Source organism: Nyctibius grandis, chromosome W, assembly GCF_013368605.1.
Source record: "Nyctibius grandis isolate bNycGra1 chromosome W, bNycGra1.pri, whole genome shotgun sequence".
Lineage (NCBI taxonomy): Eukaryota > Metazoa > Chordata > Aves > Nyctibiiformes > Nyctibiidae > Nyctibius > Nyctibius grandis.
The window spans coordinates 16,607,791-16,679,879 of NC_090694.1; the positions used below are offsets into that span (position 1 = coordinate 16,607,791).

Here is a 72,089-nt window from a genome sequence, read left to right on the forward strand (position 1 = left end):
AGAGCTCGCAGCAATTCAAAAACACACTGATTACATATATGCTCTATAACAGATCTGTCCAATTGCTTTACAATGCCAGCTACATATGCTGAATCAGTAACCAAATTAAAGGGAATGGGAAAATTCTGAAATACTTCTAATACAGCTCGTAATTCTACCACCTGAGGTGAACCCTTTTGTTGTACTACCATAGATTCCCACTTGCCGTCAAAATACCAGACAAGGCCCGCCTTGCCTGTGTTCCCAGATCCATCCGTAAAAATGGTAATTCCCTCCACAGGAGTGTCTGCGCACCACACTCCCATGGCAATTGGAAGTTCGGCACTCAATTTTATAACAGGATGGGAGGGCAAGTGGTAAACAACCTGTCCCGAGAAATTCTCCATGGCTGTTTGCAAAGCAAAGCTATTAGCCATACACCACTCAAAATACTGAGCTGCAATAGGAACGGTTAGTGATGCAGGGATCTCTGGCCACAAGCTCCCAACATCGCATCCGACCTTTGATGATAATCTGTGCCAATAGCTCTGTAATGGATCTGATCATTCTGAATTACATTGACCAATTATTGCATATGGAATTTGCCTATCAAACAAAGTGATAAGTTGTATTTCCTGATTCAAATCAATACGATGTACAAATTTGGAATGTAGCCTGCTTTCTATTTCTGTAATCAGTTGCTGTACCTCTGCAGTAGTCTGTCGTGATGCTGTTAAAGTTGTGTCCCCTGCTAACAATTGGAATAGAGGCTGCAATTGTGACGACGTAAGCCCCAAGTACGGCCGCAACCATAACCTGAGCCTTATGTTCCACATTTGCACTCGTTCCACAACGTCCGTTTGCCACAGGTCCAAGGCTTGGCAGCCGTGCAGGTTAACCCCGCGTGGAAACACCAGCCCTGCGCTCCCTGCGGTTCGGGCTGCGAGTTGACTGCTTAGGCCTGGAACTGGTTGGGAAGATTCATTTGTATCAGCACACAGTTCCTCCCCACATTCTTTCTCCAGTTTCCCTGCACTCTGCAGCTGGTTGTTATCAGCTGACCTTGAGCATTATACTGAGACCTGCACTGCTTCACAAAATGCCCCAGCTTCGCACAGCAATGACACATCAAAACAGAGTTATCTCTCCCACTCAGCTTCGATTTCTTAAGGCAGTTTTTCTTAAAGTGACCTTCTTGCTCGCATCTATAACAACAATGAACTACCTTAACTGCCGCCGCAAAAGTTTTTGCTAAATGCTCCATCTGAAATGTGGTGGTTCCTACTTTCCCGCAAGCATCTATTAGCTCGGTTAAGGTGGGGCCACGATTCGCCATCCCTGCAATAACTTTTCTGCAATCCTCATCTGTGTTGTCCCTCGCTAACTGTAGTAACAATGCTTCTTTTACAATTTTCCAATCTAATGGTTGCCAAATATTTCTTTCCTCAGGACCCGCACCCACAATCACCGGATATGCTTGTGGAATTATAACCCCTTCTAATAATGCATCACGAATGATCCCTTTCCATTTTACTCCTCCCCCCTCTTCCCCTGTATATGCGGGCAGACACTGACCCTCTCCCTCACCTCCCACATTACCAGATGGACGCAAGCCTCCCCCCCAGCCCTGATCTAAAGGTGGAGTAGGGAGTTGCAAAGGAGGTTGAGGTAGGCCTAATACTTTCCCGAACACAGAGGGGGGTTTGGGGGAGACATAGCCACGTGTCCCGAGGCGTTGGCTGGACGGTGCTGCTGCAATTCTGTCTTTAATTCTTCCAGTCGTCTACCAAGCTCTGTCATGTCAAGTTCGTGTCCATTTCGTGATGGTAACAGTCCTTTAAGTCTTTGTGACTCTGGTACTGCTGACTCCGTAAATGGCAACCTTAACGGTGGTCGTTTAGCGCCGGAATGTAAACTTTGTTCAACAGACTCAGGAAACGGCGAATCCGGTAAAGGTGGATACGAAGCAGGTTTACCCTCCTTCTTGTCCTCCTGCTCAGCCTCATCCGTAGAGAGATCAATGAGAGAAGGGGGTTTCGGAGGGGGTTTCGGCCAAGTCTCCTGTTCAGCGTCTGAATCAATTAGTTCAAATTGAGTTCATGTTTTAGGGCGCACTACCAGTTCTGATGGATCTGTAGCTATTTTACTCGCTCCCCGCTCCTCAGCTTTTTTCGGAGCCGTCTGTACCCATGGCGGTAAAGGAGCTGCCACTGGTACAGCCACCGGGGCCGTGGGAGCTTTTGGTCCCACAAACAGCGAGGGGGTAGTAGACGTCTGTGGTCCTAAAGCCATAAAAGCTGTATGTGTGACTTCTCTCTCCGCTTTTATTCCTTTTAACGCTTTGCTAAACAGCCTCCATGTAGTAGACAATTTATAGGCTTCCTTATCACCACTTGACACCGCATCCCAGAGAGAGTCACCAATCTTCTCCCATAAAGGTACTTCAAAGACATCATTAAAGGTTGTAAAATGTCCTTTATCTTTTGCCCAAGACAGTAACTGCTCTAACGCAGCTTCGTCGTATTTAATTCCTCTCTCAGAGAGTATATGTTGGAGGAGTTTCACCACTGCCACTTCTGTCTTGGTCAGGGTAGACCCCATCTCCTCCCCAGCTGCCTGGGAAGCCCTACCCAGGTTTTCCTTTGCTAGCAAAACTCAGGCTTACCGCATCCGTTTCCCGGTGTGAACCGCATCCGTTTCTTTTTCCCGGTGCGAAAATCCAGTGCCGGGGCAGCACTCTACAGCTGGCTTCCTCTCATCCCCCTTCGGTCCGTTGTCCGCTGCTTCTCTGCAGTCTCCGGGCCGAAGAGTCCCTGTTCGGGCGCCACTTGTCGGTGTTCGCGAGAGGGCACGGAGTAAATGCACGCAGACCAATATGATCGTTAAGCAGATCTCGTTTATTTACGTATCTGAGGGTACATTTATACTATTCTATTGAGGGTACATTTATACTATTCTATTTTTGTGCATGCTCCGTGTATGTGTCATTTCTATTATGATTGGTTAGTATGCTTTGTTCACATGCCTCTATATTAGTTCTGATTGGCTTATGCTAAAAAGCTATATCTTGCAGGTGCAGCATTCTTTCTTATTTTTCAACTTCCCCATATCTTATTTTTCTCATAGCTAAGGTCCTTGTTCTGTATTATGATTGGCTAGTTCATTACCACCCCATTACCACCCCCTGGACATGCCTGGACATAGCTCGTTCAGTAGCTCGTTCCCACCATTGTCCCGTGGGAACCCCACACTTGAGTATGGATAGGTTGGGCTTCAAGCATATTGTCATCTGTTTATTAATGCAAGTATCTGTTTATACTTTCTGTATTTCACATTATCATCTATGTTCTGCTCCTTCTGTGTCTTGTGGCTAAATAGGCTTTCTTAAAGTCAGTGGCAACAGATGTGCTCAATTTGTAGACAGCAGTAGTGACTTCTGTAACAATTATAACCACTTTGTTTACAAACTGCCCCATGTTTGTGATATACCAAATTATTATGTCCACAAATAGTATCATACCTTTTAATTAAAAAAACCCAACAACAAACAACTAAGACCAAAGTGATAACTCTGAATTCTTAATGTTTTTAAGCTTTGATATTGTCTATTTCCTTTTTTTAACAAACCGATTGCACAGTATACACCGTAAGTAAAACAGAAACCCTGCCTTGAGTATCTAACAATCTCAATTATTTCATATACCTGAATCCTTACATTAAAAGTTATTTCAGTTGCAGGGCCAAGCAGCCAAACACTTTCAAGACAGCTTTACAGTCACCTCTACAGCCTTAATTCTACTTTCCTAATGTCTATTCTGTGCACTGAAAGAGGTCCTCTAGGAAAACTGGTAATGAGATCAGTGAGTGTATAACTGAAAACTGCACCACAATGCACATACGCAATGAAACAGGATCAAGCTTACATAAATCACTGTAAGCCTTGGACATTTCTGGCTAGCAGCCAAGCCCCCACACAGCCACTTGCTCTTTTCCCCACCACCACCCCCAGCAGGACAGAGGAGGAAATAGGAAGAACAAGGTAAAGACAGGGAAATCACCCACCAATTACTGTCATGGGCAAAACAGACTTGACATGGGGAATTTAACTTAATTTCAAATATTTAATTACTAATTCAAGTATTGGGAAACAAAGACAACAAACATTTAAACACTTGGGGAAAACAATTTTCCTGCCCCTATTACAGGCTCAACTTCACTTCCAGACACCCCTCATCTTCCCTTTCTAGTCTTCACTCCCCTTGTTATCATCACAGGTTACACTCAGTCCCTTTGTTGAGGCAGTGAAGGAAGTTGTGGTCAGGGTGTGGTCCTCTCCACTGGCTGCAGGGAAACACTTGCTTCACCATGGTCTCCTCCACAGGCTGCACTGGAATCTCTGCTCTAGCACCTGGAGCATCTCCCACCCCTCCCTTTCTCTGACCTTGGTGTCTGCAGGATTGTCTGGCTCAGCTTTGACCTATGGTGTGTCTGTTGACAAGCCAGGTAGAACCCAGTGTCTGGCACAGGGTAGCCCCTGACCTCCTCCCACAGAGACCACCCCTGCAGCCCCCCCACTACCAAAACTGTGCCACATATACAGACCAATTTTCAGTGATATATGCATTTTACAGCCATGGAGATGAAAAAAGGTCAAAACTCAGCCCTAAAATAAACAAACTGATCCCCATCTTTACCCTTTTACCAAAATAGTACTAATGCTTAAGCAGCAAGCAAACTCAAGGCTGGGATGTCATACAATCCATATATTAACTCAGTGGTCAATAAATCTCCCCTTATTCTCCAAACTCTATACTACTTTCTTAAATAGCTCACTATAAAACCCCAACCTTATTAAAAATGGTTTTCTCAGCAACAGTAGTCTTGATTTCACTTATTTACACATTAACTGCAGCTTCCACTTGGCCAATCCAATCTATTCCCTGTACCACACAGGGCCTTTTATCTGCCTTGGACAGCATTTTCTCCAGCAGATAAAGTAGATGTTGATTGATTTGCTGACGAATATGGTAAATTAATAGGAGCAAATAGCTGAGGGCCCTATCTTGCTGCTCCACCATGCCTTGACAGTTTTGCTTCATTTGCTCCATGATGGGCAGCAGTCAGGCCTCTTCAAGTCAATTTTTTCTTAACGACCTGCAATACTTTTCAATGGTGAAAACAAAGTTGTTCCTTCTAAGTCAAAAATCAATATCCTATTGCCCTTAGGAAATGCTAAACAAGCAGTATTGGCAATCTACTTGGTACCAGGGGGTATCAGATATAATGCAAATCCTTACTACTTCCCTCCTCATAGTTATTACAGTTTGCTAAAAGGTTCTCAATGCCATATGTCATCATTTACCATTGACTACTGCAACTATGATTATGACATCCTATCAGCTAGTAGAGCCCTTTCATTTCTACGCAATTAATACTTTAGCAACACTCAAATGGCTGTTGCCCAAGTCCTGTAATAAAACTTACATGGATTGAACTGAAATGGGAGAGCATGGGGTTCTTATTGTGATTTTAAAAAGTAATTTAATTTATTTTATTATTTTTTAATATCCATCTTCTTAAAGATCTGAACTTTCTTTCAAGAATGCTGAAATCCAGCATTCCCAATGTGAATTAATTCAAAGATAGAGATTTAACCAGAAAAGAGAATCATAATTTATGTTTTTTCACCTCCAAAAACATAATAAAGAAAAGTGAATGCTGAATCCTATTTATGTTCTCCATCAATCCTCTTCACAAGTATCTGTTGTCTGTAGTCAACTACAGATGCTTATTTTAAGCAATAATTACAATTCTGAATTAAAACCTTCAGAAAGCATGTTTGCTTACAGCAATTTAAATAAACTGTTTACCATAACATTAAAGCTGCCTAATGTCAGAAATTAAACTGAATGATCACCAACAAGAAGTAGCAACACTATATTAGAAACTTAGTAATGAACATGCACCTTTAGACCACATTCAAATGTTCACATTTATTCCATTATTGAAATTTAAAACTGTAGGGAAGTATCTGTTCATACTGTAACCCACAATCCCCAACTTTTTGGCTTTTCTTCAGAATGTGTCTATTTTGAACCTCTATTGATCCTAATACAGAATGTAAAAAATTAGGTTAATATATTAGGCTATAACACCACTTCCACAAAACACCCCATACTTGTCTTTAAAAAAATCCAAATAACTAGTTTTACCAGTCTAATGCTATTTAATTTAAATTCTGGTAGCTGAGTAATTATGTACTCAAACATAATTGTTAAAAATTGGCAACATTATTCAGGCTTAATTAAAAGCAAATCCAATTTACTAAATATACTTCAATTGGTACTAATTACATTAGCTTTCCTTTCAGAACGACAAATTCCCCATAGGTTTCACTTTTATGAGTCATCTATCAAAATCAACACGGGATGATTGATGATGAGCATCATGAGGGGTGGGAAAAGAAATGCTTTTCCTCCCTCCTTTCCTCCTACCACCCCCTATACACATATGGGCACACACCATTGCTGCTCTGTGCGTTTATCCTTTTATCAAATTTGCTAAGTCAGAGTCATAACTCCATCACAGCCATCATTTTCTGTTCCAGTGAGAAATTTCTGTAAAAATAAATATGCCATGGCTGTGAGTAGCCAAGAAGAACAGAAGCTTTAACAGAAAAATACACAAAGGTTTAAAATATCAGGGCCATCAATTACTAGAGTACTTCAAGGACTCTGGGGAGTCCTGCTCTTGAACCTTTTGAGACATAAATCTAATAAGAGAATAAGCCCAACCTGATCTTGAGAACTAGGCCAAATTATGCCAAAGGGCAACTTCACTGCATTATTGTCTGCTTTTCCATTACAAGGGCATCCAGTGAGTACATCTGGAAAAGAACTTAAGAGGAACCAAGGCTGGCTGCCTAGAAAAAACACAGACAGACAGATATGCCTCTGTGCTAAAGTGAAAAACAAGGAAAAAAAATCACTAAATAGGTAGTTTGCAGGGCTGTCTGTATTTCACAATGCAATAAACTGCCCTCAGGATTTTTGATGTGATTGAGTTTAGAAAGCAAAAAGTGAATACTCAGTTTCAGCTGGATAAAATCAGCAAGGAAGAAAAGAGATTTTAAGGTGGAAGGCTAAAAAAGCTTCAAACACATCAAATGAAACAATCAACACTAAAGACAAAAATTGGGTCTTAACACTGCAATCAAAACAAGATTGGAAATATTTTGTAGTTGCTGAAACAAAAGGAGACAGAAAAATAATGCTGTGGCAACAGAATGGGAAACGTGAAAGACAAAACTAACATCAGATTTAAGAATGATATAGAACATGTTTTTAGTTGCAACTAATTTCAGTCAACATCTGACAAAATATTTTTGCATGAGAGTACAATACTTACATTACTAATTTGACAGAAGTGACAGTAATGGAAATGGTGTTTAATTAAAACTCAGTCCTTTGCAATCTCCACATTTATTTGTAAATAAGTATTTAATTTTCCAGAATATCATTTAGTCTCCATTGCCATAATTGCTTACAACTTCTGAAGTATTTAGAAATAAACAAAACCAAAACTCATTTAGTTTTCCTCAAAACAATATAATTACACATTTTTCATTGTCCATGTTCGCGAGAGGGCTCGGAGTAACTGCACGCAGACCAATATGATCGTTAAGCAGATCTCGTTTATTTACGTATCTGAGGGTACATTTATACTATTCTATTATCGTTCACGCTCCGTGTGCGTGTCATTTCTATTATGATCGGTTAGTATGCTTTGTCCACGCGCCTCTATATTAGTTCTGATTGGCTTATGCTAAAAAGCTATATCTTGCAGCTGCAGCATTCTTTCTTATTTTTCAGCTTCCCCATATCTTGTTGGTCTCATAGCTAAGGTCCTTGTTCTGTATTATGATTGGCTAGTTCATCACCACCCCATTACCACCCCCTGGACATGCCTGGACATAGCTCGTTCAGTACGTGACCATTGTCCCGTGGGAACCCCACAAATCCCCCTTTTTGTTTTTGAACGAGCTATGTCCTAGCTCATCCTTTTTGTTTTTGTTTCTTCTCAAACCCGGTTCCCTCTGTCTCGCAGAGCCCGGTCAGAGAATCCCAGCCTTGGTTACCCATAAATCCTGCTCTCTGTTGTTGTGCCAAAAAGGCTGTATTGACCATTCGTTGCACAGTTTTCTGCAAGCATGCAAACAAACAGGGTAACACAAGTAGGATAAGGCCTATTATAAACATTCCCATAAGCAGACTCTATCTACAAAACATGCAGTTTGCTTCAGAACATACTGTTATTCTCTGTTATTCTAGCTGAAAGGAAAATTACTGACAGGAAAGCTGATTCTGTGTAAAGGTAACACAGAGCAGGCATTTTAGAGCCTACTCTGAGGCCTACTCTTGCTAAACCGTTGCTAAACCATCCGGTATCAATTTCCCCCTTTGGAAGTAGTTAGATTTATTATCTCACTACTTCCATATACTTTTCTCAATGATTGTCTTAACACAACCCATGCACTCCTGTGCCTGTAGAGACAGAAGCATAACCTCGACCCATTAGTAATAGTTCCCCTGGTCCCAACAACTCGTTAGTACCTGGTTCCCTATACCACACTTTGCCTTTGTTTTGCACATAGCTTGCTCCCTGTCGAACTGCCTCCCAATGTATTACAATTGGGGGTCGCTCCTTATCTCCTGCTAAAGTTAAATGGTTAAGTACATAAAGAGCTTTTGCAAGTCTCTCAGAAGGTTCAGTCTCCTCTCCCCCTTTTTGTTTTTGCAGAAGCTGTTTCAATGTACCATGAGCACGTTCCACAATCGCCTGACCCGTAGGCGAATGAGGAATCCCAGTGACATGTGTAATACCCCACAGTTGATAAAATTGACGAAAAATCTGTGAACAGTATGCTGGTCCATTATCAGTCTTAAGTTGTTGTGGAACCCCAAGACTTGCAAAGCAAGCAAGTAAATGTCGTTTGACATGACGACCTGTTTCCCCAGTTTGTGCTGTTGCCCATATTACATGTGAAAACGTGTCAACAGATACATGAACATATTTGAACCTTCCAAATTCTGCAATGTGAGTAACGTCCATTTGCCACAGTTGCAATGCACTCAGTCCTCTGGGATTGACCCCTATTCCAATTCCCATGCCAATTTTCTGACAACTAGGACAAGCACTAACCAATTCGCGTGCTTGTGCCATGGTGAGGTGAAATTGTTTCGCTAGCATTTTCGCTGATTGATGAAAGAATTGATGGGATAGGCGCGCTTGTTCAAATGAATTTGGTGATATTTGCGTATAGGACACAAGTGTGTCTGCTTTATTATTTCTAATGCTCAAACCTTGATCAAATTGATGACTACGAATGTGAGTGACAAAATAAGGTACCTCTCTGAGGTTTATTGCCTGATGCAACTGTAGCAAAATGGTGTAAAGTCGCATATTCTTCACTGGTCGTATAAAAGCTCTTTCAATTCGATTTACAATGCCTGCTGCATAAAGAGAGTCTGTCACAATATTTACAGGTAAGTCCTTCCATTTTATAAAGACCTGATATATCACAAAAAGTTCAAGTGTCTGCAATGAGTCCTCAGTTTGTCCTGAGAATTTGCAATGTTCCCATTGTCCATCCTCTTGCCAGGTAATAACTGCTGAATGTGATCGCTTCCCTGCATCAGTAAAAACAGTTAGTCCAGTCACAGGTATCTCTGATCTGATAGGTTTTTCTTCCCAATCCTGTTCGCAAATAAACTGTAGCTTTTTATCTTTTGGCAAATGTGTTAACAATTGTCCAGTAAAGACCTGTAAGGCCATTTGAAAAATAGTTGACTGATTTGTTAACCACTGAAGATATTCCTTCTTGATAGGTAAATAGATATAATCTGGGTCTAGTCCGGTAATGTCTGTAATTCTTTTACGCACTTTGGACATACGTGCCTGCTGTTTAATGTCCGGCACCTGTATAGTCATTGTAGTAGAATTTGTGGGGTCAGAAACCAAAGAGTCCACTCGAGCATTGCCTTCTGCAATAAACCCAGGCAAATTAGTATGATTTCTTACATGTAAAACATAAACCAATGCAGTTCGGATTTGAATTTCTTGCCACAGAGCTCGCAGCAATTCAAAAACACACTGATTACATATATGCTCTATAACAGATCTATCCAATTGCTTTACAATGCCAGCTACATATGCTGAATCAGTAACCAAATTAAAGGGAATGGGAAAATTCTGAAATACTTCTAATACAGCTCGTAATTCTACCACCTGAGGTGAACCCTTTTGTTGTACTACCATAGATTCCCACTTGCCGTCAGAATACCGGACAAGACCCGCCTTGCCTGTGTTCCCAGATCCATCCGTAAAAATGGTAATTCCATCCACAGGAGTGTCTGCGCACAACACTCCCGTGGCAATTGGAAGTTCCGCACTCAATTTTATAACAGGATGGGAGGGCCAGTGGTAAACTACCTGTCCCGAGAAATTCTCCATGGCTGTTTGCAAAGCAAAGCTATTAGCCATAAACCACTCAAAATATTGAGCTGCAATAGGAACGGTTAGTGATGCAGGATCTCTAGCCACAAGCTCCCGACATCGCATCCGTCTTTTGATGATAATCTGTGCCAATAGCTCTGCAATCATGGGGACAGTTTTCTTTGTTCTTAAAGGTAGAAACAACCATTCCAATATATGTAACGAATTTGATTATTCTGAATTCCATTGACCAGTTATTGCATACGGAATTTGCCTATCAAACAAAGTGATAAGTTGTATTTCCTGATTCAAATCAATACGATGTACAAATTTGGAATGTAGCCTGCTTTCTACTTCTGTAATCAGTTGCTGTACCTCTGCAGTAGTCTGTCGTGATGCTGTTAAATTTGTGTCCCTTGCTAACAATTGGAATAGAGGCTGCAATTGTGACGACGTAAGCCCCAAGTACGGCCGCAGCCATAACCTGAGCCTTATGTTCCACACTTGCACTCGTTCCACAACGGCCTGGCCTGTAGTATGTGTGTTACGTCCGTCTGCCACAGGTCCAAGGCTTGGCAGCCGTGCAGGTTAACCCCGCGTGGAAACACCAGTCCTGCGCTCCCTGCGGTTCTGGCTGCGAGTTGACTGCTTAGGCCTGGAACTGGTTGGGAAGATTCATTTGTGTCAGCACACAGTTCCTCCCCGCATTCTTTCTCCAGTTTCCCTGTACTCTGCAGCTGGTTGTTATCAGCTGACCTTGAGCATTATACTGAGACCTGCACTGCTTCACAAAATGCCCCAGCTTCGCACAGCAATGACACATCAAAACAGAGTTATCTCTCCCACTCAGCTTCGACTTCTTAAGGCAGTTTTTCTTAAAGTGACCTTCTTGCCCGCATCTATAACAACAATGAACTACCTTAACTGCCGCCGCAAAAGTTTTTGCTAAATGCTCCATCTGAAATGTGGTGGTTCCTACTTTCCCGCAAGCATCCATTAGCTCGGTTAAGGTGGGGTTATGATTTGCCATCCCTGCAACAACTTTCCTGCAGTCCTCATCTGTGTTGTCCCTCGCTAACTGTAGTAACAATGCTTCTTTTACAATTTTCCAATCTAATGGTTGCCAAATATTTCTTCCCTCAGGACCCGCAATCACCGGATATGCTTGTGGAATTATAACTCCTTCTAATAGTGCATCACGAATGATCCCTTTCCATTTTACTCCTCCCCCCTCTTCCCCTGTATATGCGGGCAGACACTGACTCTCTCCCCCACCTCCCACATTACCAGATGGACGCAAACCTCCCCCCCAGCCCTGATCTAAAGGTGGAGTAGGGAGTTGCAAAGGAGGTTGAGGTGGCCCTAATACTTGTCCCGAATACGGAGGGGGGTTTGGGGAGACATAGTCACGTGTCCCGAGGCGTTGGCTGAACGATGCTGCTGCAATTCCGTCTTTAATTCTTCCAGTCGTCTACCAAGCTCTGTCATGTCAAGTTCGTGTCCATTTCGTGATGGTAACGGTCCTTTAAGTCCTTGTGACTCTGGTACTGCTGACTCCGTAACTGGAGACTTTAAGGGTGGTCGTTTAGCGCCGGAATGTAAACTTTGTTCAACAGACTCAGGAAACAGCGAATCCGGTAAAGGTGGATACGAAGCAGGTTTACCCTCCTTCTTGTCCTCCTGCTCAGCCTCATCCGTAGAGAGATCAATGAGAGAAGGGGGTTTCGGAGGGGGTTTCGGCCAAGTCTCCTGTTCAGCGTCTGAATCAATTAGTCCAAATCGAGTTCATGTTTTAGGGCGCACTACCAGTTCTGATGGATCTGTATCTATTTTACTCGCTCCCCGCTCCTCAGCTTTTTTCGGAGCCGTCTGTACCCATGGCGGTAAAGGAGCTGCCACTGGTACAGCCACCGGGGCCGTGGGAGCTTTTGGTCCCGCAAACAGCGAGGTGGTAGTAGGCGCCTGCGGTCCTAAAGCCATAAAAGCTGTATGTGTGACTTCTCTCTCCGCTTTTATTCCTTTTAACGCTTCGCTAACCAGCCTCCATGTAGTAGACAATTTATAGGCTTCCTTATCACCACTTGACACCGCATCCCAGAGAGAGTCACCAATCTTCTCCCATAAAGGCACTTCAAAGACATCATTAAAGGTTATAAAATGTCCTTTATCTTTTGCCCAGGACAGTAACTGCTTTAATGCAGCTTCATTGTATTTATGTTGGAGGAGTTTCACCACTGCCACTTCTGTCTTGGTCAGGGTAGACCCCATCTCCTCCCCAGCTGCCTGGGAAGCCCTACCCAGGTTTTCCTTTGCTAGCAAAACTCAGGCTTACCGCATCCGTTTCCCGGTGTGAACCGCATCCGTTTCTTTTTCCCGGTGCGAAAATCCAGTGCCGGGGCAGCACTCTACAGCTGGCTTCCTCTCATCCCCCTTCGGTCCGTTGTCCGCTGCTTCTCTGCAGTCTCCGGGCCGAAGAGTCCCTGTTCAGGCGCCACTTGTCGGTGTTCGCGAGAGGGCACGGAGTAACTGCACGCAGACCAATACGATCGTTAAGCAGATCTCGTTTATTTACGTATCTGAGGGTACATTTATACTATTCTATTATCGTTCACGCTCCGTGTGCGTGTCATCTCTATTATGATTGGTTAGTATGCTTTGTTCACATGCCTCTATATTAGTTCTGATTGGCTTATGCTAAAAAGCTATATCTTGCAGGTGCAGCATTCTTTCTTATTTTTCAGCTTCCCCATATCTTGTTTGTCTCATAGCCAAGGTCCTCAACTTCCCCATATCTTGTTGGTCTCATAGCTAAGGTCCTTGTTCTGTATTATGATTGGCTAGTTCATCACCACCCCATTACCACCCCCTGGACATGCCTGGACATAGCTCGTTCAGTACGTGACCATTGTCCCGTGGGAACCCCACATTTCATGAAACCTGATTTTGTCCTATGGAACTTTGTGGAGTCAGTTTAGGTCTACATACAACTAATTGCTGTGAAAACAGACTATCTAGATATATAAACAAGTTTGACTACAATGGTTGCTTTCAAATTCCTATGAGAATTTGCTATGTAGGTGACCTGTAAGGACTGTAAATTTTATAAATCATGTTCATACCTATTATTTTAGGTTTAATAGCCTTAAATAATCTGGTTATTCATTTGAGAACAGATCCAAACGCTCCAAGAGTCAATGAACAGTCTTTCCATCAGTACCAGTGATCTGAATCAGATCCACAGAGTAATCATATAGTTAGAATTTGATCAGCTACAATCACAGCCTTTTCTTCTCACCTGTTTCTTAAACACACTTCTTGAGTCTTTATGGGTAGGTATCGCATCTGTGAGAAGCACATTTAAATTCAGTGGACCTGTGTATATGTCTGTAAAAACTGTATACGTACAAGGTTCCCTAGGTTTAGAGCTTCAGATTCAAAATGCTTTGAGGCAGGAAATCCCACTGTCTTTGTATTTGTATACCATCTAGCCCAAATAGCCCTAATCACTACTGTGACACTGGGATGCTAATGGAATATAAAATATAATAAACAACATTTAAAAAAGACATTGAACTATATGCCTGCCCTCAACAAGATAAAGAAATCCTATTTCCACAACCCAGAGAAGTTCCAAATACCTTAGTTTGAACAGAAATGCATACAAACCAATTTTTGGATGATCTTTCTTCTCCCAGCCAACCATTTCTTTATTTTTGCAGTTTATACTCCTGAGCAATGCTGGTGAACTGCTCAACCATTAGCTAAAATGAGTTGTCAGTATTAAACTCCACCATATATAAAGTTCCCTCACTAGAAAAGAGGTCAGATGTTCAATTCATTCTCCTCTAGAGAAAGTTAAAATCCACACATTACTGAATAAGAAATTCTAATTACAGTACCATGCTCCATCTGACTAATTTCCTCCTAATCTTGGCCTAAGTGCTAGACTTCAAGGCACAAAACTGAGCATGCTAACATCTTCATAGAAAACTCATTTACTCTTTCGAGTTTGAAAAACTAAGACACTGTTTTTGGACAAAGGTCCAAGCAAGTAGCCTGAAGGAAACAGGAACATGGCTGTACATCAATTGCTTTTGTAGTTCCATCTTAAATCTACTCAGGTTAACTGAAGATGATTGTATTTTTTCTACACACAAATACACATCCCTTGAGACCTAAAATATGTTTACAATGTAGCTGTCATTCCAAAAAGTAAGCCTCAAAGGTTAGAGAGATCTGAACCTACAACCCATGTTCCCATCCCTACTCATGTCCACTTGCATGTGAAGAGGTGGAAAGTCAACAGAATAACACATAACATGGAGCCAACAGGCATATAACAGATGGAAGTTTCAGGGCATCATGGAGCTGAAAAAATATACGGTGCACTTAAACATGCAATTAAATCAACTCACACAAAATACACATCTGTTTTAAGACTGATGAGACAAATTATACAGGACATTCTTACAGAAAACAAAATATTTGCCTACCTGTTTATGCATCTCTATATTCAACCCACAGGACATCTCATAATGCTAAGAAGGAAGAAAATGGCTCTATTAGAACTTGCAATCATAAAAATAATTTGAAAATTCACTTTGAATCAAACATCATGTGTATAAAGACATACAGACCTAAAAACATTGACTAGCCTTGAAAAGCTCCCGGAATTTGAAAGAGCATCTTACAGCAACCTTTCCCTCCCCCCTCCTTTTTTGCTTTATCTACATTGCTTCTTATCATCTTCAAAGAACAGCCATAAAACAAACAAAAAAAAAACCCAAACAAAAAAAAAGTCCCAAACAAAAACAAACCCACAAAACAACAAAAATCAACCCCCCAAAAAACAGAGTTAAAGATTAGAAGCAGAGAAAACATACATAAAGTGCTCAAGATTTTATTCCATAGCACACATTAAAGATGCCAAAAAAGCCTAAAGTGCTTGAAACTAGACATAGAAATAGATCAGCAACCTTTAAAAGATTGGTTATTTGATATTTTAAATTAAAAACACAAAAAAAGCTACAATTAAATTGTAGGGATGCAAAAAATAAAAGAACATGGAAATTCAGAGCCAAAACAGATACTCCGTTCTACAGATCTCTTCTTGTGCCTCAATATCACAGGGAACTCAGTTCAATGTGTAATGTTAGTATCAAACAATTTCCAAGACTTCAGCACATCAGGCATGAAAAAGACAAATGTGAGCCTTAACATATGCTTATGCTCTTGGTAAACAGTTTTTCAAGGTTATTTACTGTTTTTGTAAATATAAGGGTGTTATTTGTCATGTACATATGGAAAGCAGTTAATCCTTCACAGATGTACAAGAGAGCTGATAGCAAGAACTCCTCTGGAGACATCATGATCCATCATGTAATTATGTATTTATAGATTTCTTTCTATTCAAGTTATTTAACCAGACAGACCACAACCATCGAGGAAACCCCATTCACAGCTCAGATCCCTGACATTCTGAATTTAGTAAAACAATAAGCCAGCAGCCCAGAAGCAACAATTCTAGGAAGTGGGCTTTGGGTTTATATATGGTTCACTCTCTTAACAGAAAACAGATTACCCTGAACTGTTTTACAAAGATATGATAGTTGGGAAAAGTCAGCAAAAGTGAAATCATCATCCCTAAAAAAGTTGTGCATGCCTTTAAAGGGCTGACAAATAATCTGCTAGCACTCTGAAGAAGTATCCCCAATTGCTTAAAACATTAAAAAGCAGATTTTGCATAGAAACTAATTGCTACAACCAAGTTATAAACCCCTGAAACTAAGGATTTATAATAGAAATATTGATGCAACCTTAACAGCAGCAGCACTACTATAATCGGTTTGCCTCCAGAAATCTAAATGTACGTTAGTTTCAGTATGCCAAGCTAACAGACATTTTGAATTTGTTATGCAGCTTGCTTACCATGACATAATGTTGCTGCATCTCTGTCTTCTCACTGGCCAATTTTTCACATTCTAGCTTTAAACTGTTAAAAAAACCCCACCAAACACATGAGCACTTAGTAATGCAAAATTGACTTTCTTCTGAGCACAGGTTTACTCCCCCTTTCAATCATTTCTTCAACATACAAATAAAGAAAATCTAAAGAAAATCTACATTCCAGCTCTTAGGAGTTCAGGGCAGGGTTCATCCTTTTCCTCTTTCAAGTGATTTTGTGCAACATCCTCATCTCTTAAGTGAACTGGTGACCCAGTACAATAGTACAAAGGAAAATATTTTTCACTGACAAAAAAAATCCACCGGTTCACAGAAAATGCACGCGCTGGTTCATAACTATAGCACTACAGCTTGAGAAGCCACTTACAAATCCATAATTTAGTTCTTGTAGTTTTTATTTAAATAAACTTTATAAACATCTCTTGTTTTCATTCAATCCACAGAGGAATCAAATATGTATCACCACTTAAAGAAGCAAGAAGTTGCTGTGTTTTGTTTGTTTTTTTTCCCTGTTACTGATGACAGAACTGCAAGAAAAATACTATGGTTAGTTTAAGGGATACTGCAGTAAACATCAAGACCTCCGTTGACTTTTTTTGTTTTCAGAAGCACACTGAACAATCCTGCAAAAAGTCATTTGACACTTTTGAGAATATAATGTTCTTCAACCGAAGGATAATGAAACAGCTCACTAGCGACACTTCCAGGTTATCAACACTTGACATATCAGTGAAAGGCATGAGGGACTTAAGTCAAGACAAGATGGGCACCCTTAGCAGCATCTTGAAGAAAAGCAGAGGATGAGTCCAGCTAGCCACATATTTTTCCTTTGTCCACCAAAAAAAAAAATTAGAAAGAGTGCATGTGTGTGCAGAGGGGAGGAAATCCACTTCCATTATTCAGTATCTGGCTCTAAGTGAGAGTCTTCTGCCCTGGAGGAACAGGTGCTGCTCGAAATAGGTAGCAGCAGGTTTCAGAGGAGCAGGTACAGCCTCGCTGGGGTGACTGGTCCCCTGTGCACCTTGGGGACTCAGCCAGAAGGGGCTCCGACACCGCCACCTCTTCGGGGAGCCGGGGGAGGGAGGGAGAGGGGATTGGCAAGAGCCCAGCAAACATGAGACTCGGGGAAAGTAAACATCATTACCTGTGGTACTGGGCCTGCAAAAATTGAAACTCCTCCTTAATCCGATCGCAGGATTCAGAAATGGTGAATTTAAAGGGCTGAGCGGGCTGATGAGGAGCCTGAAATAAATCAGCAGAGGATCTTTTAATCGCCCCCTGTTGGGGAATATTGTTGCAGCTAACGGAAAGAATCAAGAGCTGAAGTCAACAAGCTCTCCAAGCAAGGCCACAGGCCTATCTCCTGTGTGCTTCCCACAGAGCCTCTGCATACTTGACAGTAAACATCACTGTGAACAGTGCTGGACTTGGCACCTGCAGGATCATGTTACAGCATAGGGGGATGGTGAAAGGACTGACCAATGGGAGGTTGCAGGGGGGCGCATGGACAGCGTGTGGCAGAAGTGGGGCGACCAATCGGGTTTTGCATGGCTGCATGTACAGAAGAAATATGTTATAAAAGGGGGCTTTTTCTTGTAATAAACGGCTTATGCTTGATTCACATTGGATCGTGTGCTGAGTCCTTTTCTCCGCAACTGGTGACCCCGAAATGATCGGCCAGCCGGCGAGACACGTTCGGGAGAAGGTTTTTTGCTGGTGGAACAGCAGCGGGCAGAGCTGCTTTACCCGGAACTTAGTAAGGAGACACCGTGGAATCGGTGAGCCACCAGGGGCACGATAACTAAGGAAGAGAGTACCGTTTTATCTATGTGGCAGTCAGTTTTAAAACAACGGGGGATAAGTCTCCCGGACCCATCGTTGCGAAAAATGTTGTTGTGGGGGAAAAAGCATGGATGTGATACATCTGCTACTACTACCTTCAGTTTAACAGTATGGGAAGGATTAGGATCTGCCCTTTTCGAGGCAGCGACAAAGGGAGATAAATCTGCCACAGAACTGTTAACGACGTGGCGTGTAATGAAAGAGACTGTACAAAAGGTAAAACAGCAGCAAGACAAGGAGGAAAAAGGAGAAAATCCCGAGTCTCCTAATCCTCCTGTGCCATGTATCAGTGGCGTTGGTGCCTCCGCAGGCGAGAGGCAAAAACAAACAGACGCGCCGCCGGTAAAAGTGAAGACGCCTGTACCTACTGCTCCCCATGCAGTAGCGGAATACTACAAGAATTTAGAGCAACCATCTCCTTCTAATCTGCCGCAACTGTTCAGCGAAATAATATCAGAAGCTGTTGATGATGGTCACCCTCCCTCCCTCCCTCTGCGTCTGACTTCTCATTCGACACCGGCTGCGCCTCAGACTGGCAGCGCTTCATCCCCCTCCCTCCCGCCCTCTGCACCTCCGCTCTCCACAGAAGTCTCCTCTGCTAGAGAAGAAGAATTATCACAGGCACTCAATCGACTAAGTATCACGGAGGGCCTCTTTTGTAGACCTAAGATTAATGCCCCTCCGGATAAACTCTTTAGCATGCCGGGAATTACTGTGTTCCCTCGGGACCCTGGGAAATTTTGGGAGTCTGTAAAATCATCGGCAGCTCAGGAGGGGGAGTGGGAGGTGGTAGAGAAACTGGGAGGCATGGGAGGTGATGCGGGTGGATCTGCGTCTGGTCCTTCTGTTTATCCTGTGATTTTTAATGATCCTGCTGCGGGTGAGCCTCATACGCACGCTCCTTTTTTCATGGAAAGTTGTACAAGATTTGCAAAAGAGTGTAGCTCAATATGGTATAAATTCTCCTCCAAGTATGCAAATGTTAAGGTTGTTGACAATGGAGACTTTGACTCCTTGGGGTTTTAAGCAGCTGGGAAGGATAATTTTCCAGCCAGTGCCATTTGCGGTGTTTATGTCAAATTGGAGAAGTGCTTCTGAAGCTCAGGCGCTGGTAAATTTGCGATACAGTCAAGATGATCCTCGGTATGGTAATGGAGTAGATGTCTTAATGGGAGGGGGTTCGGTCGGGTCAGAGCCCCCCCGCACCGTGCCGCCAGAGCCCCCCCCCCACCGCCCAGGGAACAGCAGCGGCACATTGATCCTTCTACCGTCCTGTTACCCGAATCTGAGACTGAGCCACCCTTAATAGACCTTTCTGAAGAGATGGAAGCGGGACATAATTGCTGCAGAGCCCGAGGGTCAGGAAAGTCAGGCGGTAGCGTGGAGGAGTTGTTCGTGCTGCGGCCAGTCCAGGTTACTGTGTCTGGCCCGGACCCAGCCAAGTTCTGGAGAAAATTAAGAGAGCACGCACTTGCAGACAGTGATTTCAGGGCCGTGGCTGCTATGGGTGGCGGGGTATTGGCTTGTATGGGTGGCGGGGTATTGGCTTGCTCGGTATATCGAGGGGACAGAAGCGGCCCACCCGAGTGGGAGCCATTCAATTGAGGAGTGATTTGCCTTAGACAAACAAATACAAAATGGGGCTGCTAAAGAAGCGTTGTTGTTACAGTTAGCGAAGGACAATGCAAATGAGGATTGCAGGAAAGTTATTGCAGGGATGGTAAATTGTAACCCCACCTTAACCGAGCTAATGGATGCTTGCGGGAAAGTAGGAACCACCACATTTCAGATGGAGCATTTAACAAAAACATTTGCGGCAGCAGTTAAGGTAGTTCATCGTTGTTATACATGCGGGCAAGAAGGTCACTTTAAGAAAAACTGCCTTAAGAAGTCAAAGCTAAGTGGGAGAGGTAACTCTGTTTTGATGTGTCATTGCTGTGGGAAGCTGGGGCATTTTGTGAAGCAGTGCAGGTCTAAGTATAATGCTCAAGGTCAGCTGATAACAACCAGCTGCAGAGTGCAGGGAAACTGGAGAAAGAACGCGGGGGGGAACCGTGTGCTGACACAAATGAATCTTCCCAACCAGTTCCAGGCCTAAGCAGTCAACTCCCAGCCCGAACCGCAGGGAGCGCCGGACTGGATGTTACCACAGCAACCGCAATCACAATAGAGAATAGCAGAGTGCATAAGGTTCCATTGAATGCCGTGGGACCCACTGGAAATGGGCACTATTACTCGGACGTGCTAGTGTAACCTTGCAAGGTCTATTTGTTTTACCAGGAGTTATTGATGCAGACTATACGTTTTGGTTATTGATCTGAAAGATTGTTTTTTCACTATCCCTTTACATGAAATTGACAAATGCTACTTTGCTTTTTCAATACCTAGTAGGAACAACATGGTGCCCTGTCAACGATATCAGTGGACGGTATTACCGCAAGGCATGAAAAACAATTCCACAATATGTCAATAGTATGCAACAGAAAAAGGTACATCGTGTGGATTTAGAGACACCAGTAAGTTTATATGTAGCCATTGCCAACTATCATCCCATGGGATTACTGGGCCAGTAGAATGAGCGCTGGCAGGATCTGCTACACGTTATAGAGTGGCGCTGGGTATGAATGCAGTTATATACTACTGTAAGACAAGGACCGAAGGAGCTCTTTCTATCCTTTGTTGAGAGGCTACAAGAAGCAGTTGAAAAGCAAGTTTTTGATGTTGGTTTACGAGATACGCTAGTTACGCAATTAGCTAGGGATAATGCTAATGCTGATTGTCAAAAAATCATTGAAGCGTTACCTGGAAAACCAGATTTGAATGCTATGATAAAGGCATGTGCAAAAGTGGGTACTGTGGAACATAAGGCTCAAGTTATGGCTGCGGCCGTACTTGGGGCTTACGTCATCACAATTGCAGTCTCTATTCCAATTGTTAGCAGGGGACACAAATTTAACAGCACAACGACAGACTACTGCAGAGGTACAGCAACTGATTACAGAAATAGAAAGCAGGCTACATTCCAAATTTGTACATCGTATTGATTTGAATCAGGAAATACAACTTATCACTTTGTTTGATAGGCAAATTCCGTATGCAATAACTGGTCAATGGAATTCAGAATAATCAAATTCGTTACATATATTGTAATGGTTTTTTCTACCTTTAAGAACAAAGAAAACTGTCCCCATGATTGCAGAGCTATTGGCACAGATTATCATCAAAATACGGATGCGATGTCGGGAGCTTGTGGCTAGAGATCCTGCATCACTAACCGTTCCTATTGCAGCTCAATATTTTGAGTGGTGTATGGCTAATAGCTTTGCTTTGCAAACAGCCATGGAGAATTTCTCGGGACAGGTAGTTTACCACTGGCCCTCCCATCCTGTTATAAAATTGAGTGCGGAACTTCCAATTGCCACGGGAGCATTGTGCGCAGACACTCCTGTGGAGGGAATTACCATTTTTACAGATGGATCTGGGAACACAGGCAAGGCGGGTCTTGTCTGGTATTTTGACGGCAAGTGGGAATCTATGGTAGTACAACAAAAGGGTTCACCTCAGGTGGTAGAATTACGAGCTGTATTAGAAGTATTTCAGAATTTTCCCATTCCCTTTAATTTGGTTACTGATTCAGCATATGTAGCTGGCATTGTAAAGCAATTGGACAGATCTGTTATAGAGCATATATGTAATCAGTGTGTTTTTGAATTGCTGCGAGCTCTGTGGCAAGAAATTCAAATCCGAACTGCATTGGTTTATGTTTTATATGTAAGAAATCATACTAATTTGCCTGGGTTTATTGCAGAAGGCAATGCTCGAGTGGACTCTTTGGTTTCTGACCCCACAAATTCTACTGCAATGACTGTACAGGTGCTGGACATTAAACAGGAGGCACGTATGTCACATGAGTTTTCTCATCAAGGACATCGGGCACTGCGACGACAATTTCATTTGTCACACAGTGATGCTCGGAATATTGTGGCTATGTGTCCTGATTGTCAGCAACTGCCGCAACCTACGCCGATACAAGGAACCAATCCTCGAGGACTGCAGGCCTTGGACATTTGGCAAACAGATGTAACTCACATTGCTGAATTTGGCAGGTTAAAATATGTTCATGTAACAATTGACAACTTTTCTTCTTTGATTATAGCTACAGCGCAAACAGGCGAAAACGCTGGTCACGTTATTCGACACCGGCGAAAAGCTTTTGCAACTGCGGGTGTTACCGGAAAATAGTAACCAAGAAAACTCTCCAAACCAAATGATAGTTTAGAAAGCCGACATTGGTTTATTGCAGCGCTGGGTGCATGGGGGATCTCTCCTCCTAGCATGCACACCTAAGAACAAAAGCTTGCTCCTTATATACATAATTCCAAGCAAAGCCCACGCATTCCAAAAAAAAAAACTTATGCATAATACGTTATGTAATGCATTACGTAATGTCTTTACGCATGCATACTAAATTGGGGAAGGGGTCTTGGGTGGTCTCTGGGGGTCGCTGGTGGTCCCAATCCCCCTTAAATCGTGCTTGTGCGCAAACGTGGTCGAGGCCTTCTTGTTTACAAGTACATGTGTTCCCAAGAAAAAGATATCGTTTTGGACTTATCTCTCCTCTGACACAAGAGTTTATGAATCAAGTTAATTTCGACATCACAAAGTTGTTCTTCACAGTTTTGATTGTCTTTTGGCCTTATATAATTAGCAGAGACCTTTGTTTTTCTGGGACTAAGCGTAAACAGCATGAATCATTATTTACTAGAACCTTGTTATCAATCCCATAAACAAACTCTATCTACAAAACATGTAGTTTGCTTCAGAACCTATTGTTATTATTCTAGCTAAAAGGAATATTATTGACAGGAAAGTTTGTTCTGTGTAAAGGTAACACAGAGCAGGCCTTTAGAGCCTACTCTGAGGCCTACTCTTGCTAAACCGTTGCTAAATTGAACCGTCTGGTATCACGGACATCCCTAAACAGATAAAAACTGATAATGGGCCTGCCTATCGTTCTGCTAAGGTGCAAGCTTTCTTACAGGTTTGGGGTGTTACTCACGTTACTGGCATCCCTCATTCTCCCACGGGACAAGCAATCATTGAGTGAGCACATCAGACTCTGAAACGCATGCTTTTAAAACAAAAAGGGGGAATGAGTGGTGAGACACCTGAAGCTAAACTGGATAAAGCAGTATATGTACTGAACTTTCTCCAAATTCGAACTGATAAAACTGATCCTCCTGTTGTAATGCATTTTGGGTCAATGAAAGGACGATCGCAGATGGAACCTGGTGTAAAAGTTTTTATTCGAGATTTGCAAACAGGGCAATGGACGGGACCACATGATTTGTTAACCTGGGGATGGGGTTATGCTTGTGTCTCCGCAGATATAGGACCTCGTTGGATGCCAGCCAGGTGTGTGCGTCCCGCTGTGGGAAAGGAAAAATAAGTAACTCAGAATCAGGAGACAGTCACTTGAAGATGGGAGGGTTGTATATAGCTGGTTTTCTATATACTCTCATAGCAAGCCTTACAGCATGGCTACCATCTCAACCAAAAACCAATGTCTGGGTTACATTAAAAAATTTTTGCAGCTTCTTTACTAGTGCCTGGAGCAGCTGCTGCTAGAGCATTAAGTACCTTGAATAAGTTGGGATGCTGGCTTTCAAAAAAGACCAATGCTACTTCTGCGGCCTTAAGTAATTTGCTGTTAGATGTATACTCAGTTAGACACGCTACACTGCAAAATAGGATTGCTATTGATTTTCTTTCTATTAGCACATGGGCACGGGTAATATTTTTGATATTGTTGTTTGGATGTTGTTTGTTGCGGTGTGTCTCGGGCATGATAGAATCAGCAGTGAAAAAGGTATGGATGGTTCAAGAACTTACGGGATCTGCTGATCCTATGATGCCTGAGGAAATGGTGGGAATGAAGGAAATACGGATGTATCCATGATCTTCTTAAAACAAAAAGAGGGAATTGTTGGGGAGTATTGTTGCAGCTAACGGAAAGAATCAAGAGCTGAAGCTCTCCAAGCAAGGCCACAGGCCAATCTCCTGTGTGCTTCCCACAGAGCCTCTGCCAGAGTTAGCACCTGCAAGGCCACAGGCCAATCATCTCCTGTGTGCTTCCCACGGAGCCTCTGCATACTTGACAGTAAACATCACTGTGAACAGTGCTGGACTTGGCACCTGCAGGATCATGTTACAGCACAGGGGGATGGTGAAAGGACTGACCAATGGGAGGTTGCAGGGGGGCGCATGGACAGCGTGTGGCAGAAGTGGGGCGACCAATCGGGTTTTGCATGGCTGCATGTACAGAAGCAAATATGTTATAAAAGGGGGCTTTTTCTTGTAATAAACGGCTTATGATTGATTCACATTGGATCGTGTGCTGAGTCCTTTTCTCCGCAGCCCCCACCCTGTCTCACCCGCTCCGGGCCACGTCCTGCCCCTCCCCCCCCCGGCACCTGGAGCTCCCCCAAACGTGATCGTCTCTCCAGACACCGCGGAGGCACAGCCACCCCGGGCACATGCCCCGGGGATGGCGGCGGCGGCCACTAGACGCCCGCAGTGCCCCGGGCTCCCCGCCTCGACAGAGCTGCCGCCGCTAGCTCTGTCCCACTGGGACACCCCCTCCTCCTAAACAGCCAAGCCCTTGGGATGGGAGGAAGCAGTCTAGAATGAGGGTAACTCTAAGGAGCTAACTCCCACCCCGGTGCGGCGCCATGGACAACAATAAGAAATTGGCTACAACTCCGCGGTATCCCCACCGCTCCGCGCCAGTGCACTTCTTCCAGTGGCTCACCACCACCACTCACCGGGTGCCATGTCTGTGGGTACATCTTGCTCAGGTCGCGGATCATCCACACCGCTTCAGGGGGCTTTGGCAGCCGGAGCAGCGGGGCTAAGGGCACGGCGACGAGTAGGGGCGCTTCGACTCCGCCGCCCCGGGGCTGGCAAGGCACCCCCAACAACAGCGAGACGCGGCAGTGGTGGCGACCCCAGCTCGCGGGGGTCACTGCCACATTCCCCGGAGCCGGACAGTGATACAAAAATCGGAGATCTCCAAACCCCCTTGCTTTCTAACTTTCCTCACCAAAGTGGGAAGCTAGGTGCGGCTGGGTAAGGAGTCCGAAAGAAAACTCAATAACACCAGAGTGTTATTAAGCAGGCATTCTTTATTGCAGCGCTGGGCAGCACTGGGGATTATCCACCATGAGTGCTCCACCGGTTTGGCAAATTTTCAGGGACTATATAACATATATAATGTTATATACATATATATGTTATATAACATATATATATATATATATAATGTTATATAACATATATAATGTTATATACATATGACTATGTATAACATAAGTTATACATAGTCATAAGATTTCCAAAAACTCATTTACATAACCATGAGATATGCAAATGTCCACTCCGCATGCGCAGTTGTTTTCTCTGGTGGTCGTCAGGGGTCTCCAGATGAAGGCTGGTAGTCTTCCTCAATGTGTTCGTTGACTGACCCCTGTTTTTGTGCAAACTCAGTCCGGAGATCACGTAGACCATGTAGGCCACGTCCTTCGATGCAGCTGTTGTAACTCCCTTATCTTTATGTTTCCGTGCCTCTGTTTTCCTAAGGCCAAGATGTCTGAAGTGAGATATGGCCATCCTCATTAAAAGGCTTCCCTTTGTTTATTTATATAACTAGGTTAGTCACGTGTCTAAGGTATTTACAACATCCCTTGTTCTTGGGGCCCCCAACCGTTTCAACAGTACCGAGTGCTGCCACTCCAATAGCTCCGGCAGGCTGGGAACCCCGTGTGGCGACAGATGAAGGCGGGGGAGAAAGAAGCCCCTCCGCTGGCACCGGTACGTGCTTTTCCCAGCGATCCTCTCATTTTTTTTTTTCCTTCTGCAAACTTTTATTGGTCTCGGTTGTTATCCCTCCTACACGCGTTCGAGGAAAAACAGAAGGAAAAAAAAAAGAAACAAAAATCTCCTTTCTTTACTAGGACGAGAGCAGGTCCTAGGCTGGAAAGATTTGGTAGTCGGCTTTGCGCCTGTCTTTACCCCGCGCGATAATCGCGTCTCCAGAGGTTTAAGAGCAGTAACCTTTTATTGCGGTGGTCTTTTCCTCTCCTATCAGCCAGATTTCACTTCTCCTCTCTTAGTGTTTGGATTTGTTTTTTTTGGTTTTGGGGTTTTTTTTTGAGAAAGATTAAAAGGAAAATACGATCTGGGTTGCTGTATTCTTTTTTCCTCCTGCTCGCCTTTCGAAACTCCAGGAAGTGTCAGTGACAACAGCAGCATCACCGCTCCCACAGCACGCTCTGGCAAGATGACTTCTTTGACCAAATTTAGAAGCGGTTCATTATTAACATTCTGATACATAGTCACAGAAGCAGAAAGCCGCCACTCGCAGGGCACCCTGGGAGGGGTGGTTCCCTCTCCGTGCAGGCACTCCACCGTGCTAAGGACTGCACCTCCCATCGGCTACTGCAGTGCCTACTACTCCTCCCCGCACGTCCTTCCTCCACCACTCCACCCATGAAGGGCGTCGCCGGCTACCAATCAGCAGCGACCACGCATTAACCGCTGTTGTGTATTTATGCCCATCATCTCGCCCCTGACAAACGGGCATACAGGTCCGGCCCCGGTATTTCATAGGGCCTCAAGCGGTGGCGCCTCTGCCTCTGCCTCTGCCTCTGCCTCTGCCTCTGCCTCTGCCTCTGCCTCTGCCTCTGCCTCTGCCTCTGCCTGCAGTGAAGCTTTGAGATCACTGAGGCTCCAATGCCGCCGGCATTTGAACAGGGTAAACATTTGTCCAGCTGTCAATCAAAGTAACATCGGGGTGTCGGGTTCCGGATTTAAGGTCCGCCTCCAAAGCAAATCTAGAAATAAAATGCAGACAGTCCCTCTTCCAAGAGAGAGACCCGCCTAATTAGTAATTCCAGTGCAGCCCACGTGCGGCGTGCCTGGTTCAATGCGAACACCCGGTATGCTTAACCTGCCTGTAGGTAAAGCACCCCCAAAAGATCCTGACCCGAAATATTAAAGATTCGTGATCCTTGAGTTCAGACAAAGCACAACCGAGGCACGGTATCAACAAACTTGGCTCTGACTTTATTAGGTCCAACACTGAGGCAACTCAATATTCAAGGAAAAGAGAGAGAGAGAGGTAAAAGAAAGAAAGAAACAGAGAAAACAGTTGAAAGAGAAAGAAAAAGAAAATATTCACCACCCTGAGATCCAGCGGCGTCCCACGGGAAATACCTCCTTCCTACTTGGAAGATGGCGGTGAGGGTCCCGCGTGTTGAAGTGATCCAGCCTCTTTTATAGAGTTTTTCGGCAGAGTCATGTGACTGGGAGCCGTCAGTCAACGGTTCGCACCAATCACAGGTCTGAAGGCGGGACATGTCCGGTTCCTGCGCCGTAGGATTGGCCCCTTGCCAGGCTGTCACCGGAGACACACATCCGGAGGCGGGTGGAGGGCGGGCGCCTAGCTTATTGCGTCATCTTACGTTGCCAGGCTCAGGCATTCCAGGCAGCCGCCATAAGATGTCGCCCGAGCACGTGGTTTATGATTTCTGAGACAATGTTCAAAAGGAAGGGCCAGATTCCCACACCACCCCGTGGCTCAGAAATCATCAACATATAGTCAGTAGTTCGATTCCAGGGGGTGTAGAAAAGTTCGATTCCAGGGGGTGTAGAAAAGTTAGGACAGAAAAAGACAACAGGTTAAAAGAAGGAAAAGGGAAGAGACAAGGAAATGTAAAAAGGTAAGGATAGAAAAAGATAATAGGTTTTAAAGAAAGACAAGGGAAGAGTAAAGCATACAAGGAAATAAAGATAAGTCCAATGACTTGTGATTGGTATCATTCTAATAAACAGAATGAGTCACCTCTTCTTCTTTACAGAAGTCTAACAACAACAATATCATCAATAATGATAAATAGCTTTTGATAAAGTTATAGTGCAACTATAACATGTAAACAAAATGAGAAAAAGTTATACAGTATAAACACATTTCCATTATCATCAATTTTCAGGAAACAATTACAGTCATTTAACTTTGGCACAAACTCCTTCTTCTGTTAGCAGGTAATCGAGAACCAGCCAATCTTGATTGGCTCTCGAGCACCGCTGATTGGTTCATTGGTGTTTCAGGTTGCGGGTCCATAATACTCAATAATTCGTTGGGGATCATATAATTTGATTCCCAGTTCTTAGCTGCCAATTTTTAGAAGTATGAAGCATATCATCCCAATATACCATACCCCAGCCCAATTTTTTTGGTAGTATTTTGAATGCATGGTGCCCGCAAAACCAATAATGACCTTTCAGGGTTCGCATCCCATTTGCAAAGGACTTGGCCATGATCTGGCAGGGCGGTAGTCCTTTGACTCAGATGGTTCCCAGGCCAAAGGGGTTCCCTGTCACACCACAGTTAATGCAATTAATTTAATTCCATCCCCATTTGCATTACCATGCTCCTGCTCATTGTTTCCAAACACAATTTGTACCTAATATTTCCCCAAAGTGAGTGTAATCAGTGGGGGACCAGAAAATCTTCTCCCACCAGGGACTGATTGTAGCACCCTCCCTTTTGGTTGTAACTAATACAATAGTGACCAGGAGCAGGGTGTTGCATAGGCCAAGATGAGGGTGATTCTTTTCACAATCCACTCATGAGCAAGAGAAATGGAGATCCACAATCAACTTTCAGACCAAATGGTCCGCCACACACCCAGCAATTAATAAGCTTAAAAGCTTGAGTAACCAATTTTCCCAACAACAAGAACTCATTTTCCCCATGTTAAACCTGAGAACATGGAAGCAAGGTTCTCACCGGGTAGGCTTTGAACAGTATAGACAAGACAACATACAACTGCCCAAAACAATTTGTCAATGGTGATAAAGGCACATTGCAAAGATTATTAAGGCTATACAATTTAAAACTATACATTCAATCAAAACTTCCATTAAAAGTTGCTTTCTTCTTCTAGTTCTCTGAACTTCTATCTTCCGACCTGCAAAGGAACAGAAAAAGAAACTTCTCGGTCCTCTTAGTGAAAGGACCGGGTGAGGTTTTAGTTAAAATGATGGAACAATCCATCGTGTATTAATTTTATGCTCCTTTCCCAGGGCATCTTTTGCTTTCCATGCATATTCATTGAACGGAGCAACAAGTACCAGTGGAACTTCTCCCACGGTAGGGAGTTTTACCAGTACTGGTTGTCCTGGATGATAAGCTGAATTTTTGGGGTGATCTGGACCCTTGGGGGCAGGTATAATTGTCGGGGGCTCCAGATAAAAAGCTGTAATTTTGGGACTGCCAAATTTTCCCCACCGGTTGTTCACCAAAGTGAGAGCATCCCATAACCGGTTTGCCCATCCTGGGTCATGCGGTTTTAGGAATCGCTTTAGTAAGCCATTGGTCCTTTCCACTATCCCATTTGCTTGGGGGTAGTAGGGAGTGTGGAAAGTCCATTTGATTCCCTCTTCAGTTGCCCAGTCCTGAACCATCTTTGCTGAAAAATGTGAGCCATTATCCGATTGAATCGATTGAGGTTTTGGGAAAGAACTAAACCATCCTTTTAAGGCTTGGATGGTGTTTGCCCTGGTGGCTCGGGCAAACGCTTCTGCCTGTACCAGTCCTGATACCACTTCCACTCCCACTAACACATATTGCTTTCCTTCTGATTTGCGGAAAGGTCCAATATAATCTACTTGCCAGGTTTCCCACAGTCCTTTTCCGCTTTTAATGTGTATGGGAGGGCTGTCTAGGGGATGTCTGTCGAGTCGGTGGCGGCATAAGCTGCACCCGGAAATACATGTTCGACAGTTCTCCCTTGTGACAGGCCAGCCTCGAGCCTGTGCTTCGCAGTAAAGGTCTTTGGCTCCTGTGTGTCCTCGTTTGACATGTAGCCACTCCAATAGTCTCTCCCAATTTTCTGTTACTGATTCATTTTGTAAGGGAGCCAGACGAGACAATTCATCTGCTTTATTGTTCAATTGGCTAGTTAGATTGTCACTGTTTTGGTGAGAGGCCACCCAGGCTATGGCAAAATTCCCTTGTGTGGCAATTCTTAAAATGTCCTGCCACTTTTCCTTTTGCCATACCGGTATCCGGTTGACTTCCCACCCATTTTTCTCCCAGAAAGGAAGCCACTCGGTGCATCCCTTGAAGACAGCAAAAGAATCAGTATAGATATAGACAGGAGAGGAAGATTGAGCCTCATGTTGGAAAACACTCCAAACTGCAACTAATTCACCCACTTGTGCACTACCTTCACCTTCTGTTATGATTTTCTCATCAGTCTGGGCTTGTAAGGCAGCGGCCCGATACTTCCACACTTTTCCCTCACGTTTGGCTGAGGCATCAGTAAACCAGGCATTCAGTAATTGTTTGGAAAAAGGAGGCGCTACTTGTATGACAGGAGGTGGGAGGTTATTCTCACGACTTGGAGAGAATTCCTCCTGTATAGCTAATTTTTTAGGTGTGCCTTCTGTTACATTAAAGATGCCACAATAATGTTCAATTTGTGCATACCATTTCCGCACAGATGCTCGTTGTGCCACCCCGTCAGGGGGTGGGGTCCCTGCTAAAATTGGTTTTATTACCTTAAAGGGGCCTCTGAGAATGATTGGTTGCTGGCGAATGGTGCGCTCGGCCTCTCGTAGCGCTAAGCTTACCACAAATAATCCCTTTTCCCATACTGTGTAAAGTTTCTCTGCGTCTTTAAGACTACGAGAATAAAAGCCAACAGGTCTCGGGGGTCCCTCTGGTCCCTTTTGCCAGAAGTGAAGTGATAGTCCAGATTCAGCAAACCCCCATTCAATTTGGATGGGATCGGTAGGATGAATTGGACCTAAGGCTTGGTGACTAGAAGCCTCAAATATCAGTAGTTGTAAAGCTTCCTCATGGACAGGGGTCCACTCCCAAGAGACACCTTTCCGCAACAAATTATGCAACGGCCTAGCTATTATGGAAAAATCAGGGATATGTTTTCGCCAAAATACCAAAGTTCCTAGTGCTTGCTGCAGTTCCCGTTTCGAGGTAGGTAATTTTACCTGGTCTAAGGCTAGCAGAGTATCATCTGGAATGCACATGGTTCCTCCTTTCCACCAGATTCCCAGAAATTTAACTTCATTTGCAGGCAATTGAACCTTTTCAGGTGGGACTTGCAATCCCAACCCTTCCAGGTGTGTGATAATTGCTGATTGCATCCTGCCCACAGATTCAATTTGGTCTCCCCCTATTAGCACATCATCAATGTATTGATAAGTTTTGACATTCTCTTCCAGAGGGATTTGCTCCAACTCCCTGGCCAGGGCATGGTGTGCCAGAGTTGGGGAGTGTTTAAACCCTTGAGGTAACCTTGTAAATGTATATTGCTGTCCTTCCCAAGTGAAGGCAAAGCAAGCCTGATCCTCTGGTTGGAGAGGAACCATGAAAAACATATCTTTAACATCAATAGTTGCCAAAATAGGGTGGGCTTGCTCCTGAATGGTACTAATGAGTTCAGCAATGTTAGGCACAGCAGCAGTTAGGGGTCCTGTATTGGCATTCAATCGACGATAATCAGTCGTCAGTCGCCATTTCCCATTTGGTTTTCGCACTGGCCATACCGGAGAGTTGTAAGGCGAGTGCGTGGGAACTATAATTCCTTGTTCCCGCAATTCTGTCAAAACAAGGGCTATGCCCTCTCTGGCTCCCAGGGGTAGAGAATATGGTTTCACATTAGTCACTGTAGATGGGGGAAGGGGAGGGGATGGAATCAGGAGTCTCAAATTTAGTTTGGCAACTCCAAATATCCAGTTACCTCCCTTATTGTCTGTCCACTTACAGCCCTTTAAGACATCCATTCCCAATAGATTTGAAGGGAATTCTCCCATTACCATTTCTACAGTAATCGGTGTGTCTTCCCCAGGGAGTCTGAGAGAGGTTCGCACTAACGTCTGTGCCTTAACATTCCCGAACGCATCTGACACCATCAGGGATTTTTTTGAAGGTTTTAGTCCACATCGATGGGCATCATCCTCCTGTATAGCAGAGATTTGAGCACCAGTGTCCACTACAAAAGGAATAGGTATTTGTTTAGGTCCCACCACACAATATGAAATCAAATCACCTCGAGGGGTGAGGGTGAGCTGTCTAATGTGCATCCACCCTTCGCCCATCCGCTCACGAGAGACGGGCGAAGGAACTAGTTTTCCTCCCTTCTGGGGGAAGATTTAAAAACTACCTCCTGCTCCACCCAAGGTGGGGCAGAGGGAATCTCGCACCTTCCCCCAGGGACACTAGCTGGTGGTTTTTCTGGTGGTTTAATCACCCATCCCTCATCAGTGGTAATTACTTTTGTGCCTCTCTCTGACCACCCTAGTACCATTTTCTCCAACTGTTCTGTATTAAGCCCATTCATACACTTCAGGGGTATTCCCTTATGTTTTCCTATCAACCACAATGCTTTCCTGTGAGATATAGTATCTTTCTTTGAATTCACCGGGTTCGGGGGAGAGGGCCTCGCTGGAGGAAACTTCGCCTCCGCACGCCTCACAGTTTTAGATTCCGATTTCACGGGACCATATTTTTGCCCATAGTTAATCAATTCTTGAGCTACTTCCCCCCAAGTCCACACCTTTTGTCCTGGGGTACGGCGATCCGGGGTTAAAACTCCAGTTAAAGCAGCTGCCACCCGATCACTCTGAGGGATATTTCTGATAGTGCTTTGCAATTGAATTCCTAAGGTTTTCAATGAATCAGGCAAACCTCTAATCAGGGGAGTCATCCTCTCAGGATCTACCGGTATCATCATTGGGGATTCCTGCCTAAGCTTCAATTCCCGATCATACATCATTTGCAAACAAGCCGCCTTGTGCACATTCTCCACAAGCTGATCCACCGAGCCCGTAAGCGCAAGAGGATCTCCCCTCTCCAAGGGATTCAAACCTCCAGCCCAATAAGCTGCTCGCTGAGTGAGAGACCAAGGGGCTCTATTATCACCAGTAGTCAAAAACACTCCAGGTCCCCAATATCCCTCAGCTTCTCTTTCACTCAACAGAATCTGATCACCACCAGTTAACGACACTCTCCACACATACTCATTCTCAGACTCCTTTGAACTGCGTGAAAAATCCCTTTTCAACTTAGCCAATTCAGTTGCTGTGTACGGCACCTCCTTAGTAACCATCTTAGGATTATGGTCCTCACTATCCTCATAAGCATATTCGACCTTGACCAGCGGTCGAAGGGGTTGCGTAGGACCCTGCGGTAAATCACATCGTGTCCTCGCTTCCTCTGGTTCCCCCTTGCGGTACAAACCATCCCCTTTGTGATCATCACCAGGGGACGGGGCTGCATCAGCTGCCTGTGCACGACTCCGTCGCCCTCTGCAGTCACAAGTACGTAAGTTCTCCACAAAAGCCTCCTGCAAACACCTTACGTTCTCCCGCTCATTCTCTACTTCATCCTGCAGAGTTTTAACCCTTTCCTCCAATTCACAGTTTTTTTCCTCTAAAGTAGCCAACCGATCTTGCAACAACCGCACCAAAAGCTCTTTTGCCTGCGGCGTCTGTGCCGAGTCCTCCAACTCCTGCTCTTGCGTTACATCAAATGCACTCAGAATTGCACCCATTCTCTCTGAGTTATTGATACCTTCCGAAAACTCAAGTATCCTGCCGACTACGCCAATTTATAAATGTCGGGTTCCGGATTTAAGGTCCGCCTCCAAAGCAAATCTAGAAATAAAATGCAGACAGTCCCTCTTCCAAGAGAGAGACCCGCCTAATTAGTAATTCCAGTGCAGCCCACGTGCGGCGTGCCTGGTTCAATGCAGACAGCCCGCGCGCAGGGCCCGCCAAAAATATAAATAATTCCAGTGCAGCCCACGTGCGGCGTGCCTGGTTCAATGCGAACACCCGGTATGCTTAACCTGCCTGTAGGTAAAGCACCCCCAAAAGATCCTGACCCGAAATATTAAAGATTCGTGATCCTTGAGTTCAGACAAAGCACAACCGAGGCACGGTATCAACAAACTTGGCTCTGACTTTATTAGGTCCAACACTGAGGCAACTCAATATTCAAGGAAAAGAGAGAGAGAGAGGTAAAAGAAAGAAAGAAACAGAGAAAACAGTTGAAAGAGAAAGAAAAAGAAAATATTCACCACCCTGAGATCCAGCGGCGTCCCACGGGAAATACCTCCTTCCTACTTGGAAGATGGCGGTGAGGGTCCCGCGTGTTGAAGTGATCCAGCCTCTTTTATAGAGTTTTTCGGCAGAGTCATGTGACTGGGAGCCGTCAGTCAACGGTTCGCACCAATCACAGGTCTGAAGGCGGGACATGTCCGGTTCCTGCGCCGTAGGATTGGCCCCTTGCCAGGCTGTCACCTGGACACGCATCCGGAGGCGGGTGGAGGGCGGGCGCCTAGCTTATTGCGCCATCTTACGTTGCCAGGCTCAGGCATTCCAGGCAGCCGCCATAAGATGTCGCCCAAGCACGTGGTTTACGATTTCTGAGACAATGTTCAAAAGGAAGGGCCAGATTCCCACACGGGGGTGGTGCACAGCAGGGTGCGGCGGGGGATGGGGGTGCGCCCAGACCCCCACATCCCGCTCTGCTCTGTGCCGCCACTCGGCCTCAGTATTGTCCTCTCTGGGAGGGGCACACACTAATTGGGGGCAACGTCTCCTTAAAGAGACAAGCGCGGCTTTGTGTAACGTGCTGAAACTTCTGTTGAGACAAGAGAGGGAGGTTCAGGCTGATTCTGCTCCTTGCAGCTTACGTCAATTTTACATGCTGGGGTTGGCATAATTTTCCTGTGAACAGGGCTGAGTTGCTGCGCTGCTTTAGAGCTGGGGGAGAGGAGGTGGGGTGGGCGACACTTCAGTGTTCGGGGAGGGCAGGCAGACCGTTGTCCTTTAATTCATTTTCCTCAGCCTTCCCTTACACCAGGGCCCCCTTAGCGAGGAAGAGCAGGAACGAGAAACCTCATGGGTTGAGATAAAGACAGGGAGATTTCTTACCAGTTACAGTCACTGGCAAAACAGACTCGACTTGGGGATAATTAATTTAATTCCTTGCCAATTGCAATGAAAAAATTGATTACTAATTTGGGTAGTTAAAACAACAGCTTTCCTCTCCTCTTTTCCAGACTTAAGTTCACTCCTCCTCTCCAGACTCCTCTACCTCCTCCCAAGCAGCACAGGGGGGATAGAGGGTTATGGTCAATATGTAACAGTTTGTCTCTGCTACTCCTTCCTTCTCACAATTTTCCCCTGCTCTGGCATGGGTCCTCCACAGGCTACAGGGAATATCTACTCTGCCATGGGGCACTTTTTTCTCCTTCTTCCTTCCTCTCCCCCAACCTTGGTGTTCCCTCTGTTGTTTCTCACTCTTTGTTCCCTTCTCCTCTCTCCATCCAGCATTTTCTACCCTTTCTTAAATATGTTTTCACAGATGTGCCACAAACTTTGATGATTAGCTCAGCTTTGGCCAGCGGTGGGTCCATTGCCAAGCTGGCTGGAAGCAGCTGTCTGGCACAGGGCAGCCCCTGACCTCTTCCCAACAGAGGCCACCCCTGCAGCCTCCCCACTACCAAAACTTTGCCACATACACCCAATGCACGGGCTTATGGAGGATATGTATATCTATATGGAGTGTATTATGTATTTATGTGGCATGAGAGGGAAATGTGACCACTCTTTTCAGGTTTTCAGCTCCTCTTGAGCTGAAGGAGGTGGGAGCAGTTTCCTGGCTTTACAGGGAGCCGTTGCCAGTACCTTGGCCTGAGTGGGTGAGGGAAAGCCAGGGCTGTGGTGGGGTTGTTTGTTCTTTGCCCCTGTTTTTCCCTCTACCCTGCCTGCACCAATGCCCCACACCTCATTGCTGTGGGGAGGCAGAAATATAGGTAACATCAACCCCTTGGACAGGTTAGGGAGGGAATGCTGTGGGGGGCTTCCCTCAGCACTGGGCTGGGAGGAGGATACTATAGTAGAGACTTTATTTCCATCCCACAGAAGGATCCAATCTCCTGTCAGAAGGACCACTGTTAAACTCTCTTTCATCAGCAGCCATGAACAGGCTTTCATGTGCCTTTTAAGTCTTTTTTGTTGTTAACAAACAATTGTGTTCGAAAGAAAATGAGTCGACATACCACATCTTAGAAAAAATATACCATCAGATTTTGGATGATAAATATATATTACTAGAGAATCTTTTATCAAGTTGGTTGGGAGGCTCATTCACACCGTACTTGCAGAAAGCTAGACATCTTTTTCTTTAGTGTTGTGTTAGAGCATCAATTGCCTTACCTCTCTGCAGCCTGCATTACCAGAGATAGGCCTCTATTTAGACCTTCTATCCTGTACTATTTTAAATTCTTTACATCTGAAATGCAAAGTCATTGAAACTGAGGATATAAAACAAATACATATTGATGTCAACGAAAGCAATACCACATTTAAAGCTTCCTGCACTGTTATTTTTCTTCTGTACTCAGTTACATAGTGTCCCACAATATGGCTTTAGCAGATTGAGATGTGTAATGATTATAGTTACTAAATGCAACATAATTTAAGGCTTGTTCCTACTGGCTTTACTTATGAGACTAAATCTTTACTATTGGAAATGGTTCCACTGAAAGGATGTTCTTCTCAGCTACTCACAAGAGTAAGGCTTAAAGATTTGACCTTTAAATGGTATATTCTAAAGAGACATTGACATTTGATAGGGCATTTTCTATCAGCATCAAATGAGAGAAGGACTGCTAGATCCCAAGGGCCAGAATTATGAAGGTGCAATAAAGGTGTCTGGAAATTACATATGTAAAGAAATAGATAGGTAACTACATCCAGATCTTACAGGCAGTTTGGCTATGGCTACAGTGGCTTTTGTGATATGCAGGCTGGAGAACAGGCTCAAGGAAAGATGTTTCCAGGCCTGCACATCACACACCTACATTGCTGCCACCAGGACACCTATAATTTGAAAGCCTAATTTCGCAAAATACAATTCTGTCCCTATTGGTTCTGTATCCTAAAAGATCCCAGAACAATTTTTCTGCCAAGCCCTGTTGCAGACAATACCATGCATTGGTGCACATGTGAGGGACAGGCTCAGACCTTCTTTCTTTCTGTACCTGTCATGCTTAGATTTGCCTTCAAGCAGTTTGTATTCCTGATGAGCTGCAGTTTAAACCTGCATGCAAAATATAGAATCATAGAATCATAGAATATCTCGAGTTGGAAGGGACCCATAAGGATCATTGAGTCCAACTCCCTGCTCCTTGCAGGACTACCTAACACTAAACCATATGACTAAGAACATTATCTAGACACTTCTTGAACTCTGACAGGCTTGGTGCCATGACCGCTTCCCTGGGGAGCCTGTTCCAATGACCGACCACCCTCTCAGTGAAGAACCTTTTCCTAATGTCCAATCTGAACTTATCCTGATGCAGCTTCATACCATTTCCTCATGTCCTATCACTGGTCACCAGAGAGAGGAGATCAGCACCTCCGCCTCCACTTCCCCCCTTGAGGAAGTTGTAGACTTCGATGAGGTCACCCCTCAGCCTTCTCTTCTCCAAGCTGAACAAAACAAGTGACCTCAGCTACTCCTCATAAGTCTTGCCTTCCAGGCCTTTCACTATCTTGGTCGCCCTCCTCTGGACACACTCTAATAGATTGACGTCCTTCTTATATTGAGGCACCCAAAACTGCACACAGTACTCGAGGTGGGGCTGCACAGTGCAGTGTAGAGTGGGACAATCACCTCCCTCGACCAGCTAGCTATGCTGTGCTTGATGCACCCCAGGACACGGTTGGCCCATTTGGCTACCAGGGCACACTGTTGACTCAACTTGCCATCAACCCAGACCCCCACATCTCTTTCCACGGGGCTGCTCTCCAGCCTCTCATCCCTCAATTTGCATGAATAACCAGGATTACCCTGTCCCAGGTGGAGAATCCGGCACTTGCTCTTGTTAAACTTCATACGGTTGGTGATTGCCCAGCTCTGTAGTCTATCCAGATCTCTCTGTAAGGCCTCTCTACCCTCGAGGGAGTCCACAGCTCCTCCTAGTTTAGTATCATCGGCAAACAATGTACATTCGACTCCTGCGTCCAGATCATTTAATTTAATCTAGATGTGGCACTGTCACATCATTTTTGATGCCTGTATTCCCAATTTATAGTGTCAAAGCTTTCACTCAGCAACAGTGCCCTAATAATGGTAGCTAAATTATAGATAATTATATTTTTAGTAGTAAAATCTCCTTACCACCTGCCATTCTCTGGCTGAGGCCTGCAACTGCCAGGCTTTTTAAGGTCTCGATGGGATGTTCCATCAAGGTTTTCCCTTGTGTCGGGTTCTGGATTAAGGTCTGCCTTAAAAGTAAATCTAGAAATAAAATGCAGACAGCCCACGTGGGCCCGCCTAATTAGTAACTCCAGTGCAGCCCACCTGCGGCGTGCCTGGTTCAATGCAGTCAGCCCCCACGCGGGGCCTGCCAAATTATAAATCACCCGGTATGCTTAACCTGCCTGCAGGTAAAGCACCCCCCAAAATCCTGACCCGAAATAAAATAGATTCGTGATCCTTGAGTTCGGACAAAGCACAACCGAGGCACGGTATCAATAAACTTAACTCTGACTTTATTAAGTCCAACAATGAGGCAACTCAGTGAGCAAGGAAGAGAGAGAGAGAGAGAGAGGAGTAAAAGAAAGAGAGGAAAAGAGAACAGTTGAGAGGGAAAGGATAGCCACCACCCTGAGATCCAGCGGCGTCCTGCAGGATCCTTTGCTCCTTCTCGGAAGATGGCGGTGGGGTCCCACGTGGTCAGGCGATCCAGCCTCTTTTATAGAGTTTTTCGGCAGAGTCATGTGACTTGGAGCCACCAGTCAACAGTTCGCACCAATCACAGGTCCGAGGGCGGGACAGGTCCAGTTCCTGCGCCGTAGGATTGGCCCATTGCCAGGCTGTCACCAGATGTGTCTCCGGATGTGTCTCTCCGGAGGCAGGTGGAGGGTGTGGAGGGCGGAGACCTCCCTCTCAAGTTGGCGCCTAACTTATTGCGTCATAAAACATCGCCAAGGTCAGGCAGTCCGGGCCTCCACAAGATGGCGTCTGAGCACATGGCATAGGACGATTTCTGAGACAATGCCGAAAGGAAAAAAAAAAAGGGGGACACGGAACAGATCCCCACACCTTGCTTACCTGATCTGCAAGAACTAGTCCTGTAGTCAGGAGATCAGGACTCTGAAGTAGAGTAAATTGTGGTACTGATGAAGATGGTAATGGTGTTCATCTTCCGCCATTGTCTAGGGCTCAGAGATGCAGGAGGCCTAAGACAAAAAAATCCCTCTTCTTTCTGGTTTGAAGTGGGGTTTGTAACCAAAATATTATTCCTACATGGTGAGTGCTATAACCACTAGGATCTAGAGTGTTTTGTGGCAAGTGATTATGAATTTCTCCCTTTCAAGCCTTTTTTTCTTAAGCAAATAAAATCAAAGATAGTCACTGGGAAATTGACCAAAATATGGCCTTTTCACCTTTTGTTTTTCTGTGATCAAAAAATGTCTAGAAGTTAGGAATCATTAGGCATTGTAATACTGAGCCTTCATCCCACTTGCAGATTTCATCTCCACTGCAATTTTCACATTTACAGAGTTCATAATCAGTATTCCAGTAGGATTTAGGCCTCTAAGTATCTTTTGAAGATTTGGATATAAGGTACCTACATAATTCTGAGAATACCACTTCTCATGTGTCTGAATCGTCCAGCACCAAAAATGCTTTTAAAAGAGTGGTCATGAGCATCCTTCACCAGGCAGTGGAGCACCTTCAACTCCTCTGAAATAAAGGACCTTCATTATATGTGTCACGGTTTAAAGCTGGGCCAGTTATTAAACCTGTGGCAGATGCCCTCTGTTATCCCTCCCCCTCCCCCCAAAGGGAAAGGGAAAAGGGAGAGAGACTTCCGGGTTGGAAAGTTAAAACAGTTTTAATAAACTATAATAATGAAAAAGAGTATAATAATAATAATAGAAATAATCAAATATATACAAATATATATACAAAACCAAGATTGAGCTCCCCTGAAGTCAGCCACGTCACCACCGGCACTGCAGGGCAGGCTCCGGGAAGGCCCAGGCTGGGCCTAGCAACGGTCGAGAGCTGTATTCAGGGATGCACGGATCGGGATCGGGGGCAGCAGGAAAACAGACGGAGTCCTCCTTGGACACCGGCCATAGCAGAAAAGAACGAGACCCTCGTGATCCCCCTGCTTTATACCGAGAATGACGTGTGTGGGATGGAATACCCTCGTTGGTCAATTTTGGGTCACCTGCCCTGTCTGCTCCCCACTGCAGCTGCAACCCCCCTTCGGCTCTTCACTTGTAAGCAGTGAGGAATTCAGCAGTGACCTTGGTTTCTCTAAGAATAAGTACAGCAAGAGCCTTACTGCACAACATCCCTACCGGTGCCTCAGCGATAACTACAAACTTCGGGCGTTATCAGTCTTGGAGGCAGACACTGTCTGCAAACATGCAGTTAGTTTCAGAAAGTGCAGTTACTTAGAGGAGACTTAGCTGAAAGTAAAAATCACTGAAAGGAAAATCGGCCTGGTTTAGGCCAAACCAGGACAATATGCCAGGATCAAATCTTGCCATACAGCTGCCAAATCTGCAAACGCTTAAATGCCTCTCATCTGAATGCTTACAAGCTTTGTTGAGCAGTGTAAGAACAGAAGAATTCTAGGATTCTGCAGAGTTTTAAGCATCTCTGGAAATGTGGTGGGCAGACTCAGCCTCTAATTTTAGGATCAAATCCTAAACCTGGATGTGGACTAGTCCTGTTAGAAAATGAATACTGTATCTGAAAAGTTAAATTCTGAAAATAACAGGTGTTTTTTTTTTTTGATCCTTGTAACCCTGTATTAGTTTGGCATGAGGCAGAATTCCAAACTGGAACGTATTCAACACCTTAAAAGGCAAATGTATGCAGAAGTGACAAAAGATAGGAAAACAGAATGACACACTTAACTCTTAATGCAACTAATCACTGTGCATTTTTGCAATTTTGCAGCATTCTGGCAAGATCCATGAAACTCAAAAGTTTAATAGAAACTGTGCCATAAATTGCCATTTTAAAATGATGTGAATTGAGATCAGAATGTCAGTGTCATTCTATTTTCCTGTCTTTTGTCACTTATGGCACAGCCTTGATGGTTCTTTAAATATAAATTGGTTTGTATTTAAAGTTCCTTGGGTTTTCCTTCTTTCATGAAAAATCTTTTATGATGATAGGTTATATAACCTGTATTATTATCTAACAAATAGAGAAGGTAATTTTTAAATGTTTTACACATCTTGCTAAAGATTTCTCACAAGTGAATCAACTGCAAGAAATATTTAGATAGTTTTATATGCACAGTAAGTGTATTAAGTTTTGACAGGTGTAGAAAAAACTTTATGAAATATCACAGAGGGGACAGGGATTGCTAAATATCTCATCTGTTTTTTTTCTCCTATTATCAAGAAAAGCAACTGGTAATTTCAGTCCTATTAATTCTGAACTAATCTGCTTTTATTTACATTTAAATTCTAAGGTCCAAAATTAAAAGAACAATGTGTGCTTATATACATATTTTACAGGATAGGTTAAAAAAAAAGAAACTTTATTTTTTGGCTAAGATTTTCTAACCCACTCTCAGACCCTAGTGATTTTTTCATAGTTGAGTCATAAGCTTAATACAGAGATTTACAAGTGCCAGAGGACCTTTAATAAAGGGCCCAATCTGGAGGCCATTTTGTATTTAACCCCACAGATTTCCTTTCTGGAATGACTGTAGCTCAAGCTTCTGCTTAGCCCTGCAATTTATTACAGTTTATTTTGGAACCAAGTTACTAGGTCATCATGCTTTGTCAGCTATGTACTGAAACACACATACACACAAATAAAAGTGTTAAACTCTTTGATAAATCAATCAGTTCAAAATGCCTCATAGTAAATCTTACATTAGTCCACACATTTAAGTGCACTGTATAACAAGCTTACAAAAAGATAAACTCAATGAGATTTTCAGTTGAATTGGCACCAATTTATCTCTGTTTAAAACTTTCAATTATGGTGTTAAGCCAGGTTTTGCTGGCAGTAGAATGTAGCAGCATGACACCCAGTTTATGTTCTTGTGTTTTACAAGTGCTATCAAGTGCCCCTGTCTCAGTATGTTTTTAAAACACTCCCTACATAAAACTTTCTAAATTAGTCAATAGTGGTCTTAGATGTGTGTGTCAGTTAGTAAGCAAATTAAGAGAATTTATAGTACTATGAATAATAGTATGATTCATACATCAATTTATATGTAGAGCTCTCACAAAACAAGAAATCTTGTGTTCCAAACTTCTTTTTAATGAAAACTTTACATTATGCTTTTGCTTTAAGATTGTCAACATTCCATTTTATTTAGTTCTTTTATAGACGTTGATGTTTTGGATTTGTGGTCTTATTTTGTTTATTTCTACAAACGTGCTTGATATGACATGAAAATTTCTTGCAATGACACAGTTCTGCTTATAAGAAAAATTTACAACTTACTCCTTGGCATGTGGCAAGAAAACCCCTATTAAAGTACACGGAATGTTTGTCTGCAGGAAGGGTAGCAGTTTAGTCCTATCATATATTTAGAAGCTGGATTTGCAAACTCATGCAGTGCAGAAAGGCTTTGTCAGATATTTAAAATTAAAGTGTTTTTTACTGAATAATGCTCTCTTTCTCATTGAAATCTATGAAATAGCAATGAGAAATATTTTTTTTTCTGTGGCAAAACCATGACAAATTCTTTGAGAAGAAAACTTATTTCCTTGCAGAAGTCAAGTGAAAAGCCTATGCATCAGTAAAGTTACACTTATACCTTAATTTCATGTTTGAGATATCAATGCTACCTAGTCACCCCTTGTTTTCTGTAACGGAATGACTTAGTCTTAAAGTCTACCTACAATATTTGCTAAAGGGATATAGCCATGAGGCTTTTTATGCCTGATTTTGTAGCAACATTCTAGCTTGTAATATACATGGAACTATTACAATATGACATGATCTGACAAAGTTCGGCTTAAACAAAGTGTTTTCACACAATTATACCTTATAGTCATATCACAGTTATGTAACAAGTTACAACCCCTGATGAGAATACAGCAATATTACTCAGTACAGTTTATTCATAGGACCCATGTTAATCTCAGTCAGTAACTTCGAGTCCAGCAGTTCCTTTGCAGCGTTGGATCCAAATATAATCTTGATACCAGATGGTTCGGTTCAGCAATGGTTTAACAAGAGCAGGCCTCAGAGTTAGCAATGTTTTAGCAAGAGTAGGCCTCAGAGTAGGCTCTAAAAGGCCTGCTCTGTGTTACCTTTACACAGAACAAGCTTTCCTGTCAATAATTTTCCTTTTAGCTAGAATAATAGAGAATAACAATAGGTTCTGAAGCAAACTACATATTTTGTAGATAGAGTCTGTTTATGGGATTGATAACAAGGTTCTAGTAAACAATGATTCATCCTGTTTACGCTTAGTCTTAGAAAAACAAAGGTCTCTGCTAATTATAAAAGGGCCAAAAGACAAAACAAGACTGTAGAGAACAACTTTGTGATGTCTAAATTAACTTGATTCATAAACTCTTGTGTCAGAGGAGAGATAAGTTCAAAACGATATCTTCTTCTTGAGAACACATGTACTTGTAAACAAGAAGGCCTCGACCACGCTTGCGCACAAGCATGATTAAAGGGGGATTGTGACCACCAGCGACCCCCAGAGACCACCCAAGACCCCTTCCCCAATTTAGTACGCATGCGTAAAGACATTACGTAATGCATTACATAACGTATTATGCATAAGGGTTTTTTTTGGAATGGGTGGGCTTTTCTTGGAATTATGTATATAAGGAGCAAGCTTTTGTTCTTAGGTGTGCATGATAGGAGGAGAGATTCCCCCATGCACCCAGCGCTGCAATAAACCAATGTCGGCTTTCTAAACTATCATTTGGTTTAGAGAGTTTTCTTGGTTCCTATTTTTCGGTAACAATCTTAGCTTCCAAAAAATTAATATTAAAATTAATATTGTTTCACAAGGAAGTCTATGGGCTGGGTCAAGTGCTGAAAGCCAGAGTTATAAGAAGTCATCATCTGCTCACATGGCAGAGCCTTGCATGCTTTCACTCTCAGTAAAACAAGAATAAGGATACCCCTCTCAGAATTGATGACTGTGCCCATTCAAGGCTAGGTGGGCTGGTAAGCCAACGACAGATGCTCTCTATTAACCCTTTCCTTCCCCAGAGGGGAAAAGGAAAAGAGAAACGGGAGAGAGACTTATGGGTTGGAAAGTTAAAACAGTTTTAATAAACAATAACAAGGAAAGGAAATAGTATAATAAACAATGAACTATATACAAAACCACTACTGAGCTCCCCCCAATGATGATCACATCATTGCTGACGCTGCAGGGCAGACACTGGCGAGTCCCGAAGCAGATGCAGCAGCAGGTGGGAACCAGGTTCAGGAGCGAAGACAGGAGCGTGGGCAGAGTCCTCCCAGGATGTCGGTCATAGAGGAAGGGAGTGCAACCATCGCGGTCCCTCAGCTTTAAACTGAGGATGACGTGGGTGGGATGGAATACCCTATTGGTCAGGTTTGGGTCACCTGTCCTGTCTGCTCCTCCCCACAGGTGCAACACTTTTACGGTCCTTTCCTTTGTGGAACAAAGAGACCCAACAGGGACCCTAGTTTCGATGGCAACAAGCACGTCATCAACTTCAGAAAGTACAGTCACTTAAAAGAAACTTAACTGAAAAGTCTGTCCTAGTCCAAACCAGGAAATTCCACACCTTATTCCATACTATTTACGTCATACTCAGTTCACTACTGTTTTTTTTTTCATTTCCAAATATATATACAGATATCACAAGTCTATGACTACGGGTTTCCATCTGGCATAGCAATCTCTCAGAGCAGGAGAGATGGTATGAAATTTATCACGGTTCATGCCCACAGGTTGTGGGTTAAAGATGTCAACCTCAAAGAAGTTACTGGATGCCACTTGATGAAGCTAGCTCCGGTCTCATCACCACTGCCTTTACCTGAAAGATACTTCTTGAACACTGTTAGTGTTATGCAGTGATTAACATCATACAGTTCTAAATTGAGCTTTCTCACCCAGAATCAGATCTATATTTCAACCACCGCCCCCCATACCACAAAGGTTTTAACTTGCTTACTTGTGGCACGTTTCACAGTCGTGGATGACCTGTGCAATAGAGTCCATGGTTAAGTCCACCTCTCGGTCACGAGCCCATCTATATGTTGCATCTCTCCCTTGATGACCTGAAATGTCATGGACACACTGAGCTAGAAATAGTTCACCTCTATGTTTCCCAGTCCAAATCTATTTGGAACACTTTAGCAGCCCGGTCCACTCGGTTGTTTAGATGCTTCTCAGTGGCCCGACTTTTAGGTACGTGGGCATCCACATGATGCACTTTCACAATTAGTTTCTCTAGCCGGGCAGCAATATCTTGCCACAATTCAGCAGCCCAAACAGGTTTACCTCTGCACTGCCAGTTGCTCCGCTTCCACTGCTTTAACCACCCCCACAAGGCATTGGCCACCATCCATGAATCAGTATAGAGATAAAGCCTTGGCCACCTTCCTTGTTCGGTGATGTCCAAAGCCAGCTGGATGGCTTTTACCTCTGAAAATTGACTCAATTCACCTTGTCCTTCTGTGGCATCTGTGACTTGTTGTGTAGGACTCCATACTGCAGTTTTCCACCTCCTATGCTTTCCTAGAAGATGGCAGGATCCATCAGTAAACAGGACATACCACTTTTCATTCTCTGGTAATTTGTTATATGGTGGGGCTTCTTCAGCAGGTGTCACCACCTCTTCTGGTGGCATTCTAAAGTCTTTACCTTCTGGCCAGTCCATGATCACTTCCAAAATTCCCAGGTGATTGGTGTCTCCTATTCAAGCCCTCTGTCTTATTAATACGACCAATTTAGTCCATGTAGCATCAGTTGCATGATGAGTAGTAGGGAACTTACCCTTGAACATCCAGCCCAGTACTGGTAATCGGGGCGCCATGAGGAGCTGTGCGTCAGTACCAATCACTTCCAAATCAGCTTTAACTCCTTCATATGCTGCCAGTATCTCTTTTTCAGTTGGAGTGTCATTGGCCTCGGAGCCCTTGTATCCTCGACTCCAAAATCCTAGGGGTCGACCTCGAATCTCCCCTGGTACTTTCTGCCAGAGGCTCCAGGTAGGACCATTGTCCCCAGCTGAGGTGTAGAGCACATTTTTAACATCTTCTCCTGTCCAGACTGGCCCAAGGGCTACTGCATGCACAATCTCCTGTTTAATCTGCGCAAAGGCCTGTCATTGTTCAGGGCCCCACTGAAAATCATTCTTCTTTCTGGTCACTTGATAAAGAGGGCGTACAATCTGGCTGTAATCTGGAATATGCATTCTCCAGAAACCCACAACGCCTTAGAAGGCTTGTGTTTCCTTTTTGTCAGTTGATGGGGACATAGCTGTTATTTTGTTGATCACCTCTATCGGGATCTGGTGACACCCGTCTTGCCATTTAATTCCTAAAAACTGGATCTCCCGTGCAGGTCCCTTGACCTTGCCTCTTTTTATGGCAAAACCAGCTTTCAGAAGAATTTGGATTATTTTCTCCCCTTTCTCAAAAGCTTCTGCTGCTGTATCACCCCATACAATGATATCATCACTGTATTGCAAGTGCTCTGGAGCTCCACCCTTTTCTAGTGCAGTCTGGATCAGTCCGTGGCAAATAGTAGGGCTGTGTTTCCACCCCTGGGGCAGTCGATTCCAGGTGTACTGGATACCTCTCCAGGTAAAAGCAAACTGTGGCCTGCACTTTGGTAGCAATGGAATAGAGAAAAACACGTTAGCAATGTCTATGGTGGCGTACCACTTGGCTGCCTTTGACTCCAGTTCGTATTGAAGTTCTAGCATGTCTGGCATGGCAGCACTCAGTGGTGGTGTAACTTCATTTAGTCCACAATAGTCTACTGTTAATCTTCATTCCCTGTTAGACTTTCACACTGGCCGTATAGGACTATTAAAGGGTGAGCGAGTCTTGCTGATCACTCCTTGATTTTCTAGTTATCAAATGAGTGCATGAATGGGGATCAGGGAGTCTCGATTGGTGCGATATTGTCGTCGGTGCATCGTTGTGTTAGCAATTGGCACCTGTTGTTCTTCTACCTTCAGCAGCCCCAGAACAGAAGGATCCTCTGAGAGGCCAGGCAAGGTAGACAGCTTCTGAATGTCCTCAGTCTCTACAGCTGCTATACCAAAGGCCCATCTATAGCCTTTTGGGTCCTTAAAATACCCTCTCTTGAGGTAGTCTATGCCAAGGATGCACGAAGCATCTGGGCCAGTCACAATGGGGTGCTTTTTCCATTCATTTTTAGTTAGGTTCACTTCGACCTCCAATACAGATAACACTTGAGATCCCCCTGTTACTCCCAAAATACTGAAGGATTCTATCCCTTTATGATTCGATGGCATTAGGGTGCACTGTGCACCAGTGTCTACCAGGGCTCAATACCTTTCTGGTTCTAATGTGCCAGGCCATCGGATCCACACAGTCCAGTAAACTCGGTTATCCCTCTCCTCCACCTGGCTGGAGGCAGGGCCCCTCTAATCCCGTTTACTTGTGCCTGGTAGGGAAAGATAAGTATCCTATCTATTCTGACACGAGAGCCACCCACTAGAAACTGGAGCAGACACCTTCCTGGAGAAACCCCCTCGTGTATTTGTTTTACCTTGCAAGTCATGTACTCATGCCCGTAGGGCAGCAGTGTTTTTTCCATCCCATCTGCTCATGTCTTCTCTACAGTCACACAGGGCACACAACAGGTCACCTCATGGTATGTTCCATCTCTGTTGGGCCGGTCTTGTGGGACGGCGTCTTCTCTTGATGGCTGCGATGCAGGCCCATGCAGGTGGAGAGTAGGATCTATTAGCCATCTCAGACAACCTGTCAAACAATTTATCAATCAAACAAATTATCAGATTTCTTAGTTTTTCCACAGCCGAGATGCAGGCCTGTAGGGGAGGGGAGAGACTGTCTTCATACTGTTGTATTTAGTTAGCCACATCACCCACACTTAGTATCTCTCCCTCTCCTCCCCAGACCAATATTGACAATGTGTGGGCATATGTCAATGGGGCAGTCTGCAACAACTTGCGCAACATAGGTCGGCTGCATGGCATTTCATCAGGATCTACAATTGTTTGTGGGTCACTATAGATCATCTCTCTCACAGCTAGTTCTCTCACGTACTTGATACCTTTTTCCATGGTGGTCTATTTACTTGGGCGGCATACGATATCATCCCTAAAGGGATACCTGGTATTTACGGCTGACAAGAGTTGCCTCCAGAGGCTAGGAGTGTTTGCCTTTTTCCCAAGCGCCTTATCAATGCCCTGTTCTCTGGCCAGGGATCCCAACTGCTTGGCTTCTCTAGCCTCCAAGTCCAAGCTATCGGCTCTGTTATCCCAGCATCCGAGCAACCAGTGATAACCAGCTCACCTGCATGGTGGCTAAAATCTTTCCGCATATTTTGTAACTCTTTCAGGGATAGGGAGTGGTCCATTACCTCTGCGTCTGACTCTTCATCCTGTAATGGCCCTGATTGAGAAGGACCCTCTCCCTCATTTCCATACTCGCTTTCCTCTGCTACATGAATGAATTTTCTTTTGTGCTTTCTCCTAGTTACAGGGGCGACTGATACTGACACGGGTTGAGTAAGGCTGGCCATGGCTTCTGTCACCGAGGTTGGCATAGCTGTGGTCTCTGTTGCCGCAGCTGGGGTAGTGGCAGTGCCCGTTATCGCAGTTGGCATAGCTGCGGTGCATGTTGTGCGGCAGCACACATTGTAGGAGTTGAGGTGGCTTCACAACACTTACAGCTGCACCTGCACTGATGTTTAATTTTACACCACACCTGAAAAACAGTTAGGAGAACCAATAATAGGAGCATGCTACTATGATGGTCCCCAGAAAATCCAAAATTCCCAAAACCTGGTGGAGTCAACTTGGCAGAAAAAGGAAAAGTATGATTTCCCAAAGTAAAATTAGAAGTGTATTTACTAACAATGGCCGACAGGAGGCGCCTGATGTGCCCCGCTAAAACTGCTGCTAACGATTCCCGTTCCTCATTGTTCCATAGAGATAAGGGATTGGGGTGATAATGGCCCACTTTATCACAGAGTAGATGGACACTAAAACCCATAACAAAGCAATGCCTTTCACACAGCCCCCAGAATTGACAAACCACACATAAACGCTAGTAAACAATGCATAGGGCAGGTAAGGCAATATTTGGAGACTTAACTCAGAACAAAACTCTACAGAAACATGATAAAAAACTGTGCCCAACGACAAAGAAATCAGCATGTTGCAAGCTGTTTAAATTTCCAACCCCTCGAGACTCTCAAAGGAAGAAATCTGATACTCTCTTGGCTGAGCTATCCGGGTCTCCTCCCACCGGAGCTGAAATGCAAATTATTCAGGCAACTGGTCAGAGCCCTTCTCGAGCCCCATGTTGGGCGCCAATAAATCTATCACCATTCAAGGCTGGGAGGGCTGCTAAGCCAACGACAGATGCTCTCTATTAACCCTTACCTTCCCCAGAGGGGAAAAGGAAAAGAGAAAAGGGAGAGACTTACGGGTTGGAAAGTGAAAACAGTTTTAATAAACAATAACAAGGAAAGGAAAGAGTATAATAAAACAATGAAAAAAGAGTATAATAAACAATGAACTACATACAAAACCACTACTGAGCTCCCGCTGATGACGATCCCATCACTGCTGACGCTGCAGGGCAGACACTGGTGAGTCCCGAAGCAGATGCGGCAGCAGGCAGGAAGCAGATTCAGGAGCGAAGGCAGAAGCGCGGGCAGAATCCTCCCAGGATGCCGGCCATAGAGGAAGAGAGCGCAACCCTTGTGGTCCCTCAGCTTTATACTGAGTATATCATGTGGGTGGGATGGAATACCCTGTTGGTCAGTTTTGAGTCACTTGTCCTGTCCGCTCCTCCCCGCAGGTGCGACATTTTTATGGTCCTTTCCTTTGTGGAACAAAGAGACCCAATAGGGACCCTAGTTTCCATGGCAACAAGTGCATGTTGTCAACTTCAGAAAGTACAGTCACTTAAAAGAAACTTAACTGAAAAGTCTGTCCTAGTCCAAACCAGGACAATGACTCTGAAAAACACACGGCTTACCATTTTATCCAGTCTTTCATCTTCCCTAACAACAGGGTTTCAGTGTTCACTACAATGTTAAGGGTCTGCTAGCAGTATTATAAGATAAGGAGAATGGGCTCAGCATGCCTTCTTACTACCGAAGGTGCAGTCCCATGCCCCTGAAGGTAAAGAAAGTTCTACCAGCCCTCACAATACCATTAATGAAAGGCACTATTTAGCCCCTGGTACATATTAATTACTGAATAAATCTAATTCTTTGAGTTAAATTTTTGACTCACGATTTCTTAGGTGCAATGAATAATATCCCACATTTTTTCAAAGCTGTAGCTTTAAAAAAGTAAATATTAAGATAAAAGGGGATTTTTGTCACATAATATTGATAAAATAGAAGGTATTGCTGTTTGGAAATTAACATTTTTTAATTATTTAAATTAGAAATGCATATTTTGTCATGCAAGGAAACACTTAAAAAACCAATTGAATTTTACAAGTTCAAGGTGCATTAAATAGCATAAGGAAAGCCGTATTGAAAGGTAGGAGATCAAAATAAAGAAAAATAAATTAAAATGAATGTCATATTTCCTTAGCTTAATGTTCTTTACATTAACCCTATTAATGTTTCTTTACTTTGGCAAAAGTGAGTAAAGTGAGAAGCACAGAAATATTATCTAGGGCAAAAATTCAAAAAAGATTTTGAACTTATTTTCAGAGTATCAATAAGATTTTGAACTTCTGTTTTTCACATCACATACTGCAAATTTCCTTGTTGCTCTGAAAGGGTAAAAACACCATTTCTCTTTTAATCTTCAATTACATACTGAAGTCAACTTGCATACTATTATTGTACTGCAGACACAGGAAGTACAGTAGTACAGGAAATCAGAAGTTTAGATACTGTGCATTGTGAAATAGTTTTATTTTCTTTACACCTTCCTTAAGAGTAGGAAGGTATACTTCCTTACATTCATGAATAAGATGTTCACACCTCTTTTTGTAGTTACAGAATTATATAAAAAGATTTATGAGCTTAGCAAAGACTGATTTCAAGAAATAGCTATTGTATATATGTTTACTCTTCTAAAGCAAGGGAAAACTCTGATTTGACTGCAGTGTGTTTTCATCTGATGAATGGCCAGGGTTGTTCTCTAAATGTAGGGGCCTGGACCGTGGGAAAGTTATAGAGAGAACATACCAGTACACTGTTATGTAACAGCATGAGATAGCAAGAAAGCATAGGGATGTGGCTTGCTTAAGTTTATAGTAAGTATCCAATTAGAACAGTAGAGGTGGCACGCAGCCAGATTATGGACAATACTTGTAGCCAATAGCTTAGTGTGTAACCGTTACATAAGAGAGTATGTAGGTTACAAAAGTGTGTGTTAACCAAAATAAAGAAGCTACTAGAGCACCATATTGGTGTGCTGTAGTTCCTTCCTCGCGCGGACCCCAACATTATGGTGACCCCGACGTGATCGTTGCATCGGAGAAGGGGGACCAGACGAAAGACGTGAGGGTGACTGCTGTGCCGGCAGAGGTAAGCCGGGCCGTCAGAGAGAGGCGGGGAAGCCGTCCGAGAGAGACGGGGAAGCTGTCCGAGAGAGGCGGGGAAGCTGTCCGAGAGAGGCAGGAGGCCGTCCGAGAGAGACGGGGAAGCTGTCCGAGAGAGACAGGAGGCCGTCCGAGAGAGACGGGGAAGCCGTCTGAGAGGCGGGGAAGCTGTCCGAGAGAGGCGGGGAAGCTGTCCGAGAGAGGCAGGGAAGCTGTCCGAGAGAGGCAGGAGGCCGTCCGAGAGAGACGGGGAAGCTGTCCGAGAGAGACGGGGAAGCCGTCCGAGAGACGGGGAAGCTGTCCGAGAGAGGCAGGAGGCCATCCGAGAGAGACAGGGAAGCCGTCCGAGAGAGGCAGGGAAGCTGTCCGAGAGAGGCAGGAGGCCGTCCGAGAGAGACGGGGAAGCCGTCCGAGAGAGACGGGAAGTCGTCCGAGAGAGACGGGAATCCGTTCGAGAGAGACGGGGAATTGTAGGTCTACGTGATTAACGGCAGGATGGAGGATGCAGTATCTGCACTGGAAAAGGCGGAGGTGGAATGTATTCTGCAGATAGCCGCGCAAACTGAGATTAAGATAAAAAGAAAAGAAGTAGAAACTTTGCTGGAATGGGGCCAGCAAAGAGGTTTTCTAAAAACCACCGATCAGTTGTTTTCTGCAGCTTGCTGGGACGATCTAGGACAAGAACTTTTGAAATTAGTCACGGTGGGAGATAAAAAGGCTAGAAAGCTAATTAAATCTTGGAAGAAAGTGAGGGATATGCTGGAGGCTATGTCCTCTGAGGCGAAAGTGCGATCCGCTCTCAAAAAAGCACTAACAGAACCAGAAGAAAAAGAGCAGTTACCGGCGTACCCTGTAGAGGCAGCCCCTCCCTACGAGAACTTTCCGATACGCCCCCCCCCTACACTCCCCCCGCCGGTTCGGCGCCCTCCACCGCTCCCCCCTTCCCCCCCCGCTGGCTCGGTGCCAGCTGTTTACCCTGCGATTGAGGAAGAGTTTTGGGGTGGAGAATTAACAGCCCCATTAGCCCCGTTAATGCCTTATGCAGTGGGGCCGGAGGTGACATCTGGGGTCTCGGTACCCCCTCCGTAGGCTGACGGAGGCAAACAGCCACTGGTGAATCCTGAAACTGTACCCCTCCCCATGGAAGTAGAAACAAATGAGTCAGACGCCGCTCCTGAAGCGGACAGTAACGCGCCTTTGCGAGAGTTGCTGCAGCGACAAGAACAGCAAATGCAGGAACTATTGAAAAGAATGGAGAGGCTAGATGGAGGAGCTAGTGAAACATCGCGGCAACTCGCTTACAATGAAGCCTCGCAGGCAATATCTGGCGGGTTAGAGGCTCTCGGACAGGCTATCGAGAAGCAGGAAGCTCCTCCAGCAGAACCGGAACTTACTCCGGCAGAGCTAAAGCACAAAGAGGAAACAATCCAGAAGTGGACACCTGCCGGATTGTGAATACCTCCTACTTCAGTATCCACAAGACCTGGGAGAAGAAAATGATGCACGGGGCTTGGACAAAGAATTCAGAGCCCCTGCTAAATCACTCTGGTGGATGCTTTGATAACAAAGACACCTTCCTTCAGAATCCCCACAGGCAAAATTAACAGAGGCTCGACAATCTCATCAATTTTTTTTTTCACCAATCTGCAGCAGCATTGCGATCGCAATTCCAATTGACAAAGACTGATGCAAGGGCGATTATAGCTTCTTGCCCCGATTGTGCTAGAATACCTGTGTTACAGATTGCGGGAGCAAATCCCAGGGGACTCCAACCCAGACAGATTTGGCAAACAGACATCACCGAATATGCTGCCTTTGGCCTACTCAAATATATCCATGTATCCATTGACACCTGCTCTGGTCACATGTGGGCTACAGCCCTGACCTCCATGACAGCTAAGGCTGTTAAAAAACATCTGTTGCAAGCTATTGCAGTAATGGGCCAGCCAGAACAAATTAAGACTGATAATGGCCCTGCCTATCGCTCTGAATTGCTTGCAGAATTTATGCAGAAATGGGGTATTACACATGTACGCAGTATTCTATATAATTTTACAGGGCAGGCAATTGTGGAACGTGCGCATCGCACATTAAAAGAGCATTTAGAAATTATTTGAAAACAGGGGGAGATGGGACCACAGGATGCACTACATAAAACATTGTTTGTATTAAATTGGCTAAACCCTAAGCAGAACTCGCAAACACCACCTGCCGTAGCTCACGGGCAGGGAAATCAAAAAGACTTCAGTAATACAAACGTACCAGTAAGGGTATTTATCCCAGAATCAGGCACTTGGGAAGGGCCAAAGCAATTAATAACCTGGGGCAGAGGGTATGCTTGTGTCTCCACAGGAAATAACTGCCAATGGGTTCCGGCCAAATGGGTGAAGCCGTGGCTAGATGAACCAGCCGACGTTACAGGACCAGACAACTCTAGCACCAGAGGCCTTGAGGAGGTGTGATCGCCGCCTTGCACGTATCATCTGGCCGTGGCTCCAGAATCTGAATCCAGAACAGAAGATGCGGGAACATCATGGGTTTTTTGGACGAACTGGTTGGGTGGTCTGGGAATTGGAGGGTGGATAGCCAGCCTAGTGAAAGGCTTGGCGCAAGTATTGCTATTCATTTTGTATTGGTATTCTGTACTATAAAAGGTTTTGCAGGGAATGATATCAAGAACCATTGCCATTTATATTAAGAAAGAAAGGGGGAGATGTAGGGGCCTGGACCGTGGGAAAGTTATAGAGAGAACATACCAGTACACTGTTATGTAACAGCATGAGATAGCAAGAAAGCATAGGGATGTGGCTTGCTTAAGTTTATAGTAAGTATCCAATTAGAACAGTAGAGGTGGCACGCAGCCAGATTATGGACAATACTTGTAGCCAATAGCTTAGTGTGTAACCGTTACATAAGAGAGTATGTAGGTTACAAAAGTGTGTGTTAACCAAAATAAAGAAGCTACTAGAGCACCATATTGGTGTGCTGTAGTTCCTTCCTCGCGCGGACCCCAACATCTAAATATACTTTTAATTCCTAAGGAATAGGCAGAATAATTCCTCTCCAGTTATTATTCAGAATGAAAATAAAAGTGAGAATGTGCTTTAAGTAAATATATTAGTCGCAGTGTAAACTTCCTGCTGTCTTACTGGAGACTTTCAGACTTGAAACTTTTAAACAGAAAATGGGTTTTGAGAAGCACTGAATGCATTCTGCTTCTATTTCTGTGTTTAATGGATTAACATAGAGCCATCCTAAATATGGACATAGAAATATCCATGGAGTCAGCAATCATTTCTTCATAAAATGGTCAACACTGGGCTCTTATGGATTATCCACATATTTCAGGGTGACGTGAAAAATATTGCCAAGTTGTCAGATTATGCCAAAGGAGCTTGTGAGGTTAGGTTACCTTTCCGTTATCCCTGTTCACCTGGGTCTAGAGAGCTGAGGGTTAAACTCTCCTGGCATGAATTACATCATGTTGCAGTATTGCCCTTCTTGTCCTTGATGATACATTTTTCTTTCTTGTCCCCAATATCAGAGGAACCCAATGGGGAGTCCAAAGTATCTTCTATGGGATGGAGAGTTGCTATCGATCTAGAGTGGAGCAAAATGGATTTTAGAACAGGTGAGAATCTGTCCTATGTTCTAGATAGGATTTATAGTAAGGGTCATAGCCTGATCTCATTGAAAGCTGAGTTTAAACAGTGCAATTCACTTCCTTGGGTGCTGCAAAATGGACCTTTACAATCCACAGTTAGAGAAAGCAAAGAGAAAATGATTATTATTTGAAGGACTGTTTCTATCTCCAGGTACTTTATCAGCAGTTCTTTAACCCACACCTGTCTCAAAGTTAAACCATGAAATTTTGTTCCTGATGAGGCAATCTTGAATACTCTGAAAAGTTTACTTAAGGAAGCAATGAATAGGGGTTTACTCCCTAATTACTCATAGCTGAAGTGAAGTGACTCCATCCCATTTAGTGACAGCTCTTTGGATGAACACTGGTGTCGCCGAGGGGAGCTGCTCCGGAGCCGGCCCATCCCGCAGCGGAGTAGCAGATCTTGGTGCACAGGGGGTTTTCCCGAGGTAAGGAAACGCCAGGGCAGAGGAGAGACCCACCAGGAGCAGGCAGCTCTCGCGGAGAGTCGCTGACCAGGTGGGGGCATTGCCAGAGCAACTGCGGCCCCTCATACAAAAGGCGGCCTAAGGAGCGCCAGTGACCAGGAGCGCCGCGGTAGTCCGTGCGGGAGGGCGGCACAGGACAAGTGAAAACACCCTACCTGACCCTCAAGGCAGAATGGTGGACACTCGCCTGAGAGCAAGGGCTTCAGCTCTGGCTCGGGGACCTGCACCATTGACCCCAATGGTGACCGATGCCTCCACCCAGATGGAGCTGCTGAAGGGAGAGGCTGCAGTGCAGACCTCAGGCTGCAGTAAAAGTGCCTTGATCTTTCGCCTGGGGCAGGGATGGGCACCAGACCTGTCTGCACAAGGTGTGCCCAGGTGGAGGACCTCCTGCAGCAGGTGGCTGAACTGCAGGAGGCAGAGAGGAGGCTGTGTGACATCAGGGAGGCTAAGAAGGAGTTGGATAACGGGGTCCAAGTGCAGTCTGCAGTGGCCCTGCAGTCCATGGCCAAACAGCCGAAAGCCCTCCCAGTGGCACACACAGAAGGAAGGAGGGATAAAACTGCAGAAGAACAGAGGGTTGCAAAGGCAAGGACTAGCAGAAGGAAGAGACTTCCCCTGAAGCCTGAGGTGCCCTTGAAGAACCACTTCACTCCTCTGCAATCTGAGGAGGAAAGATCTGCTGCATCAGGAGAGACGCTGGAGCTCAGTAAGGTAGCCCAATGTGCTCCCCATATAATGACCAGTGCTACCAAGAAAAAGTGACAGGTAATAGTGGTAGGTGACTCTCTACTGAGAGGCACAGAGGCACACATCTGCCGACCTGATGCACACTCTAGAGAGGTGTGCTGCTTACCAGGGGCTCACATCAGGGATGTCACGGAGAGACTACTGAGCCTCGTACAGCCCATGGCCTATTACCCACTGCTGTTGTTTCACGTGGGCACCAGTGATACAGCCAAGAGCAGTCCGAGGCGTATCAAGGAGGACTACAGAGCCCTGGGAGCAGCAGTAAAGGACTATGGGGCCCAGGTAGTTTTTTCATCAGTCCTCCTGGTCAAAGGGAAGGGGATTGAAAGGGACAGTCGAATTAGGCAAATCATCACATGGCTACAGGACTGGTGCCACAGCCAGGAGTTTGGCTACTTAGACCACGGGACTCGTTTTGAGAAACCTGGTCTTCTAGCAGCCGATGGGGTCCATCTGTCAGAGAAGGGGAAGAGCATCTTGGGTCATAGGCTTGCCAAGCTGGTGAAGAGGGCTTTAAACTAGAGTTGCTGGTGGAGGGGAACCTCAGTCCATCCCAATTCAGCCAGCTTGATGTCAGGGCCAGCAATAGATGCTCAGAGCCTGGAGAAGGATGGCAGGTCAGCAGGAGAGCGTCGGAAGAGCAGCGGAAAGGAATTTCAGGCAGTAAGTCAGCTCCGTCAGGGGCCCGACTGAAATGACTCTATGCAAACGCATGGAGCATGGGGAACAAACAAGAGGAACTAGAGACGTGCGCATACCTGCAAGGCTATGACCTTACTGGCATCACGGAGACGTGGTGGGATGGCTCTGATGACTGGAGTGTTGGAATGAAAGGATACAGGCTTTTTAGGAAGGACAGGCAGGGGAGACAAGGAGGGGGTGTTGCCCTCTATGTCAGTGACCAGCTGGAGAGCATGGAGCTCTGCCTGGGGGTGGAGGAGGAGCTGACCAAGAGCTTATGGGTCAGGATTAAAGGGAAGGCAGGGACAGGTGACATTATAGTGGGCATCTGCTACAGGCCACCTGACCAGGAAGACCAAGCGGATGAGGCCCTCTACAGACAGATAGGTGTAGCCTTGCATTCACAGGCCCTGGTCCTCATGGGGGATTTTAACCACCCCAATACCTGTTGGAAAGACAACACAGCTGGGCACAAGCAATCCAGGAGGTTCCTGGAATGCGTGGATGATAACTTCCTTCTCCAAGTGATAGAGGAGCCGACAAGGAGAGGTGCCATGCTGGACCTTGTTCTCACCAACAAGGAGGGGCTGGTGGGGGATGTGAAGCTCAAGGGCAGCCTTGGCTGCAGCGACCATGAAATGGTGGAGTTCAAGATCCTTAGGGCAGCGAGGAGGGCGCATAGCAAGCTCACCACCCTGGACTTCAAGAGAGCAGACTTTGGCCTCTTCAGGGACCTGCTTGGTAGAGTCCCTTGGGATAAAGTCCTGGAGGGAAGATGGGCCCAGGAAAGCTGGTTGATATTCAAGGACCACCTCCTCCAGGCCCAGGAGAAATTAATCCCGACAAAGAGGAAGGCAGCCAAAAATGCCAGGAGGCCTGCATGAATGAACAAGGAGCTCCTGGACAAACTCAGACAAAAAAAGGAAGCCTACAGAGGGTGGAAGCAAGGGCAGGTAGCCTGGGAGGAATACAGAGGAATTGTCCAAGCAGCCAGGGACCAGGTTAGGAAAGCTAAAGCCCTAATAGAATTAAATCTGGCCAGGGATGTCAAGGGCAACAAGAAAAGCTTCTACAGGTATGTCAGTGATAAAAGGAAGACTAGGGAAAATGTGGGCCCTCTCCGGAAGGAAATGGGAGACCTGGTTACCCAGGATATGGAGAAGGCTGATGTACTCAACGACTTCTTTGCCTCAGTCTTCATGGGGAAGTGCTCTAGCCACACCGCCCAAGTCACAGAAGGCAGAGGCAGGGACTGGGAGGATGAAGATCCGCCCACTGTAGGAGAAGATCAGGTTCGAGACCATCTAAGGAACCTGAAGGTGCACAAGTCCATGGGACCTGATGAGGTGCATCTGTGGATCCTGAGGGAACTGGCGGATGAAGTTGCTAATCCGCTATCCATCATATTTGAGAAGTCGTGGCAGTCTGGTGAAGTTCCCACTGACTGGAAAAGGGGAAACATAACCCCCATCTTCAAGAAGGGAAAAAAGGAAGATCCGGGTAACTACAGGCCAGTCAGTCTCACCTCTGTGCCTGGCAAGATCATGGAGCAGATCCTCCTGGAAACTATACCAAGGCATATGGAAATCAAGGAGGTCATTGGTGAGAGCCAACATGGCTTCACTAAGGGCAAATCGTGCCTGACAAATTTGGTGGCCTTCTATGACGGGGTTACGGCATTGGTGGATAGGGGAAGAGCAACTGATGTCATCTACCTGTATTTGTGCAAAGCATTTGACACTGTCCCGCATGACATCCTTGTCTCTGAACTGGAGAGACATGGACTTGACGGATGGACCACTCGGTGGATAAAGAATTGTCTGGATGGTCGCACTCAAAGACTTGTGGTCAATGGATCGATGTCCAAGTGGAGACCAGTGATGAGAGGCATTCCTCAGAGGTCAGTATTGGGACCGGCGCTGTTTAACATCTTTGTCGGCGACATGGACAGTGGGATTGAGTGTGCCCTCAGCAAGTTTGCCGACGACATCAAGCTGCGTGGTGCGGTCGACATGCTGGAGGGAAGGGATGCCATCCAGAGGGACCTTGACAGGCTTGAGAGGTGGGCCCTTGTGAACCGCATGAAGTTCAACAAGGCCAAGTGCAAGGTCCTGCATGTGGGTTGGAGCAATCCCAAGCACAAATACAGGCTGGGCAGAGAATGGATTGAGAGCAGCCCTGAGAAGAAGGACTTGGGGGTGATGGTTGATGAGAAGCTCAATATGAGCCGGCAATGTGCACTTGCAGCCCAGAAGGCCAACCGTATCCTGGGCTGCATCAAAAGCAGCGTGGCCAGCAGGTTGAGGGAGGTGATTCTCCCCCTCTGCTCTCATGAGACCCCACCTGGAGTATTGCATTCAGCTCTGGGTCCCAACATAAGAAGGACATGGAACTGTTGGAGTGAGTCCAGAGGAGGGCCACGAAGATGATCAGAGGGCTGGAGCACCTCTCCTATGAAGACAGGCTGAGAGAGTTGGGGCTGTTCAGCCTGGAGAAGAGAAGGCTCTGGGGAGACCTTCTAGCAGCCTTCCAGTACCTGAAGGGGGCCTACAAGAAAGCTGGAGAGGGACTTTTTGCAAGGGCATGTAGTGATAAGATGAGGGGGAACAGTTTTAAACTGAAAGAGGGCAGATTTAGATGAGATCTTAGGAAGAAATTCTTTACTGTGAGGGTGGTGAGACAGTGGATCAGGTTGCCCAGAGAAGTTGTGGCTGCCCTCTCCCTGACAGTGTTTAAGGCCAGGTTGGATGAGGCTTTGAGCATCCTGGTCTAGTGGAAAGGTGTCCCTGCCCGTGGCAGAGGGGTTGGAACTAGATGATCTTTAAGGTCCCTTTCAACCCAATCCATTCTATCATTTTATGTAAAAGAGAGAAGGGATACAGCCCAGAGGGTCTGACTGATTGGGGAGTGAACTTGAGGAGCAGTCAAATTGTTTGTTTTCTAAACAATTTGTGGATAGACTGGATTGGACTGGATGTGAGCTGGCTGAAAAGAGGGAGTAGTTAACAGACAAAATTTTTTGTCTTTTAAGAACTGAATCAGTGCCTGCCATAACAGAGTCCCTATCAGAAAGAAGAAGGATAGAGGAAAACTTAAGATAGTAAATGAAATAGTATCCCCTTTAACAACAGTCAGTCACTTTCTGCAATCAAAAACATGCAAGCATGTGGCTTGTTCAAATAAAAATTACTGGACTGGAGTCAAACAAGGAAAAATTATTGATAATGTGGTTTTTTATAACCTACACACCCATCAAATGTGTCACTCCTCCCCTTCTGAACAAAGGTCTTTAAAATTCATTGTGTTCACTTAAAAACAAAGTGTCCTTGTTCTGGTTTATAATGATTTTTCTTTTAGTTTGGCTTTGCTTTGTTATTGAATTGCCTTATCTTCTATCATGCATTGTCATGGTTTAAAGCTCGGCTGGCTATTAAACCAATGGCAGACGCTCTCTTTTAACTGTCCTTCCCTCCCCAGAAGGAAAAGAGAAAAGGGAGAGAGACTTATGGGTTGGAAAGTTAAAACAGTTTTAATGAACTATAACAATGAAAAAGAGTATAATAATAATGGAAATAAAAAATTAAATATATACAAATATATACAAAACCAAGATCGAGCTCCCCTGAAGTCAGCTACGTCACCACTGGCACTGCAGGGCAGGCTCCGGGAAGGCCCAGGCTGGGCCTAGCAACGGTCGAGAGCTGGATTCAGGAATGCACGGATCGGGATCGGGGGCAGCAGGAAAATGGACAGAGTCCTCTTCGGACATCGGCCATAGCAGAAAGAGAGCGAGACCCTCGTGATCCCCCCGTTTTATACTGAGAATGACGTGCATGGGATGGAATACCTCATTGGTCAATTTTGGGTGACCTGTTGTCCTGTCTGCTCCTCCCTGGAGGTGCGACCCTCCTGTGGCTCTTCACTCGTAAACGGTGAGGAATTTAGCAGTGACCTTGGTTTCTCTAAGAATAAGTACAGCAATAGCCTTTCTGCACAACATCCCTCTTCTTAGGGGAAGTCTGCTGCCTCCCTGGGGCCCAGGTTAAGGACATCACTAGGAAACTTCCTAGCCCAGTAGAGCCCTTGGACTATTACCCGTTATTGCTCTTCCATGTGGGTGGCGATGGAGCTGCAACGCGTAGTCCAAGGGCAATCAAAAGAGACTTCAGGGCATTGGGACGGTTGGTAAGGGAATCTGGAGCACAGGTAACTTTTTTTTACTCCATCCTTCCAGTTGCAAGCAGCAATATTGAAAGAAACAGACGGACCCAGTCTATTAATACATGGCTCTGTGGCTGGTGTCACCACCGGAATTTTGGGTTTTTCGATAACCCAAATAGAATAGAAAGAATACCTTGTGACTTATCTGGCTCATACTCTGTGCTCAAAGAGAGCATTTGGCTATTTGCTTAGGGCAAAACTTTATCCAAGTTGCTATGTCTTAAATGTGTAAAGACAGCTGGGAACTTTTCTACAGATAAGAATCTAATGGTGTAAAGGCTCAGATAATCCTTACTGCAAATAATGCAGATGCATTTTAATAAGTAGGAATACCCATATTTGCTTATTTTTTTATATATCTAAATAGTGGAATATATAACTGTTGTCATTTCAGATCTAAAACAACAATCAGATTTCTCTCTACAGCAGAAGTCTCACTAGAAAAAGTTTGGCTACATAATTTTCTGAGCTCTTTATAGGAAGTGATTGCAATTGATAGGCTAAAAAGGGTTTATGCCAATCGGCAGCGGCGGCAGCGGCAACAGCGACTGAGGTGAGTCCGGGGCAAGGGTGAGATAGGGCTGTACCGGGCAGTTTCCTTACTCAGGGCCACCCGAGTAGCAGCCCTGAGTCCCGTCTGGACCCGGAAGTTCCCGGCAACGAATCAGGCGAGGAGGGGGCGTAGCCGGAGGCACCGCAGGAGATTTGAAGGGCCCCTGGGGAGCGCGAGCGACCCAGAGTGCGCAAACAGGGGCGTGGCAGTTTGCATGGCAGTTCCCGCAGGCAGGGCGAGCAGCCTAGGCGGGCAGGAAGGTGCGGTCTCCCTCCCATCCGGGCAAGAGGACAGTCCAGGAATGGTCTCCACTCGGCAGGGCCCTAAGTCCTCTGCGGGTGCCAGAAAGGACATGGCAACCCAAACGGACCTGCCGTGGAAGCATGCGGAGGTCCAGGTGGCAGGCTGCAGGGTGTGCCAGAGCTTGGCCCTGGCACTCAAGGGTAACGGAGACCTCACCTGTGTGAGGTGTGAACAGGTCGATGACCTGATCTCCTTGGTGGCACAACTCAAGGAGGAGGTGGAAAGGTTAAGGAGCACTAGAGCATCCCAGGGAGAGATTGGCAGGCAGTGCTGTTCCCTGCCTGCCCTGAGGAAAACAGACTGGCCTAATGCTCCCCAGGTAGTGGAGGATCCTCTTCCTCCTCCACAAGGAGCAGGAGGAGACCTAGGGGATGAGGGGGAATGGAGGCAGGTCCCTGCTCGGGGTGGCAGGCGAATCCCATCCCGGCCTTCCTCCCCTCCCTGCGTCCCCCTGCAGAATAGGTATGAGGTGCTGGAACCTGAGCGTCTTCCTGAGTGTCGGGAAGACACAAATCTACGTGAAAGATCCTCTACGGGGCTACGTAAACAGAAGCAACCAAGTAAGAGGGTTGCAACAAGCTCCAAAAAGGAGAAAAGAAAAGTAATTGTTATAGGCGACTCCCTGCTAAGGGGAACGGAGGGCCCCATATGCAGGCCAGACCCGACTCACAGGGAAGTCTGCTGCCTCCCTGGGGCTCGGGTAAGGGATGTTGCCAGGAGGATTCCTCAACTGGTGAGGCCCTGTGACTGCTACCCACTATTAGTATTCCAGGTGGGTAGGGATGAGATTGAAGAGAGAAGTCCCAGGGCTATCAAAAGGGACTTCAGGGCCCTGGGGCGTTTGGTAAAGGGGGTAGGTGCGCAGGTGATATTCTCTTCAATTCCTTTGGTATTTGGTGAAAATAGGAAAAAGACTATGAAAGTAAAACAGATTAATATGTGGCTAAGAGACTGGTGCCGAAGGTGGGATTTTGGGTTTGTTGACCATGGGGCGGCTTTCATGGCACTGGGCCTGCTTATGCCGGATGGGGAACAGCTGAGTCAGAAGGGGAAAAGGGTTATGGCCCAGAAGTTGGCAGGGCTGGTTAAAAGGTCTTTAAACTAGGTTTGATGGGGGAGGGGGATAAGACCAGGGCAGCCACAAATAAACCTAGGGGTGACAGGCCTGCGTCGGGGGCAAGGCCGCTAGCCCAGCTGAAGTGCATTTACACCAATGCACACAGTATGGGCAACAAACAGGAAGAGCTAGAAGCCACTGTACAGCAGGAAGGTTATGATGTGGTTGCCATCACAGAAACATGGTGGGATGACTCTCATGACTGGAGTGCTGCCATGGATGGCTATAAGCTCTTTAAGAGGGACAGGCAAAGCAGGAGAGGCGGTGGGGTAGCGCTGTATGTTAGGGAGTGCTTGGACTGTGTTGAAATTGAGGAAGATGGTGAGGATGACAAGGTTGAATGTTTATGGGTGAAAATCAGGGGGAAGGTCGGCAGGGCGGACATTACGGTGGGAGTCTGTTATAGACCACCCAACCAGGATGAGCAGGCAGACGAGGCGTTTTACAAGCGGTTGTCAGAAGCTGCCCGGTCGCCAGCCCTTGTACTCGTGGGCGACTTCAACTTGCCGGATGTCTGCTGGAAATACAACATGGCAGAGAGGAAGCAATCTAGGAGGTTCCTCGAATGTGTGGAGGACAACTTCCTCATGCAAGTGGTAAATGAGCCCACTAGAGGAGGGGCCCTGCTTGACCTGTTGTTTGTGAACAGAGAAGGACTAGTGGGAGATGTGAGGGTCGGTGGCCGTCTTGGGAATAGCAACCATGAAATGTGTTTGGCGGGCAGACTTTAGCCTGTTTAAGAGGCTGGTGGACCGAGTCCCTTGGGAATCGGTCCTGAAGGGCAAAGGAGTCCAGGAAGGCTGGACATGCTTCAAAAGGGAATTGCTAAATATTCAGGAGCAGGCTGTCCCGGTGTGTAGGAAGACAAGCCGTTGGGGAAAAAGACCGGCCTGGTTAAACAGGGAACTTAGGCTGGAACTTAAGGAAAAAAAGAGAGCCTACTTGCTCTGGAAGAAGGGTCGGGTAACTTGGGAGGTCTATAGGGACGTGGCCAGGTCGTGTAGGGAGAAGATTAGAAGGGCCAAAGCTCAATTAGAGCTTGATATGGCTGCTACAGTCAAAGATAACAAAAAAAGCTTTTACCAATACATCAACAGCAAAAGGAGGGTCAAGGAGAGCCTCCACCACTTGCTGAATGAGGAGGGTAGTGTAGTGTCAGGGGATGAGAAAAGGCAGAGGTGCTCAATGCCTTCTTTGCCTCGGTCTTTAATGTCAAGACCGGTTGTCCTCAGGAGACTCGGCCCCCAGAGCCTGAAGTTAGGGACGGGGGGCTGTGTGAACCTCCCATGATCCAGGAGGAGACGGTTAGTGACCTGCTGTGCCAGTTGGACACCCACAAGGCTATGGGCCCGGATGGGATTCACCCCAGAGTAATGAAAGAACTGGCAAATGAACTTGCCAAACCACTCTCTATTATCTACCGGCAGTCCTGGTTAACTGGAGAAGTTCCAGCTGACTGGAAATTAGCAAATGTAACGCCCATCTACAAGAAAGGCCGGAAGGACGATCCAGGGAACTATAGGCCTGTCAGCCTGACCTCGGTGCCAGTCAAGGTGATGGAACAGATCATCCTGAGTGCCATTACACGGCACATGCAGGACAATCGGGGCATCGGGGCCAGCCAACATGGATTCATGAAAGGCAGGTCCTGCTCGACCAACCTGGTCTCCTTCTATGACAAAGTGACCCGCTTAGTAGATGAGGGCAGGGCTGTGGATGTAGTCTATCTAGACTTCAGTAAGGCATTCGACACTGTCTCCCACAGCATCTTCCTGGACAAACTGGCTGCCCGGGGCTTGGATGGGTGGACTCTTCGATGGGTTAAAAACTGGCTGGATGGCCGAGCCCAGAGAGTGGTGGTGAATGGGGCAAAGTCCAACTGGCGGCCGGTCACTAGCAGTGTTCCCCAGGGCTCAGTTCTGGGGCCGGTGCTGTTCAATATCTTTATAGATGATCTAGACGTAGGGATTGAGTGCACCCTCAGCAAATTTGCAGATGACACCAAGCTGGGTGGGAGTGTCAATCTGCTGGAGGGTAGGAAGGCCCTACAGAGGGATCTGGACAGGTTAGATAGATGGGCCGAGACCAACGGCATGAGGTTCAACAAGAACAAGTGCCGGGTCTTACACTTCAGCCACAACAACCCCATGCAGCTCTACAGGCTGGGGGAAGAGTGGTTAGAAAGCGGCCGGGCGGAAAGAGACCTGAGGGTGCTGATCGACAGCTGGCTAAACATGAGCCAGCAGTGTGCCCAGGTGGCCAAGAAGGCCAATGGCATCCTGGCCTCTATTAGGAATAGTGTAGCCAGCCGGTCTAGGGAAGTGATCGTCCCTCTGTACTCGGCACTGGTGAGGCCGCACCTTGACTACTGTGTCCAGTTCTGGGCCCCGCACTTCAAGAAAGATGTTGAGGTGTTGGAGCGAGTCCAGAGGAGGGCGACCAAGCTGGTGAAGGGTCTGGAGGGTCTGGCCTACGAGGAACGGCTGAGGGAGCTGGGGTTGTTTAGCCTGGAGAAGAGGAGGCTCCGAGGTGACCTTATTGCAGTCTACAACTACCTGAAGGGAGGTTGTAGTGGAGCGGGAGTTGGCCTCTTCTCCCGGGCAACTAGCGATAGGACAAGAGGACATAGCCTCAAGCTTCACCAGGGGAGGTTCAGGTTGGACATCAGGAAGAATTTCTTTACGGAAAGGGTTATTAGACATTGGAATGGGCTGCCCAGGGAGGTGGTGGAGTCACCATCTCTGGATGTGTTTAAGAAAAGACTGGACATGGCACTTAGTGCCATGGTCTAGTTGACAGGGTGGTGTAAGGGCAACGGTTGGACTCGATGATCCCTGAGGTCTCTTCCAACCTGATTGATTCTGTGATTCTGTGTGATTCTACTGCATGACTTGATTATTCACATATTTTAACAGAACAACTTACGATGCAATAGCGGGGAAAAAAACATGCATTTTAGAAAAAAAAAAAAAATCAGAGATCAGAGGTTTTTTTCCCCCCTTAAAAGTCTATATAGATTTGTTTTGTCAGATAAAAACTCACGTATTGCATAGATGTTCCACATCTAATAAAACATTAGTTAAATAACACTGTATTCCATCCTACTTTAAACAGACAGTTGTTTCTTTCTTTTCCTGTAGTGTTATCTGGAACCTGAGCATAACTCTTATTCTAAAATATCCTCACTTTCTATAGAAGTGGTATGTTTTGTTATCCTGTTATGCTTACTTAGGAATTCAAAAATCATTTCCATGCTAACAATAATTTCCACTAGTTATAATATGTATGCAAGTATAGTATTGAGATGCATATGTGTGTGTGTGTGTGTGTATTACTGAGAGAATCTGAAGGGAAAAACATCAGGAAGAATTACACACACACGATACCAGAGACTTAAACAATTTAGTAAAAGTAGGCCCCAAAAGGTCCCCTTTGTGTAACCTTTAAACAGAGCCAATTTTCCTTTCAGCTAAAATAACTGCACTTTCTGAAGCTAACTGCATGTTTTGCAGTGTCTGCTTCTAGGACTGATAACACTCAAAGTTATAGTTATCACTGAGGTACTGGTGGAAATGGTATGCAGAAAGGCTCTTGCTTGTGCTTATTCCTAGAGAATCCAAGGTCTCTGCTAAATTCCTCACTAATTACAAGTGAAGAGCTGTAGAAGGGCCAAAGATAAACAAGGCTGCGAACAACATCTTTGTTGTGTCTTAAATGACTCGATTCATAGCTCTGGCCTACAACTCTGGTGCCAGATCAAGAGATAAATCCTCTAGAGACAGAACAGTATCTTTTCCTTAGAACCACCTGCATGTGTCAACAGAAAGGCATCAACCATGCTTGCACAGAAGCAGGGTCATACAGCAGACAGCATAACTATGGGGGAATTACGACCACTAGAGACCACCATAGACGCCTTCCCCAATTTAGTAGGCATGCACAAAGACAGTTTCACAGTATATTAGCATATGCATAAGGTTTCTTAGAACAGGCGGGCTTTTCTAGGGAATTATATGAATATTCATTTTTCTATAATGTATATAATGAATGTGCTTTTGTCTCTTGGTGTGCATGCTAGGAGGAGAGATCCCCCATGCACCCAGCACTGCAATAAACCAATGTTGGCTTTCTAAACTATCACTTGGTTTGGAGAGTTTTCTCGGTTACTATTTTCCAGTAACACACAGAGGATTATTTCAGTAAGGATTATGATTTTTTTTCCAAAGAAATAAATTGGTATCCCCTAAGACATACACAGTCTACTGGGGGGGGGAAAAGAACACATCTCAGTTAAATATAGTTCTCTCATTTGCATTTATCACATAAAAGTTAAAATGGAATATTTTTTTTGTATGGACACAAACTATGAGAGAGGAATCGTAGAATCATAGAAATGTAGAATCATAGAAACGTAGAATGTTTTGGGTTGGATGAGACCTTTAAAGACCATGTAGTCCAATGCCCCTGCCATGGGCAGGGACATCTTTCGTGTGACCAGGTTGCTCAAAGCGCCATCCAACCTGACTTTGAACACTGCCAATGATGGCACTTGGTAAAAAGTCTCTCTCCAGCTTTTTTATAAGCCCCCTTTGAAAGGCTGCAATAAAGTCTCCCCAGAGCCTTCTCTTCTCCAGGCTGAACAACCCCAACTCTCTCAGCCTTTCCTCATAGGGCAGGTGTTCCAGCTCTCTGATCATCATGGCCCTCCTCTGGACTCGCTCCAACAGGTCCATGTCTTTCTTGTACTGGACACCCCAGAACTGGATGCAGTACTCCAGGTGGGGTCTCATGAGAGTGGAGCAGAGGAGGAGAATCATCTCCCTCAACCTGCTGGCCATGCTTCTTTTTATGTAGCCCATTATACGATTGGCTTTCTGGGCTGTGAGTGCATGTTGTCAGCTTGTATCCAATTTTTCATCCACCAGTACCCCCAAGTCCTTCTCTGCAGGGCTACTCTCAATCCCTTCATCCCCCAGCCTGTATTGATACTGGGGATTGCCCCAACCCAGGTGCAGGACCTTGCACTTGGCCTTGTTGATCTTCATGAGGTTCCAATGGGCCCACTCCTCAAGCATGTCAAGGTCCCTCTAGATGGCATCCCTTCCCTCTATCATATCAACTGCACCACTCAGCTTGGAGTCATCTGCAAACTTGCTAAGGGTGCACTCAATCCCACTGTCTGTCATTAATAAAGATTTTGAACAGTACCAGTCCCAAGACGGACCCCCATAGACACCACTCATTACTGGTTTCCACTTGGATATTGAGCCATTGACTGCAACTCTTTGGATGCGGCCATCCAACCAATTCCTTATCCATCAAATAGTCCATCCATCAAACCCATATCTCTCCAATTTAGCAGCACGAATGTTGTAGGGGGGGAAACTGGGAGGGGACACAGCTGGGACAGCTGACCCCAACTGACCAAAGGAATATTCCATACCATATGACATCATGCTCAGCAATAAAAGCTGGGGGAAAGAAGGAAAGAGGGGCACATTCAGAGTTATGGCATTTGTCTTCCCAAGTAACTGTTACGCATAATGAAGCCCTGCTTTCCTGGAGATGGCTGAACACCTGCCTGCCAATGGGAAATAGTGAATGAATTCCTTATTTTACTTTGCTTTCATGTGCAGCTTTGCTTTCCTTATTAAACTGTCTTTACCTCAACCCATGGGTTTTCTCACTTTTACCCTTATGATTCTCTTCCTCATCCCACTGTGGGAGAGTGAGCGAGCGGCTGTGTGGTGCTTAGCTGCCTACTAGGGTTAACCCACAACAGGTAGAGACTGAAATTGTTCTCCTGAGCCTTTGCTGCCTGAAGTTCTAAGAAACTATAACCTTGAAACTGTTAGGAGACCACTGAAATTAATTCATTTCATGAGCTTTCACAGTTCTTTGAGCAAAACAATTCGTGGTCGTTCTGGTAAGGATTTTAAATTGAGGTTCCAGTAATGGAAGGCAAAAAAAAAAAATAATCTAACAGACTGAAGCAGCTAGACAGGACTTTCTGTTTACTCTCAAATCTATCTGTATTGGAATAGGGCTACACTGAGATGAATGTATTAACTTTTCATTTCTGAATCTGGTTTTGATGCCCCAAGAGAACTGAGAATTATTTAACTCCAGCTGTTTTGATATATCATTTGTGAACTGGATGACTATTGTTTGTACAGTAAGCAGGTAACAACCTAAAAATCATTCTTAATGAATTTAGTGGAGTACTCCCACTGGTAAAAGGTTGCTTTACATTTATGAGCTATAACTTCTGCTACTATAAAGCTCAAGAGGGTTTATATCGGTTCCACTTGTTCCTTTACTTTTGCTACAAGACACAATCACTGCTTCTGCTAGAAAGCAATGAAACAAAACTGAACTCCAATCTCGTCTAAAGCAGCCCAGCAAAATATATCTTATTCCACTTTGAGTGGTTTTCAACTGCAATTGAAGCACTCTTGTATGTCTGAGGATGTTGTACAGTATATCTTTGATCAACAGCGTGGTCACCCAGCAGTCATGAGAAATGACTCAAATCAATTTTCCTGGTTCTGCTATGAGTCTGCTGTGCAATGCTGAATGAACAGCTTCAGTTCTCAGCAACTGTTTTTCCTTCTGCATTTTGTTTTGGCTGTACTGAGTGTAACTGTGAGTTAGAGACTCTGCCTCAATGTCTGCTTAGTAACATAATGGGTCCTGCTATCTGTTGGTACTTGTTAAAACTTCTATAAATTACCTTTTCTAGGTAGCACATAGCTGGAGGCCAATGTGCACAGAGGTTTACAAAGCATTATTAGTTTGCTACCATGTTACCCTGCTACAAGCAACTATTGTTGCTTGTATCATTTAAACAACTACTGTTGCTGATGTAATTTACAGGGGTGCCAACTGCATTTCATCAGAAATAAACTGGATCTGTTTTAGACCACTGGCACAAAAATGCGTTGCTTGCCTGTTCATTTCTGAGATATGGTAACTGCCAGAAAACCCACCTGATAATTCACAGCCAAGAAGTTCCTTAACATGCAATGTCTTCTGCAAACCTGAGGATTCATCCTTATGTACTGTGACTTTATTGAAGGTATGAAGGAGTTGGTGGATTGAGTGTTGTCTGCATTTCCATGGAACACCTATGATAAAATGACATATTCATAAAAATATCCTAAGATAATTACTGGATATAAATTTGATTTCCATGTCTCAAACATATCCACTTTCTTCTTCTACCCTTCCCTCCCTTTTTCTCTGTGACTTTTTCAAAAATAGAGGCTGTTCTTTCACTTCTAGTGCCTGACACTCAAGACTTTAAGACAACATACTGCCATTGGCTTACACAGACATGTGTTTGCCATCTGTGCCGAATCAGGGCCTTTATCTTGCGACTCATAGAAACTGAATGTACTACATGACATCTTCTTTTCAAACTAAACTAGTGTATTAAATAGTTGCTATTCAATTTAGCCTGCAATTATTTACACTGAATGACTTTTTTTTTTTCCCCACTTCAAGAACCTCATCCAACTCCCACTGAAGTCTATTGGAACCTTTCCATTGATTTCAGTGGGAGTTGAATTAAACCTATAAGCATTCTTCTGTTCACTCCTCACTCTAACAAGGTATGCTTATATTTTGTTTTCTTCCCTCGTTATATACACCTTTTCACACAGTATTTCAACTTCCTGCTTGCATAAGAGAAACTACATCTAATGCTGGAAATTGCCTTAGTTCTATCTTAACTTACACAGTAATGTGATTTTTGCTGCTTTGTATGCAGAACTCTATAAAAATAAATTGTAACTCTAAATTGTAAACACTTATTTCTTACTGGATGATACTGTGTGCAATACAGAGATTAGCATTGATATATACCCTCAAGCAGATCAACACTCCCACCCAACTTAGTGTCATGCAAACTTACTGAGAGTGCACTCGATCCCCTCATCCAGAACACTGATAAAGATATTAAAGAGAACTGGCTCCAATACTGAGCCCTGGGAAACACCACTTGTGACTGGCCACCAACTGGATTTAGCTCCATTCACCACAACTCTTTGGGCCCAGCCATCCAGCCAGATTTTTTACCCAGCAAAGCGTACGCCTGTCCAAGCCATGAACAGTCAGTTTCCCCAGGAGAATACTGTGGGAAATGGTGTCAAAGGCTTTACTAAAGTCCAGGTAAATAACATCCACAGCCTTTCCCTCATCCACTAAGCAGG

The 72,089-nt window shown here is 45.0% G+C and overlaps 1 protein-coding gene across 1 annotated transcript; it reads right to left on the reverse strand.

Annotated features, from left to right (window-relative positions):
- Window positions 1–12,801: 12,801 nt before the first annotated feature.
- On the reverse strand, window positions 12,802–33,530 carry LOC137675717 (uncharacterized; the record flags this gene model as incomplete). Its single annotated transcript, XM_068421908.1, has 2 exons — window positions 12,802–12,953; window positions 32,834–33,530. Coding segments are annotated over 2 exons (849 nt in total), but the record flags the coding sequence as incomplete, so codon positions are not given.
- Window positions 33,531–72,089: the final 38,559 nt, after the last annotated feature.